At 38.7% G+C, this 60948-nt stretch overlaps 6 protein-coding genes across 8 annotated transcripts; 4 read left to right on the forward strand and 2 right to left on the reverse strand.

The window, feature by feature from the left end:
* Window positions 1-2219: 2219 nt before the first annotated feature.
* On the forward strand, window positions 2220-9058 carry LOC116200710 (pumilio homolog 23). 2 transcript variants are annotated; one of them, XM_031531566.1, is made up of 11 exons: window positions 2220-2319; window positions 3029-3167; window positions 3277-3557; window positions 3884-4247; window positions 4764-5066; window positions 5436-5603; window positions 6298-6441; window positions 6575-6694; window positions 7067-7252; window positions 7425-7756; window positions 7993-9058. In XM_031531566.1, exons 3-11 carry the CDS (start codon window positions 3298-3300, stop codon window positions 8282-8284), a joined length of 2169 nt encoding a protein of 722 aa, XP_031387426.1. In that variant the 5' UTR covers window positions 2220-2319; window positions 3029-3167; window positions 3277-3297; the 3' UTR covers window positions 8285-9058. The 2 variants fall into 2 exon arrangements, with proteins under 2 accessions (XP_031387426.1, XP_031387425.1); XM_031531565.1 differs by lacking the exon at window positions 3029-3167 and having other exon boundaries at window positions 2223-2319.
* A 7739-nt stretch (window positions 9059-16797) lies between these two features.
* Window positions 16798-20566, forward strand: LOC116201260 (ubiquitin-conjugating enzyme E2 34-like). Its single transcript, XM_031532420.1, has 10 exons — window positions 16798-17014; window positions 18031-18162; window positions 18339-18393; window positions 18626-18664; window positions 18772-18835; window positions 18953-19014; window positions 19100-19139; window positions 19254-19281; window positions 19544-19635; window positions 20018-20566. Exons 2-10 carry the CDS (start codon window positions 18106-18108, stop codon window positions 20310-20312), a joined length of 732 nt encoding a protein of 243 aa, XP_031388280.1. The 5' UTR covers window positions 16798-17014; window positions 18031-18105; the 3' UTR covers window positions 20313-20566.
* Window positions 20567-26444: 5878 nt separating this feature from the next.
* On the forward strand, window positions 26445-27452 carry LOC116201190. Its single transcript, XM_031532329.1, has 2 exons — window positions 26445-26722; window positions 26820-27452. Exons 1-2 carry the CDS (start codon window positions 26636-26638, stop codon window positions 27240-27242), a joined length of 510 nt encoding a protein of 169 aa, XP_031388189.1. The 5' UTR covers window positions 26445-26635; the 3' UTR covers window positions 27243-27452.
* A 557-nt stretch (window positions 27453-28009) lies between these two features.
* On the reverse strand, window positions 28010-29915 carry LOC116201189 (RING-H2 finger protein ATL3-like). Its single transcript, XM_031532328.1, has one exon. The coding sequence runs from the start codon at window positions 29378-29380 to the stop codon at window positions 28448-28450; it is 933 nt and encodes a 310-aa protein (XP_031388188.1). The 5' UTR covers window positions 29381-29915; the 3' UTR covers window positions 28010-28447.
* A 17211-nt stretch (window positions 29916-47126) lies between these two features.
* Window positions 47127-47722, reverse strand: LOC116201604 (flowering-promoting factor 1-like). The gene has a single exon (XM_031532886.1). It carries the CDS (start codon window positions 47631-47633, stop codon window positions 47304-47306), a length of 330 nt encoding a protein of 109 aa, XP_031388746.1. The 5' UTR covers window positions 47634-47722; the 3' UTR covers window positions 47127-47303.
* An 8749-nt stretch (window positions 47723-56471) lies between these two features.
* Window positions 56472-60643, forward strand: LOC116200993. Of its 2 annotated transcripts, XM_031532038.1 has the most exons (8): window positions 56472-56702; window positions 56901-57381; window positions 57625-58041; window positions 58121-58173; window positions 58563-58600; window positions 58848-59166; window positions 59473-59789; window positions 59914-60640. In XM_031532038.1, exons 2-8 carry the CDS (start codon window positions 57378-57380, stop codon window positions 60485-60487), a joined length of 1722 nt encoding a protein of 573 aa, XP_031387898.1. In that variant the 5' UTR covers window positions 56472-56702; window positions 56901-57377; the 3' UTR covers window positions 60488-60640. The 2 variants fall into 2 exon arrangements, with proteins under 2 accessions (XP_031387898.1, XP_031387897.1); XM_031532037.1 differs by lacking the exon at window positions 56901-57381 and having other exon boundaries at window positions 56473-56702; window positions 59914-60643.
* Window positions 60644-60948: the final 305 nt, after the last annotated feature.

Here is a 60948-nt window from a genome sequence, read left to right on the forward strand (position 1 = left end):
AGTGCATCATCATTCATATCAGGGTGGCACATAAAAAAAGAATATGCAAATTTCATTACTCAAAAGCTTTTTTAAATCATAATATATACTATTTATTTATTTATTAACATTTTCTAGTTTTTAGTCTCCACCTTGATATTTGAAAGTTCAATGGATCGTGATTAATCAGTTCAAGTCTAGTTGACCGACTACAAGATAAACCTCTATTAATCACGATACTTGAATTCGAGCCCTTACTTAATTCGCGTATGCGTCGAATCACCTGAAGACCTCGCATTGTTTGCACATTTCTAATTTTGTTCCTTACAATGTATATAAGAAAAAATACATGGAAAGGCCTCAAAATAACATTTTTTTGGAAAAATTGCCCCAATTTTTATTTTGTCGAATCTTAATATAGGAGCGAAAGTGCATCTTTCATATCTGGTTGCACATAAAAAAGTGAATGTGCTTCTTTTTAACAAGATCAATTAAATAAGTTAGCAAAAAATGAAAAAACTAGCAGATTTTTGTTTTTCTAAATTCTATTTATTTATTTATTTATTTTTCACTGATCTTTCTAATCTATCACTAATATAAAAGTACGAAGCTCAATGAACTGTTTCTCCGCATGTTGTAATTCCGCTTTTAACCTTCGAATAACTTAGCCACCTTTTTACATAACGAGTCATGTATTTTCATTAATTCATTTCGTAAGCTTCCATAGCGTTTAAAATTACCATTTCGTCTTCGTCCTATGCTAAACCTTCTTGCCCCCTTCTATCTGTGATAATTGAACCGAAACCAATTTCTCTTTCTCTTTGTACCAACCCCCATAGCCTTCTTTGCCATGCGATGCCAATCTCTCGATGCCTGCTGATGCCATAGAGTCCCCCCCCCCCCCCCCCCCCGTCACATTTGCATTAATTGTTTAAACGGTCTTGCTATTGGTGCTATTCTTCTTATTACTTTTTTTTTCCCCTCTTTGGCCCTTATTAGATTGCACTTCATGGGAACATAGAATTGTGTTCAAAATTAAGAGCCTCCGTTTACAGAATTGTGATCGAGGTTTCAACACTCAACTTCCAAAAGTCACCAATTCCTTTGAACCTTTTTTCTCTCCATTAATTAAGCAACTCATGACGATTGACATTAAAAAAATATGATGTTTGGGGCTAAAAAAGTGCCACATTCAAACGCCAACAAAACTATCTTTGAGTTTTAATAAAAGACTAGGAAAGACTAGGAAGGTTTCCGCGCAATGTCTCGATCTCAAAAAAGATTTTCAATCAAAATTTATATTTTCTTTTGAGAAATGAGAGATAGTAATATTGTAAAGAAACATACTAATAAATTAATATAATTTGACTTATTTTAATTAAATAGAATGCTCTATTTTTTAAATTGTCTTAAATTAGTGAAGATGTAGAAGTAAAGAAAAAGAAAGGAAAAATTTAATTAGCTGATATGATAATCTATCTATTACTTCTATATAAAAAATGTAAATCTCAATGGTCTATTTTTTAAATTGTCTTAAATTAGTGAAGATATAGAAGTGAAGAAAAAGAAAGGAAAATTTTAATTAACTGATATGATAATCTATCTATTACTTCTATATAAAAAAATGTAAATCTCAATGGTGTGTTTTCACACGTAGAGATTTGATTGGCGTGGTACCTTCTCAATTTCTAATTATATATATATATATATATATATATGTATCTTCCAAATTAGATTTTTACCGGTTTATTATTGCTTCTCCCGTCCACTTTTAGGCGAGGAGAGGCTTCCTATGGGGTCTGCAAAGGGATAATCTCAGAATATGATTTTCAAGACAAATAAGACAAGTTCTCGAATGTTATTTTTAAGCATTTATTGCATTTGGTGTCATTTTTCAAAACAATACGGTAGTCGGAAATATATTTCTCGGGGTGACATGGAAGAAAAATAATCTCTCAAAAATGACGTGTATAGTTTTAACTATTACACTCTAAACTTGGTTTCAAGTAGTGGTGGAATTCACCGTTAAGGACTTGCCAGCTTTTACTCTGGGCCATTACAGCCAGAACCGAAGCTGTCGATGTCTTGATATGGGCTTTAACCAAGCAATAGGACTAGTAATGTTGACCGAAGGCAGCTCGAAAACTTCAGGAGCTAAAAGAAAACAAACCAAAAGTAGAGGGTCTAGATTGATACAACAAGCAAATTTTGAGGGGAGAATTGAAATTAATCAGAATCATCTCCTTCGAAACTGATAAAACCCTACTAGGGGGTTTATCAACGACGGTCAGTTCTCCTCTCCGGGCGACGTCGACGATTGTCCGAACTAATTCCGGCGAGGTCAGCCACTCCCTCTCTCCCCTCTCTCTCTATGTATATGTTTGATTGCAAATATCCGGTGGGATTCTCTGTATATTGAAGTTAACTTGAGAAACAGACTGTTGTATGGAAAGAATCAGCTTCCTGCCCATCTCCGGCCTCCGCAGCCTCCTGGCCAAGACCGATTCCTGCCCAATCTTGTTTTGAATGTGATTATCTGCTTGAAAGGTTTTTCCCCATTCAATGCACGTTTTTAATGCGTGATGATGGTTTGAAGGGGATTTTTTTTTCCTCTTGGAGCAATGGCTATTGCGGGTCTTCTGATTCATGAAGCTTGATACTGTGATTGAGTTGCAATTTTTTGGTTTGATGCTATAATTTTACAGTAGGCTTGTTCGAGGTGTTAGTTGTTTATACTCCATCTGCTAAAGTACTGTAATTTGCTAAAAATCACTGAAATTTCTTCGCAATCTTACAGTAGGCTTGCTGGGGTGTGCTGATTCATGAAGTCGCTTTCTGTAAATTTGCTAAAATTCTTTTACTTGAGAGTGGAAATTGCAATGAGAAAAGCTTTGAGCAGCTGAAATTTTCCAACTCCTCTAACTATTAAATCTATTTGAACCCCCAGTTGGGTCTTCACATTTCAAAGATATTTGCTGATATTTGTTCACATTTATAAGTAGGACTTGCGGGTTCTTAAAACCATGATTGAAATACATTTTCGATACAGGAAAATGGTTATTCCTTTAACGCGGTATTGGGGCAGAAATTGTGGTATGGAGTTGTCTGCCAATTCAGCTGGTCTCTCTCTTTATATGTTATACTGGCTATGACTGTATGTGTCGAGCCTGGCTGACATGGGGGGAATGGTACACCGTGCTTCATATGACACTGTCATTTGTCTTTGAATTATTAGTTCTTTGCTTTTTGATAATTTGCTTCTTTCTTTCTGTTGATAAAGATGATTCATTTTTGCAGTAGAAGACTATTAAGGTTTGCATGGTTTCCGTTGGTTCAAAGGCTTTACCATCTAGAAGTCGGAGAATCAATAGTTTTGTTGAGGACAGCTTGATGGGTGAGGAAGATAAGTTGCGTAAGCATGGCAAGTGGAAAAAGGGACTAGGCAGGAAGGATCAGAAAAAGGGTTATGGGATTGACAAGGACACGTTTGAGAAAAATGCTTCTGGCCGTGGAGGTGCCAAATCTCACAAACCTATGAAACAGGAAGATGTTTCAATATCACAGCCGTCTATTATCAGGTGAATTGTCTCTCACATGATTTCCAACTGGGTTATTGCAGTTCCTGCGCAGCTAATGCTGTATAGGAGTCCACTTTTTTCGCTGATGAAATGGTTATTAGTTTCCTATGAGCCATCTTTCAATGAGAGAAACCGGAAAAACTGATCTGATAATTGATACTACTCTTCTGCCCAGAAGAGCACGACAAACTATTCGCTGAAAAATACTTCCTGAATTTTTTGCTGTATTTTTTACATTGAAAAGAAAAATTCAGAACAGATTACCTTTGCTCACTACAAGTGGCAAGCCAAGAGTTGCATACTAATAGTTTGGTTGGTCCTTCCAGGAAGCAGGTTGACCCAGAAACAGCAAAATATTTTACTGAAATTGCGAATCTTTTTGAAAGTAATTCAGTTGAACTAGAGGAGAGGTCAGTGATATGCGGTAATGCTCTCGAGGAAACTAGGGGAAAAGAATATGAACTTACAACTGATTACATCTTCAGCTACACAGTACAAACTCTCCTTGAGGCTTGTGATGTGCACAGCCTATGTGGGTTCTTGAAGAGTTCTGCGAAGGTATTTCCCTTCATATCGATGGACAGGTCTGGATCTCATGTGGCCGAGACAGCTCTCAAGTCTTTAGCAGTGCATCTTGAGGATGAAGAAACCTATTCTACCATCGAAGAGACCATAAGGTTGATATGCGAGGTACCTATTAAATCATGTCAATGAAGATGTTCTCAGTTTTCAGTTCTGTATGCCAGATCTGCAGTGAAACAAGGATTCTGAATTAGTGGAGTTGTGTTTAGAGGGGTGAATTTTTTGTTAGTATATCGTGTTTGTCTATGATAAAAAATCTAAGAAATATTAACCAAATTAGAGAAAGCATGAGAGGTTTCAATAAAATGTTATTAAAAGAGCATGTGAAGATGGAGGGAGCAATTTCCCTTCTCGGACTCTTCCTAGTACCATCCCTGTGCATTTGCAGAAAGAAATGTTTATGCTCAATGATTGTGTTGTGTTCACAGAAGAGGCAAATTTTTTTTCTGTAGGGACAAGTGATGTGGAATATTTATAAACAAGAGTTATTTGCAACAACAGAAAGATTTTTCTGGTAGCCTGCCTCTCTAGTCAGTAGTAAATGTCCGTTGAGAATATCTTTTTGTCAATTTACAGAAGTTAATGGAAAATGGTCTGCAGTTAATTTTTCTCGTTTCGTTTCAGGTAATTATTGCAAATCCTGTCGATATAATGTGCAACTGCTACAGTTCACATGTTCTTCGGAGACTTCTGTGTCTCTGCAAAGGAGTATCATTAGATTCTCCAGAATCTCATGGGACGAAATCATCTGCAATTCTGGCGGAGAGGTTGAATCTCAGGGCATCTCGGGCAGATCTGAATCATATGCAGACCCATGGGAAGGAATTTCCACATTTACTGAAATTTCTTATATCAAAGATGCTGAAATGCAGCAAGATGGACATTAATACCTTGCAAGTTGATCAGTATGGAAGTTTAGTTCTTCAGGCATGTTCTCTTTTCTTGTACTACCCTATTGGCGTTTGTGTATTTTTCTTTGGTTTGTTCCAAAAGAAGAAAATGTTTATGTGGATATGTAAAAGTATATGGACACTGCTTAAGAAAGCAACCACTACCAGGCCTTTTCTCACTACATATTGCATTGAATCATGATTTATCATTGATTAGCAGAGTCTTTATGTGAGGCTACAAACAAAGTAATTCCCAATTTTATCCTTTCTGATCTTGATAGAGGTCCTTTCTGTTCTGTTAAGGCTGAGTATTTTTTATGATATGCATATTCTTTGTTTTCAGGTCTTTTTTCTGTTAGAGGTTTATTTATGTTAACGTGATTTTCTTTTGCTTTTGTGTTGGCAGACTGTTTTGAAACTGTTGGCAGGAGATGATGAAGAGTTGTTGAAGATCATACCAATTATTCTTGGTTGCAACAAGGAAAACAATAAGGAAGGGAACTTCATAGAAATGGGTGTAGTGCAAGACATTCTTAATTTAGTGAAAGAAACTTCATCTAGCCATTTGATAGAAGTAACTGCCCCTCCTTTAATGCTTCTGATACTTTCCTTATTCCATTTTCAATTTATTCCTAAGATTTTTTCTGTCATTGCTTGCAGTTAACTTTGTTGTGCTATAAAAGTATATTCTCATTCCAAAAACTATGAGGCTACAAATGCATAAATATCTAAAAATGGCTTCCAAGAAGTCAAATTTCTTGGAGTGTTATTCATTATTAGTGAAATCAACTCTTCTCAATACTTAATCTGCCAACGATCATGAGAGAGTCAATCTCTTCATATGGTGTTGCTATGTCATTTTGCAGAGCCGTCACTTATGGAGTTCTTGCTTGGCTTTTTAGTGAAGATCTCTCTCTGGTTGAACTATTTCATGAACTCAGTTCTTGCTAGTTTATGCGTATATGCCAACTCAAGAAAAGAGATATATATCTTCCTAAATCTCCTTCCACTAACTACGGTTTCCCTCAATCTAGTTGCTCGTTCGATTCCCTCCTATGTCTTAGCACAAATTCACTCACAATTGTGTGCTTTTCTTTGGTGTATTATTCTCATTCAAAGTAACTAGATCATCCACAATACAAATGGACGAGGCATGATAATTATCTTTTCATTTAGCTCCTTTGCATGATTTATAATGCTATTGTAGACATTTCGGGGTTGTACTATCAATCACCTCTAACTGTTAATGGTTTTCTGCAAATTTTCAGGTCATTCTCGAAGTAGCTCCTGAGGACTTGTACGATGAAGTGTTCCACAAAATTTTTAGAAATTCATTGTATGAAATTGCATCTCATCAATGCGGAAGCTTTGTGGTACAGGCATTGGTTTCAAATGCAAGATCTAAAGAACAAGTATGTGTTAATATATATTTCTTTTTCTGTCCATCTCTCGTCATTGCATTTAGATGTACAGTTAGCCCTTTTTTATATTTTCTTTTATAAATGATTCCTCTCTGATAATGATATTTTAATGTCTCTCCGTTAGATGGATATAATATGGGAGGAACTTGGAACTAAATTTGGGGATCTTTTGGCAATGGGAAGATCAGGAGTGATTGCTTCTCTTATCGCTGCAAGTCATAGACTTAGTACACATGAACATAAGGTATGCTGTCCCTTTCACTTCAGCAGACATTTATGCCAAAGGGCATCTAATATTTATTCCATATATCCCTTAGAAAAAGAAGTGCTCGATATCTTACTTTAGGTTGTCATACCAAAAGACTCGTATGTACGAGTTCTCATTTCTGTTAATGATAGTACTGCAATCAATCATTCTTTGAGGGTGTTTTCTTACTTGAAAGAGGATATAATCAAAACAGTCAATTGGTAATTGTTCCGTTAAAACATCAAAGGGTGTAGACCGATTGACAATTGTGATTGACAAGCTATAGAGAAACCCTTTTAAACAGGGCCCAGGCAAGAGTAATCAATTCTGGAATTGTGCTTATCATTTGTTCTTTTCCTTGTTTTGCAGTGTAGTCAGGCACTTGCAGCTGCTTTATGCTCGGAAAATGAGTCCCCAACATGCATTGTTCCCCGAATGCTATACCTTGAGAGGTACTTTTGCAGTCATGACCCGTCCAAATGGGAATGGCCGAGTGGTGTTAAGATGCATGTCATGGGCTCACTCATACTGCAAGCGGTTTTCAAATATCGGAATGTATGCCCAACTGCTTACATCTTATCTGCTTTCGCGTTATTATGAGATGTTATTGGTGGTTCAATTTTTGCCATTATGATGCAATCAGTAAGATGATTGCTTTACAGCATACCTCCTATCTTTTTGCTATTTCTAGTGTTTTACGATTAAATTTCTCTCGTTTCTTCTGCAGGAGTACATACTGCCTCTGGTTACAAGTATAACATCCATGGAACCCAATCAAGTACTTGAAGCTGCTCGAGATGCTGCAGGGGCACATGCGATCGAAGCTTTTCTAGATTCAAATGCTTCTTGGAAGCAAAAGCGCAAATTAATCGTGAAGTTACAAGGACATTTTGGAGAGATTTCGATGCATTCATCTGGTTCTTTTATAGTTGAAAAATGCTTCACCGTCAGTAACCTTTCGATGAAGGAGACTATAGTATCTGAGCTGTCTGCTGTGAGCAATGAGCTATCCAAGACAAAACACGGCCCTCATCTCACACGGAAACTTGATGTTAATGGGTGAGCAATCTTTTTTCTCGTACTTCATTGTACTGTTTTCCAAGGAAAAAAAAAAAAGAGCTAGTTCTTGAAATCTTATTGGAGAAAATTTCAATTGGAAAACTTGCGAAATTTTCCGGTGCCATACGAGGCTGTTACATTGGTTCATGGTACTGGCCATCTCTCAAGAGTCTACTGTATATCTTTCACCAAAAGTTTTACATTTGACAGCACCTATTTTCATCTCGTTGCCTCAGATATGCTGCAAGGCCTGAGCAGTGGAAGAAAAAGCAAGAATCGAAGCAATCGACTTTCAAGGAGTTCTTTGATATATTTGGCTCTGGTGAGACCAGGCAATGTAAAGACGACTCTTTCGTTGCGAAGACCTCTAAGCAAACATCAAAGGCTACGAATTTGAAGCAGATGAGGAAAGAGATTGATCAAAGCTTGAACTCTGGGACACCATTCTTGAGCAAGTCAAGTTTCAAGGGACACCGGGAAAAAGTTGGCGACGGCTCAAAGAGGAAAAGCAAGAAGCAGAAACGATAACTCCTCAAAGACTTCAAGAAAAGAGAACTGGATTTTGCTGTTGTTGTTATCAATTTTGTCTACTTTGCTCAGCCAAGACCAAATGTAAAGTGTCCATCCAATGAGCGAGAAAATCGACATATATTCACATTTACGGAGAAAGAATTGGGCACTGGGGGTACTGAACTGAAGAAATCGAGATTCATTAGACGAGATACTGAGTTACATATTTCCTCCCTAGAACTGAATTCTACTCTTTCTTGGCTACGTAACTATAATGTATCAAATGCAAAAAAAAAAAAAAAAAAAAGCCGGCAGAAACTATTACTGCTGCGTTCTTTTTCCTTTGGCTTCATCTTTTCCGTCACTTATATGCCATTTCAGCTAAGGAAGTCTCTACTTATTCTGGATTGGATTGGAACCTGACCGGGGTATCCTCTGGAAACTTGCTTCGACACTCTTGTTGAACGGCAGCCCCTCCTCGTCGGTGCTCATATTCTGAAGTCTAGAGGGTGACTTCCTGTTCGACAGGGAAGACTCTCTCGACGCCAGCACCCGGGCGTCCGCACAGAACTTTGAGGGCCACGAGGAGAGGATCAGCAGGATTGCAGCGAATGCGGTGAAAACTCTGCAGCAGGTGCCCTTCATTGCTGGCTCATAAGGCGGTGCTTTGAAACCCTCTTGTTTAGCAGTGAGACTGAATACTCTGGAAAAGCTGAGCAAAGTGTGATTACAGGGATGACTTTAGATCTTGATATTTTCATATTTATACCCATTTGCTTTTCTGTTTTTTGAGTAAAACGTTATACATGAATATATATGTGTGTGTGTGTGTGTGTGTATAAGGACCTTTTGTTTGGGCTAAAAATTGAATAAATTCAAGATCTGGTGACAGTGGGATCATGTGATTATCTTTGACTGTAACACTTGAAGCTCTGACCTTTTCGTGGCTCATTGCACATATGACCTTGGTGGAATTGTGTCTTTGAATATATAATCTAGCAGAGGTTGGTCATGTGATAAGCCACGTGATAATAATATTTATCTCGTTGGGAGTTGCACCGATTTCTTATTTATGTAAAAATTATAATATTTATTTCAATAAGATCATGAGTTATTTTTAATATGTTAACTGAAATTACTTTCACTTGAGGTGGACATAGGCCACGAAATACTTTCAGTAATCTTGAAATCTTACATAGAGGATAAAGTGAGCCGATTGACAGTGTAATTTGTCAATTGTACCGCATCCGTAATATGTTTTTTCATAATAAAATTATGATTGTTGTTAATGACAGTAAGAGAACAGAAGAAACATTGGATCCAACAGTAACCTAAGAAACTGAATCGTTGATTAAATAATTATAGGTTTCTGAGCGGAAACCAGAGACAAATGGGCGGGAGAAGAAGTAAAGAAATATCAATTTAAACGGAAAAAAAAAACAATAATAATAACGATGATGATTGAATGTTTATCTTCAAACGATTGCGTTAGGTCACTGATGACTAATTAATTCAATTGGTCTGCTGTTTCCATAGGATACCTCAGACCATGTGTGGATTTTCTTAAATTAATTTCTCAGGGCTTCGGTGCACTTGCCGGCTTCGCATTCTACATTAATCGTCGTCATTACCGCGTCGTGTTGAAAACTTAGACGGGAGACACCTCGTTCACACGCAATAAGGTGATAGCAAGTCCGGTCCTCCGGGAGCTATTTCGGGTTCAGTTGCTCGGTGATAGCCGGACTCCTCGGCGAGGTTTTGTTGGGTATCCCTCCAATTTGAAGGAAGTTGGGCTCAAATTGTATTGGGCTTTTATCGGGCCTTAATAAGCCCAAGAACCCATTTTATTAGGGTTTTTATTTCAGCAAATCAGCTGAGGTATAAATAGCAGCAGAACAGCTGCAGATTAGAGTAGAGCGGCAGAAGTGCAGCAGCATAGCAGCACAAAACCAGGGAAGAGCAGACAGCAGAATTCGAAGAGCAGGGGCAGCGCGCAGCTGGAGATCAAACCTCGATCGGGACATCAAACGAACTCCGATTGGGACGAAATTTTGACAGCAGCTTCACAACACGTGGGGCTAACTTCTGAACGGTCAGAATTTCTATTCGAGCTCTGTAGGTGCTGTTTCAGCTGATTTTGTGAACCACCCGGTGTGGGTGACGAATTTAGTATTTGGGTGATCCAAGAGAGTGTTTCTCTTGAGTTTGGTGATCCAAGGGTTTACCCTTGATGAAAGACATTGTATAACCTTCATAGTGGATCGTTGATTCGGAGTTGGTCCCGTGGTTTTTCCCCACATTGGGGTTTTCCACGTAAAATTCTTGGTGTTGTTTTACTTTACTGCTTGTTGGTTGATTTGATTAGTTCCTATCTCGATTACACCAGTAGGGGAGGAAGATTAATTGCTGCGTTATTGTTTGGTTGAGTACATCCCTAACCCCAACAAGTGGTATCAGAGCTTCGGGTTAGAGAAGTTTGAGTTTTTTTTCGGTGTTTTCGAGATGGAGGAGTCTACAGGATCCATGTTCAAGTTGAATGCAGCCAACTACTCTATATGGAAGTCTCGGATGGAGGATCTTCTATTTTGCAGGGATTTGTACGATCCTATTGAAGGGGATTCCGCGAAACCCAAAGATAAGGATGACAAGGCTTGGGAACGCACAAATCGGAAGACTATTGGTTTAATTCGGCAGTGGATAGACAATAGTATTTATCATCATGTTGCTCAGGAGACAAATGCGAAAGCTTTGTGGGATAAATTGACAAATCTCTATGCGAGGAAGACACCACAAAATAAGGCATTCCTCGTGAAGAAGCTGGTTCATCTTCGTTTCCAGGATGGAGGTGATATGGCTGCTCACATGAGTAATTTCCAGGATATTATTAACCAGTTGACGAACCTGGAGATAATATTACCCGATGAGTTGCAGGCCTGTCTACTTTTAGGGACTCTACCGGATAATTGGGACACACTTGTGGTTGCATTAAGCAATTCTGCGCCAAACGGGAAGCTATCGTTGGCTACGGTGACAGACAGTTTATTTAATGAGGAGACTAGAAGGAAAGGCACGGGAATTTCCATTCAGTCTGAAGCTTTGGTTACTGAACAACGGGGGAGAAGTCAAAGCAGAAATTTCTCTTCCAAGCATAGTAACTCACGTGGCAAATCGAGGGGCAGATCAAAGTCGAAGACGAGGAAAGTGGTCACTTGCTATCACTGTGGAAAAGAGGGACACTACAAAAGGGAGTGTAGAGCTCTGAAGAAAAATCAGAATGGCAACGGTGAGAGCAAGAAGGAAGAAGGCACTACAGCAGTGGCATGTGATGGAGAGACCTACATCATTTGTGATGAAGCTTATGTGAATTTCACATGTCAGGACTCTACCTGGGTTGCAGATACAGGTGCCTCGTTTCATGTCACTCCTCATCGGGATTTCTTTTCATCTTACACTACCGGGGACTATGGTTATGTGAGAATGGGGAATGGACAATCATGCAAGATTGTCGGTATTGGTGATGTCTGTCTAGAGACCGAGCTTGGCTGCAAGTTGTTTTTGAAGAAGGTGAGGCATGTTCCAGAAATTCGCCTTAACCTAATCTCGACGGGTCAACTTGATGATGAAGGCTACAGTAATGAATTCAGCAATGGGAGATGGAAGCTCTCCAAGGGTTCGTTGATTGTGGCACGAGGTCAGAAGACCGACACTCTCTACAGGCTGCGTGCCAGACACAATTCCGGTCAAATTAATGTTGCTGAGGATTATCCTATCGAGCTATGGCATAGGAGACTTGGGCATATCAGCGAGAAAGGTATTCAAATTCTTGCTAGAAAGCAGTCTTTGCCCGTTAAAGGTATGCACTTGAGCACTTGTGATCACTGTTTAGCCGGTAAGCAGAGGAGAGTTTCTTTTGTTAGAAGTCGTCCCTCTAGATGCCATCATATACTTGATCTTGTGCATACAGATGTTTGTTTTATGTCGGATAGATCTCTTGGTGGTGCTCTCTATTTTGTGACATTTATAGATGATCACACCAGGAAAGTTTGGGCTTACCCTATGAGAACTAAAGATCAGGTGACTGAGATTTTCAAGAACTTCCATGTAGCAGTGGAAAGAGAAACAGGCATGAAACTGAAATGTGTCAGAGCTGATAATGGTGGTGAGTATAGGGGTCCTTTCGAGAACTATTGCAGGACTCACGGTATCAAACTTGAGAAGACGGTACCGAAGACACCACAACAGAACGGGCTTGCAGAGAGGATGAACCGCACAATTGTTGAGAGAGTTCGTTGTATGCTTTCTCAAGCGAAACTGTCTAAGCCTTTCTGGGGCGAGGCAATGAGGTCAGCGGTTGATCTTATTAATCTTACACCGTCAGTTGCACTTGATGGAGATGTACCCCAGCAGGTGTGGACCGGCAAGAAAGTATCATACAAGCATCTCAGAGTATTCGGGTGCAGGGCATCTGTTCACATTCCTCGAGATGAAAGATCAAAACTTGATGCCAAGGCAAAACAGTGCATCTTCTTGGGTTATGCACATGAAGAGTTCGGGTACAGGCTTTGGGACCCTGATAGCAAGAAGATCATCAGAAGCAGGGATGTTGTCTTCTTTGAGGACCAGACAATCGAGGATTTGCAAAAGTTAGAGAAGGCCAGTGTAGGCAATCCTCACGAGATCTCTATTCCTGTACCGGTTGATGTAGAGCATCCAATGGAAGAGGTACCTGGTGAGTATGAAGAAACCACGACTGGGGGTGAGATTCCTCAGGTAGATGATGATGTGACTACGGATGATACAGGCTCGCAGTTACAGTTAGAGCCTGCAGATCTACCTAGACAATCTGATAGAATAAGACGATCATCTACAAGATATCCGCCTCATGAATATGTGCTACTGACTGACGGGGGAGAACCTGAGTGCTATGATGAAGCTGTGGCACATGAGTACAAGGAGCACTGGTTGAAGGCGATGAATGAGGAGATGAACTCCTTGTCTGAAAATCACACGTATGACCTAGTGAAGCTACCGCAAGGTAAGAGAGCATTGAAGAACAAATGGGTCTACAGGTTGAAGACAGAGAACTCGCGACCTCGATACAAAGCTCGACTGGTAGTGAAAGGTTTCAACCAGAAGAAAGGAGTTGACTTCGAGGAGATCTTCTCGCCTGTTGTCAAGATGTCATCGATCCGAGTTGTTCTCGCACTGGCAGCTAGTCTAAACTTGGAGATCGAGCAGCTCGATGTAAAAACAGCTTTCCTGCATGGTGACTTGGAGGAAGAAATATATATGGAGCAGCCTGAAGGATTCCGAGTTAAAGGTAAGGAGCATTTGGTGTGCAGGCTGAGGAAGAGCTTGTATGGGCTTAAGCAAGCACCTCGGCAGTGGTATAAAAAGTTTGACTCTTTCATGTTGAGCCATGGCTACACACGGACAACTTCAGATCATTGTGTGTTCGTGAAACAATTCTCGAATGGTGATTTTATCATTTTACTGTTATATGTGGATGATATGTTGCTTGTCGGTCATGATATGAGCAAGATTACAGAGTTGAAGAAGGAGCTCAACAAGTCCTTTGCCATGAAGGATTTGGGACCGGCAAAGCAGATCCTTGGGATGCATATTTCTCGTGACAGATCAAGTGGAAAACTTTGGCTTTCTCAAGAGAAGTACATCGAGAAGATTTTGGATCGGTTCAACATGGGTAATGCTAAACCAGTTTCATCACCACTTGCTTCTCATTTCAAACTTAGCTCGAAGCAATGTCCTACAAGTGAGAAGGAGAAAGAATAGATGAAGAAAGTTCCTTACTCATCAGCTGTAGGAAGTTTGATGTATGCCATGGTCTGTACAAGACCAGATATCGCTCATTCTGTTGGTGTGGTTAGTCGTTTTCTCTCCAATCCGGGGAAAGAGCATTGGAATGCAGTTAAGTGGATTCTGAGGTATCTCAGAGGAACATCCAAGGTGTGTTTACACTTTGGCACTGGTAAGCCGGAGTTAGTGGGCTATACGGATGCGGATATGGCAGGAGATATTGATTCCCGGAAATCCACTTCGGGATACTTGATGACTTTTGCAGGGGGAGCTATCTCATGGCAATCAAGGCTTCAAAAGTGCATCGCTTTGTCTACAACGGAAGCCGAATACATTGCGGTGACCGAAGGTTGCAAGGAGATGTTGTGGTTGCAAAAGTTTTTGCAGGAGTTGAGCTTGAAGCAAGAAAGGTATGTTCTACACTGTGATAGTCAAAGCGCCATTCATCTTTGCAAGAATCCCACTTTCCATTCGAGGTCGAAACATATCGATATCAAGTTTCATTGGATTAGAGATGTGTTGGAGTCCAAGCTGGTGAAGCTAGACAAAGTGCACACCGATGAGAATGGAGCTGATATGATGACAAAACCTCTCGCTAGGGAGAAACTTCATGTTTGCCGAAGTATAGCCGGTATGCTTGAAGCCTCCAAATAGTCGGGAGGGGGAGTTTGTTGGGTATCCCTCCAATTTGGAGGAAGTTGGGCTCAAATTGTATTGGGCTTTTATCGGGCCTTAATAAGCCCAAGAACCCATTTTATTAGGGTTTTTGTTTCAGCAAATCAGCTGAGGTATAAATAGCAGCAGAACAGCTGCAGATTAGAGTAGAGCGGCAGAAGTGCAGCAGCATAGCAGCACAAAACCAGGGAAGAGCAGACAGCAGAATTCGAAGAGCAGGGGCAGCGCGCAGCTGGAGATCAAACCTCGATCGGGACATCAAACGAACTCCGATTGGGACGAAATTTTGACAGCAGCTTCACAACATGTGGGGCTAACTTCTGAACGGTCAGAATTTCTATTCGAGCTCTGTAGGTGCTGTTTCAGCTGATTTTGTGAACCACCCGGTGTGGGTGACGAATTTAGTATTTGGGTGATCCAAGAGAGTGTTTCTCTTGAGTTTGGTGATCCAAGGGTTTACCCTTGATGAAAGACATTGTATAACCTTCATAGTGGATCGTTGATTCGGAGTTGGTCCCGTGGTTTTTCCCCACATTGGGGTTTTCCACGTAAAATTCTTGGTGTTGTTTTACTTTACTGCTTGTTGGTTGATTTGATTAGTTCCTATCTCGATTACACCAGTAGGGGAGGAAGATTAATTGCTGCGTTATTGTTTGGTTGAGTACATCCCTAACCCCAACAGGTTTACATGTTCATTTCAAAAACACGCCGTCTTCTATATATATGTCTCGATTCGAACTTTGTTATTTTCTACTGTTGGCCGGCTTAGCTTAGCTGGCTTCTCTGCATAGTAAATCATCAACTGCTATATAACAGACATATAGAGTGGATTATTCTATTCAATACACAACGTGGATTTTGATTAAAGTATATGTCCAATTTGAAGGGTAGCGTGGAATGAGAATCAAATCTTTCTTCCATGCCAAGAAATTCAGATTAGGGCACAGATGAAAAGTAGTGTAAAAGAAACAAAGGGTTAACGTGCTCAAAGGCTACGGTATGGAACCCACAAGTTCTTCACATGACAGGGGGGGTTTCCTTTAATTTGGATGGTTTCCTGAAATTAGGGCAGATATCCAATGAGTTAGGTCTAGGGTTTGGTGGGAGCTGTGTGGCCTAAAGTGGCCAAATCCTTTTGTCAAATTTTGGACAGCATAACGTGCTCTTATCGCGAAAAGATCGGTTTGCATGGTTTGACAATTTGGTCATACACTTTCCGAGTTTGACCGTCGTAAAACCGGAGCTTAGCCGCTAGCTAGATCATTGGTGGCCGCCGGGAAAGGCAAAATGCGGTTGGCCAAGGCTCAAATCTACTATTGTTCGACTCTCAGATAGGCCTACTTTAACCAGGTCAAGTAGTTCTTTGGCAAGGCTAGGTGAGGCATGGCCAATGCTCCGATTTCCCTATTGATCGAGCCTCGACCATTCCAAGTTTGTCCAGGTTAGGCCGATGGTTGAGGCCGACGGGAGGTGAATGATGGCTGCCTTAGGTGTATTTATTTGGTCGAAATTCGTGTCTCGGATCCTGCATTTGGTATATGCATGATCCCGGCCGGGCCGCCGGTGGAATTCAATATCGGCTTGCCCTGCCCAACCATTGATCCATTCCTCCGGCGGAATCAAGATTCCCGTATTCTTCTCTTTGTTTTTCTCTCAGTCCTTTTGCAGTATTACCTTAACATAGAAGATGTAAGGGTATAAAGGTCTTTTCGACTTTCCTCGCTCGAATAAAGCAATTTAACCGATTACCATCGATCCCAATTCTCGAACTAATACTGCACTTTCGAAAGTATCTACCGTCCCATGAGGGACGAGAGCCATTAAATCAGCATACATCATCCAATCCAACGTTTCGTGTCCGAACCGAGGGTCCGATAAAATTTTCCTTGGCTTTGTTCCAGTAGAGACTCGAACCAGTACCAAACGGGGGCCCGTACGACTTTGGAACCTACCCCGACGCTGCTCTGTACTGGCCCCCATTTTTTTTTTTTTGGTCGGTCTGTTTTGCCCCTTGTAGGACACTTTTTTGGTGTAGTGGTGGGAACACCGAAAGAAGCCATTAGGAAACACAGAGAGAGAGAAAGAGAGAGAGAGACCCCGCCCCACCTGCGAACCCGCCTTCCCTGCAAACGCAACGGCGACCCCCTTCTCTTTTCTTGCCATCAATCGCAAAATTCCAGCCTCAAAATTGGGTCTTTCAGTTCCGCGAATCTGCATCGCCATCCCGGATTTTCCCCGCGAATCGATCGATCCAAGGTGAATTACTTCCGCCCCATCTTTCCGTTGGTTTTGGCTGCGCTGCAATTGTGGGCTCTGATTTGCAAGATCGATTGGGTATGCAGAGTACAGTGGGTCATTGGAATGTCCAATTCTGTGTCTTATTGATTTCGTTCTTGATTCTGAGTTTGACCTTGTTTTGGGGGCATCAATCGGTTTTGCCTATTCATGTCGGTGACGGATTTCAGCTAAAGCAGCATAATTCAAACATACCCTGCTGCTTCTGAGGAGAATGATATAGAGGGCTTTGAGATTTTGCTTGCTGATGAGGTGGTCTGCCGAAATCAATTGGGTTATGATGTTTTAGTTATATTGATGGCCCGCTACCTATGGTGCACGAATGGATGATACTGTTGTTTCAGTTGTTTTAGTTCTCACTCTCTTCATTGGTCGGGAAAGAACCACCTGAAGCTTGTGCAAAGGGTCTTTCAGAAGAGGATTTGATCAGTTGACTTGACTGTTAAGAGTGCAACTGTGGTATGGTGATTATTAGGTGTTTGTAGCTCAGTGTATTGCCATTTGCCAGCAAATAGAGTGATTGCCCGGTTGCATAAGTAATGGGCAATGTTGAAAAGTATCTGCTGATATCCATGCTGGGTTTTCGGGGCTGATGGAGGCGCGGACTTGGTTGATTATGGAATGTAGCAGCAAATTAGGGCATTGGAAGAAATGGAAGGAGAAATGGTTATTCTCAGGATGCGTTTACGAGAAAAGCATCCTGTAGCTATGTTGTCCTGAATGATGCTCCGTGGAATGTGAACTGGAATCATATGTTATCTGCTGTCTTCCTATTAGTTATATTGGAGCTTAGCTTGTAATTGCTGCCACATAAGATTGTTTTCTTGTATTATCTGTTCAACAAATTTAAATGCGAATAGCACTTTTTGAATGGAGCTAACGTAATAATGCATCATTCTTTTGCACAATCATAACATCGTGAGTTTACTAGTGAATTTGCCTTTATACTTTTTTTCTGTGTGTTTTGACTTGTCCAGCTTACTTCAGTCGGAGTGGAAAGAATAGACAAGAGGAGGTGATATATATCTGCTGTTACTTTTAAAGTCTTGGATATGGCAGAGAAGGCTTGTGTCAAACGTCTTCAAAAGGAGTACAGAGCTCTATGTAAAGTATGTGGTAGATTTGTTCTTCTTGTTCAAATTATGAACTTCTTCATGTGATCACATTCATCTAATTTGCTTTTGCTAATTTGTTAATAGCATGTATTTTTCTTTCAGTTATTGAACTATTGTTTGTCCTGTCACCCATACCTATTATCTGCTTAGTTTACAATTTGAAATTGCAGGAACCTGTTTCTAATATTTTGGCCCGTCCCTCACCAAATGACATTCTCGAGTGGCGTAAGTTCATCTATCCGTTTATCTTTTCATCTATCTGTTTATCTGTGTGCGCACACACACATATATACATGAAAGTATGTTCATGCGGCCACTTTCTTGTCATCTTGTTAAATTTTGGCAGGGATAAGAGTTATTGCGTAACATATTTGTTAGAATGGTTTTATAGACTTAATAAAAATCTCGTGATTTTTCAGTGTGTTTTGACCCTGATCAAACTTTGTATGTTCTGTAGATTATGTTTTGGAGGGAAGTTCAGGAACACCCTTTGCAGGTGAGATTCATCCTATAATCTATATGCTCATCTCAAGCTCTTACCTTGTTATTCTAAAACTCCATTTTTTACTGGGACTTATTTGCTTGCTTAACTTGGCGGTAAAGGTGGATATTATTACGGCAAGATCAAGTTTCCTCCAGAGTATCCTCATAAGCCACCAGGAATCACGTAATATCCTTTCCGATGATTTCTTTTTCTTTTTTTTTAATATATCAGCTGTTATATCTCTTCTTGCCTTATCTTACTCAGAAGAAACACATTTTGTTGTTTTTAATGATTTTGCAGCATGACTACTCCCAATGGGCGATTTATGACTCAAAAGAAAATTTGTTTGTCAATGAGCGATTGTGAGTATCCTCAACTTGTTCAGTGCAGCTTTCAGTTTAGTTATATCACTGAACTTGTAATAACAGTGCCCCCTTCACATTTCAGTTCACCCTGAAAGCTGGAACCCTATGTGGTCCGTATCAAGGTAATATATTTGAACTCTCTTGATCTTATATTCTCTCTCTTTCTATTATCTGTTGCAATTTTAATTATTGCTTAGTCTTCTTCACTGATTTCTTCCTGAACTTTTTGAGCGTAGCATACTTACTGGGCTTCTTTCATTCATGGTGAGTTCTTCAGTCCTATCATTTCCTGCTACTCTTTAGTAAGAGTGGTATTCATGTTTTACTTACTGGGTCTTATTTCATGAAAGGGTTTCAGTACTGTGAGATTGCAAGCATTCCCAACATTTTTATTATATATTATGGCAGTTTCAACATTGTTTGGCTTAATCATTCATTATATTCCTTGAACATTAAGGTACGATGTACGTTTATGCTTTTGCTATATCTTTTCCCATTATATGGAGATGCATTTTCCTTTATGCAGATGGACGATAGTCCAACAACTGGAAGCGTGAACACAACTACTGAAGAGAAACAACGCTTAGCGAAATCATCTCTGGCTTTTAACTGCAAAAAGTATGTCCATTGCTCCCATCACCTCCATAGTATGTAGGATACTACGAGGATTTCCCTTTCTTTGTTCCTCGTCGATGTTTATAAAGTTATTATCTTGATTTGAAGAAAATTGATTGTTCTAGGTAGACTTAAGTTGACCCAATTTATGACGACAAACATCAAAAAGGATGGTTTTATGGGGACCATAGTTATTATGACACTCTTTAGTTATGTTTTTGAACTATCTTCTACGGTTTGGTCAATTAATGGCTGGCCATCCCATTGCATCTTTGACATTTAATCAGTTCTAAGGGGAAAGTATTCCTACCATTCCAATTATCATTTAAATCTTCACACTAAATTTTCCATTGGATCTGACACATTTTGCTTTTCCTTCCAACAGCATGACATTCAGGAAAATGTTTCCAGAGTATGTTGATAAATACAACCAGCAACAGCTCTCAGAGCAGGTCGTCCAAGAACAGGTCATATCAGAGCGTCGCAAAGAAAATAAACCCGAAACTAGCAGAGATACAAATGGCAATTCCACAGAAGGAACAGCTAACCTGAAAGATGAAGTGGGTTCAGCAGAAAAGGACATCCCGAAGAACAAGAAACAGGCAATGCCAACATGGATGATATTATTACTGGTGTCGTTCTTTGGCCTAGTAATGACTCTACCCCTGCTTCAACTTTGATGCCCTTAAAAGATGAAGATTGCTAGTCTGTGTTTGGTATGAAGATGAATGCTCTTAGTCGAGTGACAGTTCTAGAGATGCTATATAGGTCTTTATTGTGAATCAATCAAAAATGATACGTTTGTGAATAGGAGGTTCAACTCCGAGGAGACCATTTTGGTCTTTTCGAGTTTTATTACAAACTGGTTCTTTGTTGGCTGGTTGTGTACCTGTGGAAGTTTTAACTTGAAAGCTAAAGTTAGTTTTCCATCTTATTTGCCTCTTCTTATTCTTCTTGCTGAGGGTTTAGGAACCATCCTGCATGTTCACCGCCTCATATGTCAGTTTTCCGAGTCCAAGTCATCTAAAGTGGGAAGTGCTAGTATCATCACACCCTGCGGGGCACACTTGTTCGTGCTGATGTTTGAGATGAAGAGATAAGACTCTAGTGGCGCCGTAGTGCATCTCTTATGCAAGAGCTGATTTACCTTTTTTTTTTTTCCGGTGTGTACCCTGGTATCCAGAGTCCAATGGAATCTGACTAATCCAGTCGGAAGATCAAGCATTAAAGATTATTTTCCCTCCCAATAAGTGCGCTTCCCGAGGTTTGAACTTGTGTTTTTCTTTTTATGGGGTGAGCTGCGTATCACTCAATCAACATTTTTGTTGGTCATGCCGATTTACTTTAGACTTGATAAATCACAACCGTAAGATTTGCGACAATCAGTAGTTGTTTCCTGGGACTCTTCATAGGACGCATGTGAAATCAATGGGCTGGGCCCTTTACCATTAGTTAGGTGACTGTTCTTTTCTCTCTTTTGGTGGGTGGGCCCAGAAACAAAGCATGGTGGGCTGTGATAATTCAGGCTTCCCCCCTCTTTCATCAAGTTTCCCCTTTTTCCATCAATAATGATGAAAAGAAGTAATTATTATTTTTATCAATAACTAGTTTTCTCCCCGTGCATTGCACGAGCTTGTTTAATTTTATTATTTTAGTACTATTAAATTACCCATTTGTAACGCTAAAATAAAATATATATTAGCTTTGTATATTATTAATATTTATTATATATAATATTTGTTAGTTATATATAATGATAAATCATACAGAGTAATTTTGTTGGCATAAAAGCTGGCATCTACGGGGGATTAATCTCTATTCAATAGATTAAGTACATCTAATTAATGATATTCACCGAAAAAAGTACACCTCATGATCTTACTAAAAAAAAATAATTTTATTAGCATTATTTGTTATACTCAAGTCAATTAGATAACAAGTTTTTAGAAGACAAATGTATGGCGATTAGTAATTAGGTTTCTTTAATTTACGGGATAATCTTCATGAAAGTCTGTTTTAATTTAATTTGTTTGTTGTTGCTGTATCATTGAATATATATAGTGAAACCTTCCTGTATTAATATAAAAAAATTTAATAGATAAGTTCCAAACTTGATTTTGTAATATAATCTGTTGACACATTAAAAGTCGTGTAGAGAGTAAAAAAAAAAAAAGTTACCCGCACACATGCATATATATCATAACAATAATTTTAAATGAATTATATTGTGATATAATTTTCTTAAGTGCAAACACATCTTTTGTTTGTATTATGTTCAAAATGTGTATGATATCATTGAAGTCGGGCAATATTTATATGTAATTGATAGTACTCTCTTTTTATTAACTACCTTTAGAAATATTAAAAGCATCTCACTTTATGAAGGTAAGGCGAGCCTGATATTTTAATATTTGATGTCACTACTTGGATTTAAACACGAACCTAAACAATTACTTTACTTGGAATTAAAATCAAAATGAACAATTCAATAATAACAACAAACGATAAGAAGCACTAACGTTTTACTTACCCTAAAACATAAAACCAGGGAACTCAGGGACCAACACAAATGGAAAATAGAAAAGGAAAAAAAGGAAAATAAAATTTATATTTCGCCCTTCTCTCTTAATCCTTCTCTCCATCTTCCTCCTCAACATCCATTTGGGAACTTGTGAAAATAAGTGCTATTTATTATATATTTCCATGATAAAAATAATTAGTCCACCTCTTCATTTTCACTTTACTATATTCATAAAATAGTATGGAAATTTTCTTAGTAATAGTATTTCTATCTGATATATGTGTCTTCTCTCTATCAAAAACACCTCTCTTTTTTACCCTTTCTTTTGTACATATGAATAGTTCTCAAGGAACCAAAGAGTTCTGTTCTTGATATTTAAAAGTGCCCACTCACATTATTTATTTTTGCTTTACTTTTGATTCCAATGCTTAATTGATTATTAAGTTTTTCTTCCACTTTAATCTTATATTTGTAAACAAAATAATTTTTTTTTTCACAGTATCACTTGCTCGATTAGAAATGGATTGGTTGTTCTTTTTTTTTTTTTCCCAATATTGTGCCTTTACCTTCTCCCCCATTTTAAGAAATTTTAAAAGTAGAAAACGATTTTAAAAATTCAAATTTATTAGGATATTGTAAACAGAGAGGGAAATGGATATTACAATCAAATTGTTTCTCATTCCTATTGCAATATGTTATTTTGATTTCTTATTTCTTATTGGTGAAGTTATTATGAAACTGACAATCATGACATAACCGAGACAATAAAGAAAATGGGATTTGGGAGAGCCAATTTGATGAAGGGAATTTGATGGGGCATTACACCGTGAACTGAGGGTCTTCGAAATGTCTTGAGGGTCTTCGAAATGTCGACGGGAGTTATGGGTTCCTGAATGTAGCCCCATAGATGTCAATCTTCCGCTTTAATATATTATATATCGATTCTTCAATTTCTCCAACAGAAAGAAAGAAAAAAAAAAAGCAAAGGAAAAATGCCGTCATCTTTTGTGTTTCTTATTTATTTATTTATTTATTTTCCTCCGGACTAATATAATAACAACTATGACTGTTCCGTGACTTGCGCCGGCGACAGTGCCCCTTTCGCAGGTCTTACTTTAATACCTGTCTTCTAAAGTCGCATACAAGAATATAAAAAAAATATAGGGCCGATTTAATTCAATTACCTACCCTGAACTTTTGCACAATATGTTGTTTTCACCGTAACAGGTGTTGAGAGTTGTCAATCCATGTATTTTCAGCGCTAATTTTTTTCATTTTTTTTCGAAATGGGTTTGACGACTCTCAACAACACGACCGTTATGAGAAACAGTATATCGAACATTATATCGGTATCCAGCTTCCATTAAGAGCTAGAATTCACAATGTCGAGACTGAGAACATATCGTTATGTATATGTTTATAGCAGACTCGCTCAGACTGGCGTGATGATAGGCAGGCTCGTGATTTTAATGGGGTTGGAGGGTCGAGAAATCCAAGGTGTTGCGGGGGCCAATTTGAAACAACTGAAATCATGAGGAGCCAATCGAGAAATACAACAAACATCCCGTGCCAATTTGAGATTAAGATTAACCCTAACCAAAACATATAAAATAGGACAAAAATCATAGATTGTTTTTTAATAATTATTTTATTGGAGATTCTACTATGATAGATTGGAAAAACAACCATCGTTATTTTTTTTTTCCCAAGCCATTAGATCCCATTACATAAAATCCAGACCGTACATGCTTTCAGTATCTTTTTACTAGAAGATTCACCATATAATTTAACTTTCTGTATTTTCAACTACGGATCTTCTTGACAATGCTCAGTCATACTCGTAAACGAGTTTGATCCTGTTCAATAAACCAAGCCGAACCAAACCGAAATCTAAATATTCAATCATAAATAACAATTTTATAACTTTAAAAAAAAAGAAAAAAAATAAATGAAACAAAGAAATGTTTGGTATGGTTTTTTTGCCACTTATAAAAAAAAGATAAAATGTTTGGTTTTTGATCCCGACGAATTCCTATTAGATTGGGAGGCGCTCTGTTTCCGTTTCTTTCTTGTCTGGTTTGCTCTGTGTTTTTGTGTTGTGTAAACATACACAAAGGAGGGGTGCGGTGCAGTGAGATGTTGGCTTTGATAGCGAAGGCCGCGGTTAAGCACTCGATTTTACGGGGATTCTCTATTTTTAATCCAATCTTAACAGTGAAAGTCGGGGTCAAATACTTGATTTTGGCTTTAACAGTGAATGCCGCGGTTAAATGCTCGAGGATCAAACATTTGTGGGTGTTTCGCAGTCCACGTGATTTTGCCCCGGAGCAGTGCCCGTGACTCTTTTCGATCGGTCAACTGGCAATCTGAACTTGGATTTGGGATCGTGCAATCATAGGTTATAACATTGAAGCAGAGCACGTTGAAATGTTTATTAATAAATCTCGAGAAGATATGTAATAAAAAACATCGAAAATTAAAATCTGAGGAGTGAATTTTCAAGTAAAAAGGTTTTGGATGCATGTACGACTTGAATTTTACGTAATGAGATCTAATAGCTAAAAAAAATTAACAATCGCGATGGTTATTTTTCCAGCTAAATAGTGATAGCATCACCTATTCTTTTATGGCCACTTCTAGAGTTAATTGCATCAGTGATCCAAAATGTTTTATGAATATTTCAGGTTGGTCCAAAATTTTTTTTAATAACTTATTGGTACATTAAATTTCAAAACCGTTTCGATATAGTCCATTCCGTCATTTGTGTTTGACACTGTTTCTACTCCAAACTTTTTAAAATTGTAAAACGACCTAAAGTTTTATAATTTTTCAAAATATACCCCACATTCTCTCTCTTCCTTCTCGACTTTCTCTCTCTTATGCTCGCCTTGCGGAGCGCTCCGCCGATGACCTCGAAGGCGGTGACGAGGACGAAGACGAGGGCGGTGGTGATGGCCAGGGAGGCCTACGACAAGACGTCCTAGTTGAGCCCAAGCAGGGAGGCGATGATTGTCGTCGCCGCCCCGAGCGTTGAGGCGCAGAACACCCACCCGAAGGTCATCACCTCGTCCACGGCCACAAGTTTGATTGCCCCCGTCGTCCCGCCCTGTGAGACAACAGAGAATCAAAGACAGAGGGGAGGGTTTGCAGGGCCGTCGGATCGGAGGGGCGGATCTCGAGGAGGAAGACTGGGGTCGATGAATAGTGGAAGGGAAAGAGGAAGACGATGAACAGTGAAAGAGAGAGAGGGGTTGAGGCAAAATTAAAAAAAGTTCAAAAAATTTAAGGTATTTTGAAATTTTAAAAGGTTTGAAATTTTAATTAAAATTAAAAAAATATTTTTTATTATAATATTCTTGTCACATCGGCATTTTGCTAACGGCGTCAATTATGAATTGACGGAATGCACTACATCGAAATGATTTTAAAATTTAATGTACCAATAAGTTATCAAAAAAATATTTTGAACTAACTTATAATATTTATAATTTTTTTTTGAATTATCAGTGCAATGAATCCCACTTCTATGATACTTCTTTTATTAGCACTCCCCAGTTAGTACGGCAGCACGGCCTACAGCTTGCTTGTCGCCTTCCCCCTACATATACGTACACCCACATATAAAATATACGTACATATATATATATATATATATATAGATATATTAGCGGAGACCAATCGAATCTCTTCCAAAATTCATTAATTTTCTTACCACGGACGCCACATGTCCCCTTTCAGTTTCTTCCTCACAGTTTGCAGCGTAAAGCAAGACCGGGTTCATTGCAGCAGAGGTGAGCCCCTAGCCTCATGCCATTATTGTATTGTTCCCTTAATTTTCCGGGTGATCGGCCGGTGTCCATCGAGGTTATACGGGGCAGCCTGTGGGAGACGATTCACTTGTCGGTGCAAGTGACACTCCAACGGGCAACGGTTACATTACAACAATGATTCGACGTATATCATCAATTAGCAGGAAAGAAAAAAAATCATATTCAGGGTTAGATAAACATGTAATTATAGTCTGCCCTTTTATTTAATCTCCTTGCTTAATGAGGATGACCCAACTAATTAATCAATTTTGCCATTATTACCCGTTTGGTAAATCCTTGCGGTGCCTTCCTTCCTACTTTGCCAGATTTTATTTTATCTTTTTTACGTTAATTTCATATTTCTTTATTTATGCCGATTAGTGAATTGTCCAATAATAAAGAGAATAAAGGAAGAAATCATATTTTTTGCTATTGTCAATTAAACTTTCCATATAACCACCACCGCTTGCCTTTTCTAAGAAAAATGCAATTTAAAGGTCCAATTACTCCCCACTTTCACTTCATCTTCTTCTTTCAGAATCACTTGGCTTTCTCCTTCTTCAGAACTTTCAACCCCTGATCTTTGATACTCGTGTATTTATTCCCTTTGTATACTAGTATCGAGAACTATGTACATTAAAAGCATGTTATATGCTTAATATCTCAGGTGAGGATGAAGAAATATCCCGTTGTATTCCCGAAATACGAAACCGGCGACTATGGTGCTATTGATTTTGATCCTGAAGTAGACTTTGCTCAGGTAATGATATGATCAAACTATCTTTGATACTTGTATATTTATTCCCTTATATGTACATAGTTCTTGAACATTTTTGGGTTCGTGCTTTCGATCATAGTTCTTGAATGAAGCAAGGCAACACAAGAACGTTTCGGACGTTGTCGGTTCCTCCCTGAATGTAGAACATGGAGGGAGGAGAAGATCGGGCGATGAGAAGAAGGAGGGCAAGAAGTCATGGAAGAGTTCCCTATTCTCATGGCTGAAATCCGATAAGAAAAGCAAGCATCGGGTCGAGCCCGCAACTATTACTTCCTCCTGTAAGCCGAAGCCGAGAAAGGGACATACTTCCGGCCCGATATATGGGAGCACTGTCAGGGGATCCGAGGTAGTGCACCACCGCCCAACATCAGGCCCGCTTTCGGGTTTTTTCAGCAAGACAAAGAGATCAGAGAACAAGACTCCATACCTCACCCTCGGCCAGCTTGACAGGCCTAATGGTAATGGAGCTAGTCCATACGGGCCCGTGTACCTTGTAACCTAGCGTGTGGAGTGACCTCCGAGTATCGGAGGACTTAGGTTAGAGGCTGTGAATCATTCTTGTGCCGTGATACCACTTCCATGATTAGGCTTTCAATGAAGTTTCATGTTGCTGTGGCAGGGAAGAGCCGTTCAGAGCAAACTTTGCTCTTACCAGAATGGAAGAGCCGTTCGCATTGAATCATTCATTGTTATATTTCGATGTCCGTTTTTTCGTAAGATATAGTTTTCTCGATGTAACAGACAGCAAAATGTCACGCGGACAAATTCCATCTCCTCGAAAAATTTAAGGATGGTGTCCTGAAATTCGTAGACTGACTGACCTGTTCAAAATGGTTGCAGAAAGTTAGGTCGTTGTTAATGAGGAAACGCAACTGATTTCTGGAACCAAATTCATACAGATGATTTATGTGGTATTCGGTCATTTTCATTCGTTTGGAATGTCGAGAAGCAGATCATAATTCTACCAAACCTCCTTCCGGTGTTCATCTGCAGTCGAGAGTGACTAGACAAGAGGCAATCCTTACCTTAATAATCTGTTTGAGTGCATCATTTACAGGAGTCGTATTCGTTGGTGGCAGAGTGTTTTAAGAGTTCAGCAAAACACGGATTTTCCCGTCTCAAACAGCATTCAGATTCTCTTCACCTTATTTATATTCAGATTCCGAGTTTTACCGGTTCAAATTTCGGCCCCGATTTCATGGAGAAGGTCTAACTATGCTTTCTTTCACTCTATTGCATGGATGTCAAGATCAAGAGACCGCAAGAGGAAACAAGTTATACCATCAATGAATATGCTTATATATATCTAATTTCATAAGCTACATCTCCTGTAACAGAATGGAATTTCCCACCCTCTGAAACAGAGAAGCCGACCTCTCATTTCACACAACAAAGTAAACTGCGAATCTGCTCCGATGACAGTGGAAACAGCAACCTCAATTGTATAACAGGCACAACCTTCTAAACTGTTCTTCCTTCACCATTTCTAGCAAGAACCAGAAGTTCATCGAGCAACCGTAAACCGTTGCGATCTAATCTTCACTGGCTGACTGCTCTCATGGAAACCCGAAAACACGATACAACTCGGGCTTAATATTTGCAGTTCCAGCAACTTGCTGATGCAGTGCAGACATACTCTTCCACCAGTAATGCGTTTTAGCAGCAATAGATACTCTTTGCAAGAGGACTTCACAACTACTCGAGCCTTTAAACTTGTTCGGCATCGGCAGAGCTGGAGCTGCAAGGACTGACCCTCCTCTCCCTGCTGAGGAGCCTCTTCAGCGATCTCAACCTCGTTGTCACGGGAGACTTGGGTTCCTCCTCGGCGAACCTGCTCGAGGAGCTTTCAATCGGCCTCGGGATGTCGATCACGAGCGTCCCATCGACCCAATTACTACTACTACCGCTAGTACCAGCAGTGGCAGTGGTACTATTCAGTGAAGCGGAAGACGAGGGGACTTCTTCCAAGCAAGCAGCACTCCTAGAGGTAACCTGAGTCTCATTGCCCCAAAACAACACATTGGTCGGGAAGTTCGGAGATTCCGAGGGTTGCCCGTTACTCGAATTTTCTTCCGCTAACTCACCAGCGCTATTGCTACTACTGGTGCTGCTACTATCCTCGACATCGGTTTCGGCCGATTTTGAGATCTCACCACCAACAGGGTTCCTGCAGATGGGGCAAGTAGAATGAGACTCGAACCACATGTCTATGCAATCGGAATGGAACCCGTGATTGCACTTCGGGAGCAACCGAGCCTTCTCCCCCTCCACAAGCTCCGATAGACAAATCGCGCACTCGAGCCCCTCCCCGGACTCGTCCGGCCCACAAATCACAGCCGGAAGTGACCGGAGGATCGCGGGATCGAGGCCCTTGCGCGCTGGGTCGTGGGCCGCAGCCGCGAACACGAAATGGCGCCTCCTCCGGTGGTGGCGCCTGCGGCGATTGTGGCTCTGCTGGGAGTCGGCGGCCGGGGATTCCTCGACGCGGCCCCAGAACCACTTGGCGTAGAGGTGGAGGACGAGGACAAAGATCACCACGAGGAAGAGGACGATGGCGGCCGTCATCAAGATCTTGGCCGTTAACTCCACCGGCGCGGAGTCATGCAACGGCCCACCGCCCATCGCCGAGGACTCCCCCATGTCCGACTCTGCTGCTCCCTTCCTGAAAACCCCCAGCAGCTCCCACACACCAAAAACCGACTGAATCTTCCTCAAAATGCGACTGAGACAGAGCAGAGACAAAAGGGTTTCCTGCTCCGGCGATTCTGATTCTTGAAATGAATCGGCCAAAAACCCAGTTGAGAGCTTCACCCCACGAAGCTGGAAGATTCAGAAATGGGTTCAAAAGAATGGGCGGTTGCTGAGGTAGACGACAATGGAGGGACGCTCCACTACTACAGTCCTGTATGTGTGGGGGAGTTCAGTTCAATTACAAGGACCAGCAGACATGGTTAATGGTGGGAGGAAGAGAGAGGGCGGAAAGAGTGGGGAGGGGGGGAGGGTGGATGACCAAATTTGGGCCCGATGCCTTGATAATTTAAGGGAAGCTGAAGCTGCCATGCCCATCTAAAACTCGGGATCACAACCTTGACGCCATGTCTATCTTCATCTTCTGTGATATTCCATACTTTGACTTTGACGCCTCTTTTCTTTTCTCTAATATGAATATACGGCCATGGAGTTGAGTAACACTCGCCCCGTATGTATAAAACGCCTCGCGATTGTTTTGCCCTAATAATAATAAGTATCGGCACATCAATCCCGCAAACATTCCCGAACCATCGAGATGTTCAATTGCGGAGAACCTCGATACTGTAATCACCCTATCGACTCGAGCCATTGGTGGCTGACTCGATATTCAGGTAATTGGCAATCGGAATGTACTTCGACATTTTAAGTATTACCGGTGCGGCTCGGGGTATGGTTAGACCTTGAAAATGGAGGAAGGTCACGAAGGATGAAATGGAAATAGTTGCATTACAGCACTGCATTGTTCCACGAACTTCACAAATTTATAATAAGTTCAAATATTATCATTTAATTTGCTTTTGATGAAACTAATCCTAGCTCGATTCGACACTGTTGTATTTGGGAGCGCAGTCGGACCGGGTACTTTGTGGTCCAATTAGTTCGAGTTTATGTTTGGTATGATGAAAAATAAGGTTTCCTTTACAGCCAAAACTATATGGGCAAGACTCTACAAACATGATGATTTATATAATTAATTTATTCTAGACTAGCTGGGCATGATATTGTCTTGTTTTTCTTTTTTTAAGATAATGATTTACGTGGTTGTAATAATTAAAAGGGGTGTCGACATAATTACTGAAAATCCATGGTTACTGAGGAAAGTGACTAATCTAAGCACAAGCACTGTAACAGCACTGGGACAGGGCAACATTTGCGATTTCCTAATCAATTAGAAAGTTGTCTAACTGGGTAAGTGCTACAACATATATATGATCTAACTCGCAGTTGATCCGAATTTTATGTCTTTTCTCCGATGAATCGGACTCCCTAGCGAAGAAGAAGTTAATATTCGTCATAGTACGCATAATTCTATCTGAAGCAAATAAACTAAATTTCAGCCGTATCTAGATATGGTATAAGATTCTTAAGAAGCATATATAATGTATCTGATCAATTGAGCAAAGCAAAATGGAGACAACGAATAGATTGAAATGTAATTTGTCAAAAAGCACAAAGTAGACGTATGGGAAAGTACATTGAAGAGGATCGAACTTTGTGACAAAATCTTCGGACATCACAAAAAAAGACGCAAAAAGAATATGTCTATATAATATTAAGTTTGACTCGTTTCGGTATACAATGCTCGCTTGAATAGGATATAAATGAAAAGATCCCAATGGATGAAAGTATGTGTATGTGGATCTCATCTGACAAACACAAATTGGAAAACAAAAAAGAGAGAGAGAGAGAGAGAATTACCTCAAAGAAATTATTGATTAAGAAATTTTAGAATAAGGTTTAATCATTTCTATAACATCAAATTAATGCTATGTCTTTTTTTTCTTCCTTTTAGATTAAGTGGGTCAACAAAATTAATTAATGCTATGTCCAACGAAATTAGACATTGACTGACGCAATATTAGAAAATTAAATATAAAAACCAAAATGATTTGCACAGCGAAGAAACTAAAAAGATCTTATTTGGTTCATAAATTAATTTTTTTAAAAAAGCCTGTGATTAATAGCTTGCCATAATTTTAAGGAACTGGCCAATGATGAAGGATCACATTGGGCCCAAAAGTTTCGGAAAATTAAACTTAGGCCATGCTTTTCACTACTGAAGTCAAAAAGATTTTGACTTTGTCTACAAGGTTTTGCTTTTTTTGGAGTTCAACTCAACAATCCACGAAGGTAACGAGGAAGCGAAAAGAAATTACATACATGATATACGAGATAAATCTCCAAACGCAATAAAAATGTTTGAAGGTAATGTTCACGAGCAAAGAAAACCCGGCGGTGACTTCTCTTATTGAGCAACAATCATGGATATGAGTACAATATGATTGCGTCCCTCACAAGCACAACGGACGATCACAAATGATGAATCCTAATTTCCTCGTAGAGATATCTCATCTCATAAATACTTTCACCGTCTAAACGCTTTCCGCGCACTTTTACATCAAGGCATTCGATACATATATATAGTATCCCAATTCACTCTCAACACAAAATCCCTATTTGATTTCTATAAAAAAAAATATCTCTAATACAAGATTCTCAAAATAAGAATACCTTTATAATCTGACCAAAAAAGTAATTGTTTATTTATCATATTTTCATGATTCCATTTTCTTTCTTTCGTTTCCAACCTCTACTCACCAAGGTTATTCATTCATGTTTCAATTTTTCCTTTAATCATGTGCACTAAGCATGTCGTTTTTTTTTTTTCAATTTTGAAGAAAATATTAGTGAGATCAAAGACATTCTCTCGAGAAAATAGTCGAGGCATAAATGTTCTCAAATTTTAGTTTACAAGGCAGGGGATAGTTTTTTCGTGATATCTCTTGGATTTTTTTTTCTTCTCTACATGAGACTCCTCCAGCGCCTACCGCATGGCAACTACGAAAGAAATATTAATAGTGAGAAGATAAAAATAAAATAAGAATTGGAGCCTACCAAAAAAATAAAAATTGGAGATAAAATGTGATAAAGAAAAAAATAATAATATAAAACATGGGAGAAAAAAGAGAAAGGAAAATAATATCAAATAGAAAATATTATCCTTCAATTTATTTCTATTATTTTTATTTTTATTTTTTTAAAATTAATAATAAAGGCTATTTGGACTTTTCAATCAACCTATAAATTAGAAGGTAGTTACAAAATTGAACTCTCACTTAAATAATATAATAGTATATATATGTGTGTGAGATTTACCATTTCTAATTTTGTGGGGGTAATTAATATTGGCATTAATACTATGATGCTTTGCTAGTTGTGTATAATGTGACAAACAGAGGAGTCAAAGTCACAGGAAAGTGGGAAGATGGCCAATACCCACCAAATTGATTTTGAAAGGTGTCAAAATTTGTTAGTTTTGTAGTTAGGGAAGGTGCGGTTTGGAGGGATCCTATTCGTTTTTTTTTTCCCTGCCCTTTATTTTTCTTAGGTTAAATTTATTTTTAATTAAGTTATTTTCAACTAATGTGGAAGGACCCCAACAACTGACGATGGCTCTTGATAATGACCCTCAGGGTAAATAATTTTGAAATCCTTTACTGAATCTAACTAAAAGTTACATGTGGTATTAACTATCAGTAACGTGGCATTTTGCGCTACTATCTTTATGATATTTTTAACCTATATGGCATTATTAAATTTGGCAGTTCACTCCCAAATGATTTCATCCTATTACTAAATGTAAGACATTACTCTCCGTCACTACACCCATTTTTGAAATAATAAGTACGACTAAACTGATGAAATGCAATTCATTGTCACCCGGTAGCTTGCTATGTTGTAGAACTTCGAGCGCTCCGACTTGGCAATTGATGGATGTATCAGAGTCTATGCTGTGACACGCCATATCGTTAAAAATGCTAATGCAAATATCGATCCTCATTGGATCAGTCAGTCATTCTATACGGACCATGTAAATTAAAATTAAAAATGATATTTCACGTGATATGTAGTGATATGAATTGACATGTAAAGATTAAAATGGATGAAAAATCGAAAAAAGCATTGGATCTGAAAATGTGGGAAGGACTAAATAGGACAAACTGTAGAAGTAAAAGGGACCGAAAGGTATTTATTCCCTCAAAAGAAAGGCTTTCCTAACCTATCAGCCTACTGAATCAAATGCATATTCCACATAATCAGCCCTGATTTGAGGACTTGGTTCCAGCCAGATCTATATATATAATTAATTGGCTAAACATATGCCTAGACAAAATGATTAATAAAGAATCATATGATTCCCTCCTCATTTGTCATTATTACGGCCAATGAGGCTCCACATCGAGCGTGTAAATGAAGCATTAATTAATATTAAGAAAAGTACAAAAATCTACTTGTAGTTTGAGCTTGGGATCAATTAAACCATGCAGTTTTTCACTTCGTAAGACATAAAGGATCTCACCGTTAGTTTTTTCATCACTTTTTTGTCTTCAAACTTTTCTTTATATCTTTTCATCACTTTTTGGTCTTCAAATTTTTTATATCATTATTACTCTCAAACTTTTCACTTTTTTTTAAATTGGTCCTAAAATTCGAAAAAGAAAAGGAAGGGGTTGGGCCGCCAGTCGATAACTCCGACCCCACCACCGAGGCCATTGACACCTACAGAGGATGCAAAAAACCTCGAGGCCGGAGTCGGGATTGCCGATTGGTGGACCCAGCCCCCGAATCGATCGGGATCTCAAACTTGAGATCCCGGTAGATTTCGAACTGGGGTTGCAAATCGACGATCCCATCCCACCTCCCTATCCTTGGCATTCTTTGTGGGTGCAGGCGACTTCAGTGGCGAGGTCGAGGTCACCAACCAGTGGCCCCAGTCCATTTCTTCTTTCTTTTTCTTTTTTTTTTGAATTTTAGGATTAAATTGAAAAAAAATTCAAAATTTGAGGGAAATAATGACAAAAAGAAAAATTTGAAGACAAAAAATGACAAAAAACTAACGGTGAGGTCCCTTATGTCTCACAAAGTAAACTAAATGAGTTAATTGTCTCTCGAAAAATCACATGATCTAATTCGTTATCATAAGAAAATTTTTGTACTTTTCCCTTAATATTATTCATTATCCCTTTTTGTCTCTCCCACCCTCTGCAGCCTCACTCTCTACCAAAATTTAAATGATAGAACGAAATAATAGAAAAATTACAATTTTGGAGGGCTTTTTCAAAATTATAAGAATGATTCGAGATTTATTTTACCTACTGCATGCAGTTTCTTTTTCCTTTTTATTTTATTTTATTTTATTTTACCGTATCAGAAATCATGTTTGAATATGTTGCAAATCAGATAAATGTTCTCTTCGGAGCAATGTATGGAGTAAGTTCTATTCTAACACTAAAGATTACGTTGATGCACGCAAAGCAGACCGTTCGAGAAAAATAATGCACTGATTTCCGTCGAGTGAAATGATCTAATCGTGCTTTTAACTGGTTCTTGCGACACGAAATTAGGCCTGAATAGTCATACTCTTCTATAGATCTTGTTAGCCTGCTTTCTTCTCAATGGGCCTGCAAAATCCAATGGTTTTAGCCTCGTTTGGTTTGTGTATACATTGGGCTTACTTATTTAAAGCTACGATATATTGGGCTTAATCAAGTTTCGAACAATAAACTTTTGTATTAATCAATCGTACAAACTCACAAAAACACTCCCCACATATAACCATCGCAATTTCTTGTGGATTTTTCCATTTTAATTAAGAAATTTGGCTAAAAAATTTCGCCCTTACCGATCCCGGAGGTATCGATGGTCGTTGGATCAACGGATGACCACTAATATCTCATGCACGGTTCATGCAATGAACAATATAGTAGCGTTTTTTGTATATACACGGCAAACCATGTTGCTGTACGACAGAAATCAACAGTTTGCTCCATCGAATAAAAGATCATTTGATTTCCTCCCGAGGCAAGAATGATCTTCAGAGAATAGCCCCTAAATGGTATCTTTTTTAGGCTATCGATATATCAACAGATTTAGGCCCCACTAGCAAGTGATCGAGAAGCTTTACTTTCATTATCATATACGTCTGTACATATATTGTAACTTATAAATGTGACACAGACCCGATTGTATCAAACAAGCCTATCGTTGTCAATTGCCGGCCGGATCAAAGCTTGTGAAGATTCCATAATGACTGCAGAGGCCATCGCGGACTCCTTTTTTTACGTGTTTTTTGTTTTTTTTTTTTTGGGGGGGTGTAAATTCATGTCTGTTAGCTGAAAAAATAACACAATTATTGAAGTCATGTCTGTCCACATAAATAACAAACCCTCAATATATTATCGATCCCCAGTTCACATCAATCATAAGCTTAATTTGTGGTAATAGTATCTCGATTGGGTGAGTGAAGCTATATATTATCCTACGACGTACACATCAGACATCTTTTAGATCCCTCTTACGGGGTGTGCGCTTGTCTTTTATCTGCATTCAGCTGTCAATACTTTTCGAACTCTCACTAAAAATATCTACGTACCCAATCGATTATCGGGGGTGGGTATGGTACATTAGTTGTTACAGGATCCAATTCTATGAGGCACGCATCGTTGTCGACATAAACAGCTACCACGATGATTTCATACTTTTAGTAACATCAGCCCCCGTCTTCCATCAAATAGTACTATATATTAAGATCAACTTCCATGTGAATTGGAGGCACTTACGTGTGTGTCGAGCATCTCTTCATGGCATTTTAAAGTTTTTTCAGTTTGTTTTTTGCCTGCTCAAAATTTATTAATATAATTAGGGGGTGACAAAGCTCAATTATTGGGATCTGTATATGGAATAGTTGGTTTTGATATCCAAATCGAATTGAGACAATTGTTCGTAGCATAAAAGGGCAGAAGCAAACAAGATGAAAAAGGGAATCTCCAACGCAGTGGAGCTAGCACTCACATGCAAATATTAATTAAAAAAATTAATATGTTCATTTTTATTACCAACATAAGAGACAAAAAAAAAAAGAAGAAGGGCAAATTACCTCATATATCTTATGGTTTTACATTTCTTTCAAATCTATTATATGTTTTTAAAATGATCTAAAATATCCCATGATTTAAATTTTTTTTCAAATCTATCCCGCCATTATATCTCTGTCAATATTTAACGGTCTTGCCATTGTGACCCTTTACACGTGATAGATTTGAGATAAAAATTAAAATCATGAGATAGATTTGAGAAAAAATTAAAATCATATGATAGATTTGAAAAAAATTTTTAAAACAATGGGATAGATTTGGAGTCTACTTACATTTCATTAACGGAAAATATAACGAAGGATAGATTTGGAAAAAAAATATAAATTATGGGATATTTTAGATCATTTTTAAAGTATAGGATAAATTTGAAAAAAATGTGAAATTATGGGATATATGGGGTAAAAATCCCAAAAGAGAAAGAAAAAGAAGAAGAAGAAGAAGAAACCCTCGCCATATCATCCAGTAAGGAATGATAGCTTTTTTCTGGAAAATCCTTCCATTTAATTGTTTGAAACGAGAGTGTAATACCTCTCTTAATTTTAGTTACTGAGATTCAATCTTAAAATTTCAAGATCTGAAAAATGTTAATTATGGAGATTTGATAGTGTCAAATTTAAAAATTGCCATTCTAAAAGAAGTAATGTAGAGCTTGCTGAATAATTTTATGATATAGTTATTTTGAAATGAGCATAATATTTCTGCCGATTTTGTTGGTTGACATTTGATCCTAAAATTTTAATGGTGGAGATTGGAAATTTTTTTTGAGATATTTTTTCTTTTGGGGTACATTATGGCATTTGAAAGTTCAATGGATCTTGATTAATTCAGTTCGAGTCACGTCAGTCTACTAAAGGGTAAAATAAGCGTAGATTTTTTTCATTCATGAGATTCAAATAGGAGATCTTATTTAAGGAGAATAAGCGTTGAACCACTTAAACTGACCATATTGATAAAATTTCAGAGATTTAATCTTAAGAATCTAATGGTATCCAATGGTGGAGATTTTTTGATAGGGTAATAGTGAAGAGCTGGATGGATGATAGATTTTATTTTATTTTTTGAGTTAAGCGCACTTTTCTTCCTGATCTATGAGGTGAGTTTGGATTTATCCCCTCATCTTCAAATTTTTGCAGGGTGCCCTAGCCTTACCGTAAAATAAGTAAGGTGTCTCCTTAACTAAATTCCGACTAAAAGAGGGCATATGCCACTCACATGCCAATCCATGAATGGCAAAAATATCATACTGCAATTATCAAAATATTGAACATGAAAAAATTGCTATGACACGAAATTGCTCCCTAATTATTAGAGTCCGTCTATTATTCTCAGTTGCCTGAGATATATGAAGTGGTAGAGCTACTAAGAAATGAAATGCTAATTGTTTTATAGTCCACTATTTCAAAATGCAACAGCACAAAATTTTTATTCCCATTAGTAGCTTAGCCCACTACATGGTTTCGACAAGATTTGAAGACATGAAGATGGTACAATTGACTCGTACGCCATGAGAATTTAAAGGTGAGGGGGCAAACTCAAACTCACCTCATACGTTGGGAGACATAGTGCATTTAACTCTTTTTTTTTTTGGTAGAATGGGACGGAACCCGACTAGAAACTCAAAGCAAACATAATCTAAGTACGTGAATCTTTTCTTAAGTGACTATTGCGGACCATCTCCAACTTTCTTGGCATATGCAGTCTAGGGAAACTCTAAACCGTCTTATTTCGTCATGCGGTATGAGTAAATCTTAATGCTGAAAAAATAATACTGTACACCATTTTTTCATATGTTAGAGGAATATTTTTCACAATTTAATTTGCCAAAAATACAAACAATAATGTTGACTTTCATAATTGTACTAATTCTATACACTCTTACTCATCATGTCATTATAATTTTTCATGATGTGGTTACTGCTTGTTGCAAAAATGGGGAGAACCAACTCAAAAGAGAGTGGGGGTAGCTCAACCAAAAAGGTAACCTAAGCAAAGCATAAAACATTTGGAAAAATATGTGCGATCCAAATGTATAAAACAGTGAGATCTTCCAACAACTACACCCATCAATGGTTTTGAAACTCTTTTGTCTTTCTTTCCAAATAACACGAATAAAAATATAATGTCAATAACTGTAGATCTGAAATTTTGAGTGGTCATGAGTACACAGAATACAAGTTCAAAAATACACTTATTGGAAGAAAAATAACTTTTAATATTTGATTTTATAAAATTATAACAGTAATGACTCCCTTAATTATATATATATATATATAATATAATATAGATAAAAATAGTACGTTCCCTTTAATTAATGAAAATGATTGGACATATTGTCACTACGCTATGCAATATTCATTCACCAGACGACGCTAGCTAGCTTCTACAGAAAATTCCACCCCCCCCCCCCCCCCCCTAAAATTGCTTCTGCTTGTCCAAATCACGATGTATAATGTATTATGTAAATTGTGCTGCTGGTGGGGAAGAGAACTTAATGAAGTGTCACAGGTTGCGGACTCGAAAACATGAAATTTCGAATTCGATCATCGCTAGTGAGATTTTCGTACCTCTTTATTTAGCTCTTGTTATTCTTATATATTAAGTTATGGGTTTCTCGCATTACTGAAGAAAAATAGTGCTGCTAGTGAAAAGAACTTTATTTACAATACAATGTTGAAAACCACTTGCGTGATTAGAACAACCAGATGTTCTAATATGAATTAGTTTAAGTCGAAAGACCAACACGTAGTCTCACCCAAAAAATTGCTTTTCATTTTGATATTCTATCACTAGGAATGTGATGCTATATCAAGTATCAAGAACATTTGATAATTGTGACCCATCTACTCATATTGTTGGGTAGAAAAAGAAAAGAGAGAATTGAAGAAATTTCATTATGCTCATATCAAAATTCTCAAGAGACAAGAAAAAAGAGAAGCCTACTTATCCGGAAAGAAGTTCACTAAAAGAAACAAGAAAAAATGGCTACAAATTTTGGCAGAATACTAACGTGAGCTCCGAGTCGAATTGGCTATCCATCCATCTACAGAACCTCGCGAGCAGGGCGGCCAAGAGCCGCTTGCGGAAGCTCCGGCGCTCACCGGCTACCATTGTCCGGCAGAGGGGGCAGCTCCGTCGGAACTTCAGCCACCGGTCGAGGCACTCCGCGTGGAACCCATGGCCGCACTCCGGGAGCACCCGGAACTTCTCCTCATCACAGAATATGTCCTCAAGGCAGACCGCGCACCTCGACTCTAGCTGGCGACGTAGGCAGCCGGCCACATCTCCTACTCCAGTGGCCACCCAGAGGAGGAGGCCGCGAAGGGAGGAGAGAGCGAGGAGGGGGAGAGAGAAGAGGAGGGGAATCAGGGCGAAGAGCGGTTGTTTGAGAATGGAGATGGCCTCTTCTGACATGGTCTCTCTTGTATGTGGTTTTGAGGTTTGATTCCTTTTGGGTTATCAGAGAGACAGAGAGTTTTTGAGGTTGCGGGGTTGCCTGGTTTTATCTCCCCTTGTCCAGTAGGCAACAATAAGGGGAGCAACAAAGCCCTGAGAGAGGGTATATATATACATATATATATATACGCAAATACCATATAAAATGACAAGTGAGAAATTGTTAACTTTCCTATCCAAGAATCGAATCGATCACATTGTGTAAAACATGTGTATATCATATAATACATACTGATAAAAAACCGTGAATTAAGAAGATTGACGTATCAATCGCCCATAATCAATATCTCGTAGTTTATTGCTGTTGGGAGTGATAATCTCGCATTGGAAGATTAATATGTAAATCATGAATTTATAAAATGATTGGGCTCACCGTCCCATTAGCTCAAGTTTTTCGGATTACACTCATGGATAGAGTAGATGCTTTACGAATGTAATGTGAAATAAATTTTATTCATTATCCATATATTATATTGTCGTAAAATCACGAGATAGCTTTTGATTGAAAATTTGGTTTTCCATATTCACCAACCTGATGAAGCATGCGTTATCCTTATAAGATGGCAAATCCTTTTATTGAGGGCAACGCGTGCAGCCTCAAGGATGTATATTATATACTTATAGCTGCGTGTTCCACATCTTTATGACGTATGAGAGAACAACTCTATGTAATTATAGCAGGTGTTTAAATTGGAGCAGAGAGCTAAGGTGCGTGCGGGACTCGATCGGTGCCGATCCTTCGTTGATAATGTCTGATTTTTCTGGTAATTAATTCTTTTTGTGAGCCATAACAAAGTGCAGCGAACACGGTCAATCCACGTGCTCGACATTATACATGATAGATCCGACACAATTTGATTTGCTTCGACATAATAGATTGCAAATTGAGGACTTAGAATATGACTTTTGTGGAGCTTAGCTATGATCTTATGGAAGGAGACGTCGTCCTCCCCGGGTTAGGCAATGGCTGCCGAGAGAGACACGAGAGAGGGTTTCTGTCAAAGCCAACCTTGACTGGTTCAGCAACTTTGGGTCAGTAGTGTTGACTTTGCCACGACTCGATAATACTAAAATCAAATAAACTTAATTACAATTTAAAAAAAAAAGATTAATCATGACATACAGAGCTGTTGACGAATTCTGTAATTAGCTGGTGAACCGTTAGAAATACTTCATGACCAGGATGCATCAATAATCGATCGAGTGAGTATTAGTATTAATCAATCAACCGAGAAGCACGTCAATAGTCGATCTTAAGTATGAGTTCAATGAATAAATTGAGAATGTCTGGTAATGTCACCGAAAACAAGAAAATTGCTTAGAGGGGATATAAAAAGTAAGGTTAATTCCATAAAATAAATACAAACTTTTTATATTTTATCAATTTTAATACGTATATTTTTTCTTGACTTAAAAATATACGAACCATCAATTTTAGCGCTCATCAATTTTTGTGTTAATTTAAACTTAAACGAGAATCCATGTAAAAAGAGAGAAGTTCGTTGGAACAGTAATTCACCATCACAATAACACGTAGGCATGTTGGTCCCCCTACCGATAATTTTTCTGGCCAGAAATGTGTTGCTTCTTCAAGTCAAATACATGCGGGGGGTGGACAGCGCACCTTTGAGCGACACGTGTGTGATTTTAATTGGGGCGAGCCCCATTAATCTAAGACCCTCACCAACTCTATCCCACTCCATGGACGTCCAAGCTCAATTAACCACACAAGCTCATATCGTGGTGCGATCCCCACAAAACATGAACGTGCTGCTTCGATCGGCTTTACTATTCCTCTCAGCACCTGCTGGAATTCGTGCCATGTCCGAACCGATACGACCAATTCGACGGATGCCTGGGTCGAGGGGTGTGGCGGTGGACACGGGCTGGCTCTCTAACTTGTGGGGTTCTTTTCTTGGGTTGATTGATTATCTTGGTGGGGATCATACATATCTATATATTTCGCTATGCACTTGAGGCTTTCCTCTGTATATATGGAACGGTGAAGCGAGAAAGTATATGTAGTTGTCATGTGGTGCAGTTAACCGATATCGTGATTATATGTTGATTAGGCATTTCTTGGTTGTTTTAACCCAGTGCCGCATATTGGGTTAAAACGAGGACCTACATATTGGCATGCTCTAACATGAACATCACTTTTTGATCTTTATATTCGGTCAATCAAGATTTTTCCAAGAAATCATAGTCTAAAACAGATGCTGACCATCAGAAAACTATACCGAAACACCAGAACTACGAGAAGAATCCATCGATCAATTTGATCAGTTTTTAACTTTTACTTAAATATAAAGGCTTCAAGCACAAGCTGAAATGGACTTACAACTATCTTTGAATTTAACGACCGTCGGGTTGTTGGATGGCATTTTTTTAATATTTTTTTGCAAGAATTTCTTGTTGTAAGTAATTACTTACATCGCCCTCTGTGCTCTTATAATTAAAGAAATGACCAAAAACTGTACGGTCTACCTTAATTGAATAAAATCATATAAACAACGGAGTTCTGGAAGCATATATCTTGCCTCTTTTCACCGTATAGATTTGATTCATTCGACTCCTGACATGGCCATACTACCCATTCACCTTTACAAAATCTCGGATTATTAGAATTATATGAAACCCCATTTTTATTATAAAAATCGAGCGTTTATATACTTACATACATAATATCCACTTATATAAATATATATGTGTGTGTGTGTGTGTGTGTACGAATAATATATTTGTGTACATTGGGGTAATTGGGAGCTGTGTTCAGGTCAGATCAACGGGAGTTGGCTCTTCAGTCTTCAGCCTCCTTCAAGGCGGCCGAGCCCTCGTATACTAACTACTTCGCTCAAAAGTTTGACTTGGGGAGGAGGGGCCCAAAGTACTTATCCATCAATCAATTATCGTAATATAAAGTGAACGTCATGTCTGCATCTTTTCCGGGAAATTTCATATGGCAGCCGGGCGGCCGAATTTTCACATCATGCGTGCATGCCGGCATTCAACATGATTCGTATGGTAGATCAAGAGTTTCCTATAATGATATTTGTGATGGTTAATAACTCAAAAAAGCACCAATTACATTTTTTTTTTCTGATTTTAACACGACTCTTCATATAGCAGAAATCAATGAAGAGATAGATGGAGCACAATATTGGCAAGCGATTAGGTTCCGAGCAATTTACGAGTCAACCTCAACATAATCCTTTTGAATCGAAGAGTCTGGCCAGCTACAGACCTGACTTTACGCCCCATAATTCAGCAACAACTGACCTGGCTATATTGATATTCTGAATAAAGCCGCCCAGCCACCAATCGTCCTCATCGTGGATTGCCTCGAGAAGCTCTGTCAATATCGATCTTGACCCAATTTCTTGGGAGGATGGATCCATCTAATCCAATTCCACTCCCTAAGGTTGTTTACAAAGAGTTCGAGAATGCAGCTCCGATTGCAGGACTTATGAAAACAATGTTTGAGATTAGAAGTTCTGTTGCTGAGAAATACATGTGCCTCGACAGAGGGGTCAGTTTGCACCCTGAGAGGTTGGTTTCGTGATTTCCACATCTCGGTAGAACAGGACAGTAATCCCCGAGGGGATGGATCATTTGATGCATGAACAATTTAAAGTTTTACCAGGCTACTATATTTTCATTCCAGGCAGTTATCGGATTGTTAGAACCGCAGTCAGTTGGTGCGACCGGCATGACGCTTCCAGAGAATGAAAACCATGAATCGCTTTGGCTCCGCGTAAAACATAGTGCCACCAACTAAAAGATGAACAATAAACAACGGTTTCCCTTCTTTCTTTCCATGGTAACATTTGAAATTTAAACGAGCGAAACACGAACCATTCCATACATAACTTGTGTCCTCCGACAATTACAAATCGAAGCTGTTACTCATCTATATACGATAAGAATATCGTATATAGATGAAGCTTTTACAGATATCACATTGTGCATGATTAATATTACAGTTTTTATTATAGCTAGTGATTCTTTTTTATTGATTATGAATATGTAGATAATGAATATTCCTCCGCATCGGTCGTGGATGTATCATATGACTAACCCTTCTTGCGCGGGCCTCAGAGTGGAGTTCATTAAAGGGGGTTGAGAAGTTTATGGCTACATTCTTCTGGTTTAGATCTATTTAAGAATGAGCGCAGAATTAGATGTCCTGGTAATAATTTGAAATGCAAAAGGCAAGGGAACGGGTTACTAGATCTAGAGGAGGAGCCTAATGCTGATGCTAACTAGTTCTATGAACTACTTGAGAAGTGTAATAAGGCACTATATCCAAGATGCAAACATTATGTGTTGTCTGCTATTGTGCGAATAATGAGTATTAAGAGTGACTTGATTTTGCTCCATGATGCTGTTGATGAGTTGTTCAAGCTGTTCGGCGAGATTGTTTTCAAGGAACACAATCTTCCGAAGGATTATTATGAGGCGAAAAAGATTGTGTGCAAACTTGGTTTAGTAAAATAAAAGATAAATTATTGTTAGAACGGATGCATGTTGTACTATAAGAATGATGCCGACGCGACCGTTTGCAAGCTTTGTGGCTCCTCTCGATATATGGAACGGTCTACCCAGGAGAAGGATAGTTGCAAGCGAGCTCCTGTTAAGATAATGCACTACTAGCCTATCATTCCTAGGTTAAAACGGCTTTTGCATCGATGAGTTCAAAGCCACAAATGACATGGCACTACGAGAACCGGAGAGAAGACGCAATTATGTGTCATCCTTTGCACGGGAAAGCATGGAATGAATTTGATCGCGTTTATCTAGATTTTGAAGCATAACCAAGAAATGTGAGGCTCGGTCTTTATTCGAATGGTTTCAACCCTTTCAGTCAATTGACGAGCCCTTATTCATGCTAGCTTGTTATTGTCACTCCCTATAACTTGCCACCTTATATATGCATGACGTCGCCTTATTTGTTCATGACTTGCATTATTCCCAGACCCAAGAATCCGAAGGCTAACATAGGGATATACCTACAACCTTTTATGGATGAACTGAAGTTGATATGTGATGTCGGTGAGGAGAAACATTATGCCCCACGGTTAGGGAAACATGTAGGTAATTATCGAACTAATTGTCAAAAGCTTTCGTTTGTTTATATAAGAATCATATATAGAAACATTATGATCTCACTGAAGTGATAAATTTTCTTTGCTTCTAGTTTACCAAATGACCAAACTATCACCGATCGATGACTTGACTATTGCGGCATCTTAATTATACCATAAATGACAAATAATCCAGTGTTGGCCATGCCATAACAAATATAAAAAGAAAAGGAAAAAAAATGTGATGATTGATGTTTCGTGAATACTTCATCTACGTTGAAGATAATAATATTGCATGGTTAACTAACCTTTCTGCTGCTATCATTGGTAAATTAATCTTAATAGTTAATTAGCTAAACTCGAATTCTCCACGACTTAATCCTTTAAGTAACTTGTGGATGGGTGGTTTGCCAATCTTGACGAAATCACAGGGTTTTGTCTTGTTCAACCCATGTAACGTCAAGTCATCGTTCAAGTTAGTGGTGAAAACTTGTCTTCCTGAACCTGCCATGTAGTCGCATCTATTCTAAGATAAGATATTATCAATCTTAATGAGGACCGATGCTGCATGCCTTGTCAATATACAAACATTATCATCAGGTGCCACTATGTCCACCGGTGGGCCAAACCAGCCGGATTCGAGCCCGTAGAAGTTCAGGTTATGCTGGGAAGCAACATATGTCTAGCCCGAAAATCATACGACAACATTAAAATAAATAATGATGATTATTTTACTTTTTTTTATATTAGTTTAGTTAAATAATCTTGAAGCGCTCTACCAAACCAAAAAAGAAAATAAAAAGGAAAATCTTGAAGGGTCTACTCTTGAGATTTGGTGGACTTTGAAATGAATTTGGGCCCGACCATCAGAATGGGCTGGCCAGCCATGAATTGAGTGAAAACCCCAAAAGCTCAAAGAGTTATATTACCTGTTAGGTGCCGATACTCGCTGCTCGTGTAATAAATATTGATCGAGCGGCTTATGTGTGTGTCCCTTACTGTATGGTGCTTATGCACCAATATCCTGGCGGATCGGAAAAACTGTACAAGGATCGAGGCATGTGCATATATAAGTGCTTCCCGTTTGTGGATTATGCGATGGGAATGAGAGCATGCCTTCGTATATGGTAAGCAGAAGTGAGTAAATTGAATGTGTGTATATACATATCGAAGTCCCGAATCGATGATGCAGATCAAATTAGTGCCGCAGGGGGGGGGCTGATGAGGATCATGATCTATATGGCTGTCGAGCTTGTCCTAAAGAGTCCCCAACCAATATCTTTGCTATATCCGGAGAGTCCAATCACTGTCGTATAGATACTTCAATTTGTGGCTCTCCCATGTTTTCCCCAACACAATTGTACACACCCAATCCCTTCAATCATTCGTTGATTTCTCAGCGTCTGGTCAAATGTCGCATCGCAACATAAGCCATTTATTACAGTAATTTCCATAACAATCACGGGCAAGGGGTTAAGAGCATTCAAATGTTCCTTGATACAGTAACGTTGTTTATATCCTTGATACAATACGTTGTTTATACGATAAATCACACAAATGCAGGCATTCGATACCCAAAACAGTATACCATCACATCTTATTACGACATGGTACGGTGGACCATATGACACACAAGATTGGTCGATTTCTTGGAATGAGAATGACCGCATGCAGGTATAAGTACAGATAGATATCTCGATCAACTTTTGTCTGCGTCTTGATCAGAATTTGCTTAGATATGTTATCTTGGGGCTGCATGGTGCACATGAGGTCTATAGGATTAATTACAAGAATTTCGAACAGAGATGTTGACCCCAGCATTACCTAATCCCGTAGAAATACGGACAAAATACAGGTACTGCATGCATGACAGTCGTAGGACCCACAAGAGATACATGGGATGGGTCCCCTAGAATGTTGGATCCACAGACCTCTCATGTGAACCATATATATGTAATGCGGACGATGATAATCACATTGTATTCTATATAAGACATTAGAATTTCCACTGTGGACATATACCTTGGCAGAATTCATAGGGACACTTGTTCGAGTCCATGTGCACAGCAAAGGCTGGGGTAGAGTAGAGTCTTCTCAGGCCAAAGCCGATCAAATAGAATGAACAGGGAAGTTGGCCGCCATTTGATATAATAACACCGATATTCGATTCATTATCCACCATATGGAATCCATTTCATCGGCATCTTATTGAATCATATGACATAATAATGCCATTGTTATTGAATAGTACAATTGAATTACGTGCTTACATATGAGCAACAATACATACCTAATGTCGACGGTAAAGGGTATATATATATCTCCACCGGCTCATTCGTTTCATAAGTCTCGGACTTTAAAGATGTTGGGGTTCTTAACCACGATATCGTACATGTAAACAGAGTTAAACTTGGTGAAGTCCCTGGGGAGAGAGATGAGGTCGATGGAAGTGTGCTTGTGGAACTGGAAGAGTTCTGGGTCGCCCCCGTAGTACCTTTCCCAACCGAGGCCCATTAGGATCTGCTCGAGCAGGGTGTACGATGAGACCACCTCTCCGGTTGCCAGGTGCACCAGGACCTTCCTCCTCGTGCCGCCACCAGGCATCTCTCCCTGCGGATTCTCAATCAGGCGGATCACCCCATTCGACTCAAACACCCAGACACCCGACATCTCCCCCCGACCTTTCGTTATATCGACTTCGGAATGATACTCTTTAGGGTTTTACAGGACTGTGTGTCCTTCAGCGAGATGTGTTGAGGTTGAATAATGTGTTTTGCTGAAGAGAGTGAGGCTCATGTTTGTGAATATATATATGGTTTGGTGAAGGAAAAGACAAATATTTTATTTTCATCATAACAATGGAAAAGACATTTCATGATGAGGGAACTACACAGAACAAGGATGTTGTGGGGCCCTAGTGAATTTAAGCTGAGGGCACATAGATTCCCCATGCCCATGGTCCGCTGATTAGTTATAGAATCGGTACCATAGAGTTCCAGAGATTATTACATGAATCTCACTACGCATTAAATTATTTATTGTATTACACATTAGGAATACTTGGCACCTACAATAACAAAGTCAGGATGCGTATTACAAAATACGATACTATACAGGAACGCAACTGATACGACCGATCTATAAGTTCGATATGTCCAATAATTTGGGGTGGGGACAGAGGAAGGAATCCCTCATGATGTGCTATCTTTTCCTTGTGATAGGGGGGAATCGGGGACAGAACTTGGCATGAGAAACATTAGCAGATTTCTGGGGTGCAAAGTCAAGAAATCCACGCAAGGTGGGGAGATGCACATCACGAGAAGTTCACGTGAAGAGATATTTTCATTGAGGGGTTAGGATGATCGACGAAGGAAGTGATGGATGTTGATGGGTTGGCCTTTTCTTATATCTTAATTTGATTTATCCCCTCATCCTTGTATGTATGAGTTAGTGAGCGAGTGAGTGACAAATCAAGGAATAGGGATCGAAATCTTAAAAAGGTGTCCCTAGTCCTTTATGAATTATGAGTGGTCAATTCTTCTATCCATCTTGCTTCCTCGTAGCTCCAAGTGTTTCATAGAAGAGAAGAAGCCCAAAATAGATATAATATAATCTATATATATAGATAATAATTCACGATAATTAACAATTGAATAAAGTGCAATTGGCAAATTACATCGTCACCATTCAAACTTTATATACGTAGCATAAGTGAGAGGTTTTGAGACCTATCAAAAATGTGACAAGACAAGTTGATACTCGAACTTGAATCTCTAGATCAAAAAACTGAGAACTGAGAATACCTCGTGGTTTCATGAATATTTTGAAATTCTCCGTTGGAGGCCATGCACTTAATTAAGGCGCTCCTGGTCCAAGGAGCATACAACCATAAAATACAAAGATAGATTTTATTGGTGGCTTCCCTCAAATCAATAGATGCCTAGAAATGATCACTTGTTTTACCATCGAGTTACTTAAACTTGATATGATGATTAAACAACCTCATATAAAATGAGGACAACTATTTACTACAGAATCACAAATTCTTTTTTCTGTCAATTTATTTTCTGATATGCTAAAGGGATGTCACAAATTCTTAACATCACAATCAGTTTCGACAATAATTGGATGAGGACCACTGATTATAAGACATTGGGGGTCGACCGATACTCAGTTATTTGTACGTACATGTGAGAGCTTATGTGTAAGATTTGGAATGCGTTACTAAACGGGCATGAGGAGATCGCGGGGTAATGTGTTGCTCACATGACATCACATGGGTCATATGGTCCTCCACCTACAAAAGTCCTCCCCCTTTGATTTTCCAAACCCTAAAGACCCCCCTAGTCTTGTCAAATCTATCATTAGAACATCATCAATATTCCATCTTCTTTTGGACATTTCTTCTATAAAATTTGAGGCCACCGCAAAGTATTCCCAATTTAATTAAAGAGTTTATAATATTGTGGCGCACGACTTCGTTTAATAATCAAGAGGTCTCAGGTTCGACATTCATTGTGGGACTACTCATAATTTTATTAATTGTATTAAAATTTCTATTTTATTATACTATTCATGAGTCTTCTTTATAACTGAAAGTGTTCTTAATTTATTATATAAAATTAATTCTCACCTCATTATTAAGTGTTTTCACAAAGTTTTCAGCCCCTGCACTATATATAGATTCCACTGGCTATCCTCGCAGTTCATCAATTATATCATACAATACCGTATTTTCTTATTGAACTCTCTATATTTACTAACACTGCCATATCATTGGTGGCCCCTTGACTAGGAATAGGATGCTTACATCAGAAGAGTAGTCACAACATGCATTCCATATGATGTCATGTTTGGATTAGCCAGCATCTGGAATCCATTCCTAGGCACAGATTCTGAGTGCAGCATTTTTTGACTCCTTTCCGCGTGTTCTAAATTATTCAGGCTTCGTGATTCCAAAGTTCGAATAGGGCATTGGATCGGCTTTGGGCACACGGGGAATTCACATGAAGTATCCATGACTATTCCAAGTATCCAGAAAGTTCTTGGAAGACATGCATATCGAAATTGTTCAATCAGACGCGTTCCCAATATTTATGAACCACCCCATGCCAATTATAAGTTAAACTATTGTACGAAAACGAACCGCGACTTCAGTGATAAGTCTGATGAGATTAGCACTTGGTTCATCTAAATTTCGAAATCGCTCAAAAGAATGAAAACCGTCCTTAGCCACCCGTGACCACAAGAAGCAACCGCTGACTTCTTATGGAATTGACCTTTCACCACACGCTGGTTGATTGCCGGGGCCCGCAATGTGTATTTGAATATTTTGGTGAAATAAAATATACTAGGGGAACGCCGCCCGGTGTTGCGGGACTACAATTTTGTCAATCAATAGTATTGTAAACGTAATTTAATTAATGCTCGATATAATACATAATCCAAATATATACACAGCAATAATAGAAATATTGCAGCACTCTAGTAGTATTCACTTCATCGTTATTTTTTTACAAACTCTATAGAAAGAAATGTTGGGCTTAGTATCATTTTTAGGAAAAAAAAAACATGTAAGTATCAAGATGGTACTCCACCAACTTTTATAGGATCTGACCTGTTTTATTTAATTGTATAGATAGATAACCAAGACAAACTAATTTTGAAATTCTTTGGGTGAATGTAAGGAAAAACAAAATGAATGGAAAATAACTAAAAGGATTCATGCTTTATAGATAAACGAAAAATATGATAAAATAAAAGGTTGAAAACGAAGAAGAAGAAGGGGGCATGTGGCTTTACAAAGATTCCACGTACCTGTAATAGTTTTTTCATGATAATTAAGATATGGAAATCTTGAAATTCTTTTGGAGGGTGTGTAAAGAAATCAAAATAAGAGCAGAAACGAAAATAATCAAAAGTTTGTAGAGAAATGTTAAAAAAGAGAAAAGAAAACGGTAAAAATCAAAAGAGGAAAAAAAGGAAGTCTGGCTTCTTCTCCTTCCAATAGACCAATTTTAGTTTAAGATTAATCGTCCAAAAAAGCACGACATTTACACTATTTTTTTATTTTCAGAAAGATCTTTAAGAAATAGTATCAAAAAGTGCAACACTTCGTTTTAGTCTTAAATCTAATACGCTATTAAATTTTTCGTCAATTTTAACGGTAGTGTCATGTGTAGTAACGTTATTGAATGTGTGAGTCTCACATATTTTTATTTAATAAAAATTATTCTGAAAAATAAATAAAAAAGAAAAGGAAAAAGGGAAGAGGTTGACTGAGGCCCAAGAAAAGGAGGGGGCCAGCGGTAGTGGCCTCGATTGCGGCCACCACCCCCTAAATTGGGGTCCGCGGCTATGAGGGGATTGTCGCCGACCCCGGTTGAGAGGTGGTGGCCGCAATCGAGGCCACCACCGCTGGAATTGAAGGAGTCCAAATTACCACCCCCTAGCTGGGGTCAATGACGATGACAAAGGTCGTCGCCGACCTCAATTGGGGGGTAGTAGCCGTAACAGAAGCCATTACCGACGACCCCTTCCTCCTCTTGGGCCTTTTTTTTCTATTTTCAAAATATTTTTCATTAAATAAAAATATGTGAAGTCCATTCATTCAATAACGTTGCGATACGTAGCACTACCGTTAAAATTGAGGGAAATTTTGATGGCGTATTAGATTTGAGACTAAGACGAAAGTTCGTATTTTTTTGGACAATTTTCGAAAAGTCATGCTAGAATTAGAAAAAAAAGTGTAAAGACTGTGATTTTTTGGGCGATTAACCTTTTAGTTTATTACTATAACTATAATATAATATAATCTCAGGTGGCGTTGAATTTGAGTATTGTTAGATTATAAAAAAATATTAGATTATTAAGAAAATAAGTCTAAAAATGTAGATTTTCAGGAATATTACATTGTTATGTTTAGTAAGCATGTTGTGATATTGAAAATATACATAATAATATAATATTTTGGTGTTTGGTACAATAAATATATTGATGATTAATGAAAACATACCTAATCTTACGATTATGGGCCATGTTATTTATTTTAATATACGAGTAAAATAATTAGAGTTAAAATTACAAATCAATAATAACATCAATATAATATCATCAATATAATATACAAAAGCTGAGGCGCAACGTTATGAGGGTGCCATGTATTTCAAAATAAGAAATCTCAACTTCTCATTCAAAGGGTTTTTTCACTTCTATTGAACCTTCAACTCCTTATTCAAATGACTTTTTCACTTCTAATACATGATTTTTACCTTTTTTTTAATAATCGGTTCAATGTATAATAATCTAAGTGCCCAAGATATTTGTATATACTAAGAAAATAAGAGTTATCTCGAGAAATGAGAAGTTGTTTATATACGAAAAAAATTTAAATAATTTTTTTCGGTTACAAAAAATTTTAAATAATTCAATCATACATGTAATAAAATCCCTTAAATAGATTCTTTCAAACACATATTATCTATTATCTATTGGCAACCCTTTCTCATTGACGTGCATCCGTATTACAATTAAGTATAATCATATCCATTTTACTTGTTCTTTACATTTTTTTCTTTTTTAAATTAAACATTCTTTTGATAACGCGTACCTTTTTGCAATGCGTGGGCATGCACCTAATACACCTAAAAAAAATCATACATTATACATTTTAAAATTTAAGAACATTATTTTTGAAACTAATAGCATCTTATTAACAGCTTATTTTATTTCACTCTAAAAATATTTGCCTTATTAATAATTACAAATATTCATGAATAATAAAATAGATTGAGAAATATTTTCTGATTTTACGTTTATCAAAGATATGAAGTGTATATATTTAAAAAAAAATGAATTGAAGTTGATGCTCCTACACAAGAGTAAAAGCGTCAACTTAAACAAATTTAATTATTTTTTTCTTAGTAAGAATGACACCTCTTTTAGTGGAAAAAACTTTCCTACCAAGAGAAGGAAAACTTTTGAGATTGGAAAGCTGGAATCGGGATTTTTGAGCTGGAAAATTCCCTCTCAAACGTGATAAAACTAGGTAGAATAATCTGCAAACCAATAATCTTTAACATTTTGTTTGGATAATGGGATGGGATGGGGTGGAGTGAGTTATGGAGGGGCGGAATGGAGTGGTTTATGAGGAAATTCTCTTAATCCTTCATAATTCATGTTTGGATAGCATCAAAAAAGGACGGGATAAAATAATGTATGCAAATTATCTTATTATTATACCCATTTCATATAATGCATTAACAAACATAAACAATAGATTTTATAATATTTACAATATATACATATAGGTATATATATATATATATATATTTATATGAGAACCAAGGTAGACAAAGGTGATCGAATAATAGATATAAAAATATATAATAGAATTTAGATGATATATATATATATTTATGTATATATAATAGAGGTGTATATAGATAAAATAAAAGGATTTATAATATCTAAATAATGTACATATACACATCTAGGGGCATATATATGAGTGAGCAAAAGTAATATAGTTAGAGATGTCATTATTGAAATTTTGTGAAAAGAGGGGTTTAAAAATGACTTTTGATAATTTATCTCCTCGTACCACCCCAAATTAGTGAAATATGGGTCTTTGATGGGTTGTAAAAGGTTGAATAACCCTTTATCTTTTAATTGCCAAATATGAATTGTTTTAATCCCTTGATAGAACTCCCCTCCATAACCCTCATAACCCTATATCCAAACAAGATGTTAAAAACAAATAACTCAGAGTATTAAATATTGAGAGCATTTTGTTCTTAAAAACATTTATGTTCCTCGTTTTTATTTGAATCAAATAGATGCTAAGGAAAAAAGAAAAAAAATCGACTTCTGGACTATTCTATTCTCTACGGAAGTGAATATCATTCCTCAATTGCTTTCCTAATCAAAGGTTGTACCTAATTTTGAATAAATATTATCTTTTGTTTTTCTTATTTAAGTCAATGCCACCTACTACACTTCATGATTCATGTGTTTCGCGTAAAGTCAAGTAATTCCACTTTCGACACTAGTTAGGTGAATCTCTCACGAGATTAGGGTTGTTAGGCGTATTAGAGCATTGTTCCAAGGATTGGTAACGAAATCACTAGCCGACTTCACCATGCTAAAGCGTAGCACCACGGCTCGGAAGTCTGTAAGTCTAGTTGGCAGCTGGGTTTATGAGAGATGTTATTAGAGTGGTTGACAATGATGGTCAGATGATTACGCGGTCTGAGGATTTGGCCTAGGATTCTCCCCAATATGAGTGAGCGTTAATAATAGGATGATGTCAAGAGAGAGAAGTGGGTCTTTAGTGTAGCTCACGGTCGGGATTGGCTCGTGAGAGACTTAGATAGCTTCATGGCTGAGTTAGCCGAAAGTAGAATGAAGCGCTGGGTTCGGCTACTAGGAGACGAAACGGATGAGTTGAGGGCGGAACCTTAGCTCATGGAAACCTCCTTGATCAAAAACCAAGTGGGGTTGAAGGGATATGCTGATGGATTGGCGGGATTGATTCGGAAGGCTATTGCATGGTATTGAAATGATGCCTGGAAAGATAGATATTGAAGTGTGATGCGATAAAGTAAAGATAAAAATAAAGGTGCATAGCGTAGAGCCGTTTTGTGATTGATGTCGAGGGGATAATACAATAGACAGACTCGACTTAAATAGGCTAACACATGAGTGTCACCCAAAACATAGAAACCGGGTTATAGACAGCTAAACTTAATAATTAGCTACCCTAAGACTATGTGGAAATAATATCTTCCACTTATTTCCAATAAGCAAACTAAATAAAAGGAAAGGAAATAAATTAAATGGGGGAGCTCCATCATAGTGCGCACCCAAATATTTTTCAGCATTGGAGACTTCCATATATTTCCATGTTTGTCTCCTTTGAATGGAAACTCTTCCATCTTGGACTTTTTCGCAATATTCATTCTATAATTCGACACCAAGGAGCCATTTTAAGATCAAACACAAATGGAAATTTCTTGATGCTTACTCAATCTTTGTACGTGCCTAAGATCTCGTCCACATTTGTTCTCAATTATGCTTGAAAATAATTCACGATTTCCCATCATGAGCCGCCCATCCATTTCATGGCGGTCTGAGTTGGGTGTTGCTACGACTTTGGATCGGTTTTATCACGGGCTTCGATCATGGCCCACTCTTAGTTGGGTCGGTCTCATAGACTTTATACTTCTAAGCCCCATTTACCATGAAGTGCGGAAAATGAATGTGAACAATATGCTCTTAAACGCGCTAGCTTTTTAGGTGCGAATCGAGTCATAGTAAATTTCATATATTATGCTTATCGATTTCGAAACTTTACCAGCAAAAAAAAGGGTAATCCATTTTCATGTGAGGAGTTGAACCAAAGAAACGAGTTCTTATGAATGTTTCTCAAAACAAAATGTTACAGAAATATTAGGACCTACTAGTTATTATAAAATGAAAAGTTAGTTTTTTGTTTTTTGAGAAAAGTACAAAAATCTTCGAATTGGGACAAATTGAAAATTGTATTTTTTCAAGGGACAACCAACACTACGTAATTTATTCCATAGGACATAAAGAACCTCATATCTACTCTTTTCTCCACTTTAGGTCTTCAGCCTTTAACATTTTTTACTTTTGGTCCTAAACTTTTTTCTTTGTCATTTTTATACTCAACTTTCAAGAATTTTTCACTTTAGTCCTATCAAAGGGAGGGAAGGGCTAGGGTCACCAATCGACAACCCGACCCCACCCCAGTGGTCATCGGCATCCACAAAGGTCACTGACGACCAACGAGGTGGGGCTAGTCCCGGCCAATTCAGGGACTGGGGCAGCCAATTGTTGATCTCGACCCTAACCCCGTTGTCGTCGTCTCGAGATCCCGAGCAATTCGGGGACTGTGATGGCCAATCGGCGACGTCGACCCCACCCTTGTGGTCGTCGGTACCCGCATAAGACGTTGGTGACCACGAGAGTGGGATCGAGGTCGCCGATTTGTCGCCCCAGCCCTTCCCTCATTTCAGTAAGACTAAAGTGAAAAATTCTTGAAAATTGAGGAAAAAATGACAAAAAAAAAGTTTAGAACCAAAAAGTAAAAAATGTTAAAGATTGAGGACAAAAAATGATGAAAAAAGTAGCTGTGAGGTTTTTTATGTCATATGGAGTAAATCACGGGATGTTAGTTGTCCCTTAAAAAAACACATGATCCAATTTGTCAAAATATCCTAACTTATAAGGGGGTTTTTTGGTACTTTCCCCCCTTTTTCTCCCTGAGTAATCAATTTGTTATTTTGTGAAGATTAAAACCGAGTTTTGGAAAGCTAAACCGAGCAGGAGCCACCGGACCGGATAAACCGGGCTGGAGCCGCCCGATGGCGGGATAAGGTCCGACCGGATGTCCCCAGCCCGGAGGGCGAACCTGCAGCAGAGAAGGAACAGCTGCAGAGGATCAGACAACCAACGGCTGTGATTTTGCTTGTCAAGAGCGAGCAGCAAATTCTTGTTATCCGTTTTATCAGCTTCTCCTATGCTCTCTCCCTGTGTGGCTCCTCTCCACTCTCCTCCTTCTTCCTCTTCTTCACTGCCCCACTTCTCAATTGCTCGCTCAACTCGCTCGCTCACTCCCTCGCTCACCAGTCTCTGTTTGTTCTGCTTTGATGGTCTGAGGCAATTCTGGGGCTTTCTTTTGGCTGAATGAGGTGCACCCATCCATGCCTTTATTAGGTGAGCTTACTTTAGTCTTTACCATCTGTGCTCTTCTTTCGTGGATAGTTTTTTGTTCTCATTTCACTTCTCTGCTTGAGATTAGAACCTGGGTTGAGTTTATCATAACTTTTTTAGCTTTATCTTCGTTTTTTATGGCAAGGTGAAACTTTGCTCTTGAGCTGAATCTTTTATATGTATTAATTTCTTTTTTCGGAGGATTGGGGGTCAAATGAGAATGCTTTCATGATCGGGTAGAAGATGCCGATGCAAGTTCAGGTGGTGAATGCAGCAACTAGCTGTGGTTATTAGATTATGGTGGTAAATTCAGGATTTTGAAGTTTCATGGAATTTAATGAGAGGCTTGGGGGAGTAAAGTAAGTATATTTTATGAAGTGAAGAGATTTATAGCAATTCTGCTTGAAATTTCGAAGGGCATGGAGTACGAGCTGCCCTGCACAGTACATCCATCCACGCCGAGGTGCTAATGCTGTTTTTGGTATGATTTATGGAAACAAAATGGAATGGAATTGCCATATTGAATTGAGATATTTCAATCACCAATTTGTACCATCAAAACCAAGCGTGGCATGAAAGCAGGTGGAATTCTCTTAGAAGCTTGGGAAGTTAGGGAGCTTACTCTCAGCTCAGGCAGTCCCAAATTGCATTTTCTTCTACATCCATATCAGACCATATATGAGTGAGTATTGTGAAATCCCAACAGTAGCACACCATGTTATCATTGTCCTCCCGTAGCTCATAGGCTAGAGTGATTCTGTCGGGTTTGAAGATGTGGTTGAATTCCCTGAATATTTCGTAGTTCCTCAAGTTAGAATTTTCCGAAAGGACAAGGCCTTCTGAATTTGTCTGTCCTTTTGAAAGTATTTCTGTTCTATCAGATAGATCCGGATGACATCTATATGTTTGTTTTATTGTTGGACAGAAATTGCCAAAGCACAGCCTAACTTCCAAAGCCAGCTGGGCATTCTGCGGGCTCAAGCCTCAGCACACAGTAACTTATTCTCAAGTACGCTCACATTTGGGAGTGATAGAAGGTTGACATCAACATGGAAATCCTTAAACAATCATAGAAGGATAAGTTCTGACATAGGACGGAACAGATTTGTGATCAAGGCAGTTGCCACCCTTGAAGCAAAGCGATTGGCTTTGAGTGAAAATGGTCACGTATACCGCCAGAATTCGCTGGGGGGTACTGATTCAAGTCCATGTGCTACACCAGTCGAGTCTTCAGGTGAAGATTCAGAGGAGCTGGATGAAAGAGAAAAGTTGAGGAGAAGGAGAATTTCTAAGGCTAATAAAGGGAATACTCCATGGAACAAAGGAAGGAAGCACAGTGCTGGTAAGAAGAAGTCATTGATCATTGATTTTGTATTGATCCATTTTCCAGTTAAACTAAGACCTATGAATGTTGTTGGCAGAAACCCTTCAACGAATCAGAGAGAGAACACGGCTTGCAATGCAGAATCCTAAGGTGAAGTCATGTAAGAATAACTTTGACATGTTGTTTCTTGGGAAATGGCAATGGACGCTAATTAGTATAAGAATCGTGAAATAGAAAACTTAGCTTATAGATTTGACAATGCCCGATATAGTTGCTAAATAGCATGTGGAAATGAGCTTAGTGGCTGTATTCCTACTATACATAACGGCCGACTCTCTGGGGTTTTTCTAAACTACACTTCATTTCTTACTTCAATTTTGAATCTTCCTCATAGAAGGATATTCCTTTTGGTTGTTTTACAGATCTTTTCTTTGATACTTTTTAAGATATAACCAGTCATAGTGTTTGAGTATCTAGTCGTTTATTTGTGTTCTTCATTTCATGATTCAACTGAAACTGCAAATCTTATGGCTTTGCAGGTGAAGATGAAGTTAGTTAACATGGGACATGCACAAACGTAAGGATCATTAGCAGACCTGATTTTTCTACTACTGCACCAATTAGTTTGACTCCGATCTCTCAGCATACCTTGTGGAGATTCGATTTTTTTTGGCCAAAAAAGAAAGACAGTGCAGATTTTATTTAATGTGACTTTTTTATTATGTTTCTGCTCTTTTAATAAATCGAAGCTTTGTATGAGTTTTATTATATCTGTGGATGATATATGTAGTTTGTGGTTTTCATGTCCTGACATGACAATGCAGAAAGGAGACGAGACAGAAAATCGGAGCTGGGGTGCGGATGGGGTGGCAAAAGCGCCGGGAAAAGCTGATGGTGCAAGAGAACTGCCACTACGAGTGGCAAAATTTGATTGCGGAAGCTTCCAGAAGAGGTTACACCGATGAGAGGGAGCTGCAGTGGGATTCATATGATATATTGAATGAGCAGCTTGAGCAGGAATGGTTGGAGAGTGTAGAAGAAAGGAAAGGTATGCGAAACCAGAAGGGTAATAAGAGAGCACCCAAATCACTCGAGCAAAGGAGGAAGATTGCTGAAGCTATTGCTGCGAAATGGGCAGACCCGGTAAGGATTAGACATCTTTGCAGGCGCTTGGAAAGCATTTGGTTGAATGAACTCTGCATTGTTCAAGGAACATCGAGAAATGGTTAGAAGAGCGAACGTTGAGCATTTATCAGTTTTTAAACTAAGAAAAGTTTTTGATCCGTGATATACAATCCAGTCGGCCCAACCACAAAAATTTCTGATTTTGGCAAATGAGGTTCTACTCATAATGCAAATGGATCTTTGCCTCTATCACTGGACTGGTGTCATTCTGTATATTCCCATTGTCATCTCTTACGCACTGATCATGGTTCTCTTATCTGAAAGGCATATCGAGAACGGGTTTGCTCTGGGCTCTCTAAATATCATGGAGTACCAGTTGGGACTGAGAGAAAGCCAAGACGAAAACCCAGTGGTAGCACAGACTCGACGAGACGGATCCCTTCCAAGAGAAAAGCTGCTGACGAAATTCACGCCAAGAGGTGTGATCCTCAGAGCCAAATTCAACGAATGAAATTGAAGAGAAGCAAGACTCCAGTGTACAAGGATCCACTGGCTAGTTCCAAGTTGGAGATGATCAAGAACATCAGAGCGAAAAGAACTGCTGCAGACACCAACAGAACTGAAGCAATTGAACGAGCAAGGTTTGTTAGTGGTCGTGTCTGCTGGCCTTTTTTCTTGCATTGATCCCCAAAAATAAAGTCAAGCAGGTCCATAGGATATACATGACCCTCCTCTTATTGCTAATAAGAAACTATGCATCTGCAGGCTATTGATCGCAGACGCGGAGAAAGCAGCGAAAGCCTTGGAGGTTGCTGCAGTCAGGAGCCCCATTGCCAGAGCTTCACTTGAGGAAACCAAAAAGCTTGTAGCTGAAGCAATCCAATTGATCGAGTCCATTGAGGCGGGAGCCACCTTGTCTGTCAAGACAGCAGCTAACTCATCCATCGAGACGGCATCCATCTCCTCCAACCAGAGCAGATCACTGCCAGAATATCATCCATACACTCTATCTGAACCAACTGACCATATCCCGGAGGAAAGAAAAGTCAATGGGAGTGCAGTTCAACTTGAGACCCCAGAGAAAGGGCGTGATAAATTCAGTTTTGGACACCCACCGAGTTTGAATCAACTCGGTCTCGAGGACAACACGGATCATTCGACGAACGAGGCTGATCAAACAACAGGACCTAACGGCCACAATAACTGCAAGGATGACCCTTGTCCCAGTGGAAGCGAAAGTAACGTTCAGTCCTCAGATGAAGATTTGCCTCCCAAATCGACTGTCACCGTGACAAAGAAATGGGTCCATGGCCGGCTTGTTGCAGTGACGACAGAGTGAACTTTACATGTTCGGAACCATATTCTTTCGTTAGAAGAGAGTTTTAACGGGAAAATTTTTTCGATATAGGACTATTGCTTTGTCGTGTACACTTATTTCCAACGAAGGTGACACTACAGATCGAGGCACATTTTATGCTGACATATTGTTTTATTTGATGGCTTAAAATATTCATATCAAGTATAGGTTAGTATTCAGATCTTACTTATTAGCCCTCAGCACACATCAATATTACTAAAACAACCCATGCTAGTCCCAGAAATTACCTCCACATGGAAACAAGGACCATGCTGACAAGCTCCTTGTACCAAAGAGAAAATGGGACAAATTGATTGGGCGGAAATTATCCCATACTTTAAACAGATCACCGCTTAGGCCCTCCAGGCGGTTGGATCGGTAACCGGCGATGACCCCATGTTGATACAATGGTCATGGGGTGACAAGAGACTGTTCGAGGAGGG

The sequence above is a fragment of the Punica granatum genome, chromosome 3 (assembly GCF_007655135.1).
Source record: "Punica granatum isolate Tunisia-2019 chromosome 3, ASM765513v2, whole genome shotgun sequence".
NCBI lineage: Eukaryota > Viridiplantae > Streptophyta > Magnoliopsida > Myrtales > Lythraceae > Punica > Punica granatum.

Coding starts and splice junctions, on each gene's coding strand:
- LOC116200710 (XM_031531566.1), top strand. CDS start 3,298: ATGGTTTCCGTTGGTTCAAAGGCTTTACCATCTAGAAGTCGGAGAATC. Junction 7,253..7,424: donor CGGTTTTCAAATATCGGAAT/GTATGCCCAACT, acceptor TTTCTTCTGCAG/GAGTACATACTGCCTCTGGT. Junction 7,757..7,992: donor CGGAAACTTGATGTTAATGG/GTGAGCAATCTT, acceptor TCGTTGCCTCAG/ATATGCTGCAAGGCCTGAGC.
- LOC116201260 (XM_031532420.1), top strand. CDS start 18,106: ATGGCAGAGAAGGCTTGTGTCAAACGTCTTCAAAAGGAGTACAGAGCT. Junction 19,140..19,253: donor CCTATGTGGTCCGTATCAAG/GTAATATATTTG, acceptor TTTTGAGCGTAG/CATACTTACTGGGCTTCTTT. Junction 19,636..20,017: donor CTGGCTTTTAACTGCAAAAA/GTATGTCCATTG, acceptor TCCTTCCAACAG/CATGACATTCAGGAAAATGT.
- LOC116201190 (XM_031532329.1), top strand. CDS start 26,636: ATGAAGAAATATCCCGTTGTATTCCCGAAATACGAAACCGGCGACTAT. Junction 26,723..26,819: donor CTGAAGTAGACTTTGCTCAG/GTAATGATATGA, acceptor TTTCGATCATAG/TTCTTGAATGAAGCAAGGCA.
- LOC116201189 (XM_031532328.1), bottom strand. CDS start 29,380: ATGGGGGAGTCCTCGGCGATGGGCGGTGGGCCGTTGCATGACTCCGCG.
- LOC116201604 (XM_031532886.1), bottom strand. CDS start 47,633: ATGTCGGGTGTCTGGGTGTTTGAGTCGAATGGGGTGATCCGCCTGATT.
- LOC116200993 (XM_031532037.1), top strand. Junction 58,042..58,120: donor AGGAAGGAAGCACAGTGCTG/GTAAGAAGAAGT, acceptor TGTTGTTGGCAG/AAACCCTTCAACGAATCAGA. Junction 59,790..59,913: donor GAAGCAATTGAACGAGCAAG/GTTTGTTAGTGG, acceptor ATGCATCTGCAG/GCTATTGATCGCAGACGCGG.